This window comes from Pteropus vampyrus, unplaced genomic scaffold (assembly GCF_000151845.1).
Source record: "Pteropus vampyrus isolate Shadow unplaced genomic scaffold, Pvam_2.0 Scaffold14, whole genome shotgun sequence".
In the NCBI taxonomy this organism is placed as follows: Eukaryota; Metazoa; Chordata; class Mammalia; order Chiroptera; family Pteropodidae; genus Pteropus; species Pteropus vampyrus.
The window spans coordinates 8,193,938-8,266,026 of NW_011888795.1; the positions used below are offsets into that span (position 1 = coordinate 8,193,938).

Consider the following 72,089-nt stretch of genomic DNA (forward strand, 5'->3'; position numbering starts at 1 on the left):
TAAAATGTAAAGAAACCTCACATGTTTGGAGTGGCCAGAGCAGCATGCCTTCCTAAGCTGATCACACTCTGTGGGCCGAGTTTAACACCATCTCCAAACAAAACGTCTATTTGTATTTCTGTCCAAATGAAGGCCCCAGAAAGACTGAACTGTCTGCCTCATCAAGTGGCAGGGATCCAAGCATGCTGAAGCCCTGGCCAGCCAAAAGCACCCAAGCCACTTTGGGAAAGAGCAGGCGGAAACGAGGGCTCTGATTTTCATGTTAAATCCCCATGTGGCCTCAGAAATGTTAAAAATAAACTTTCACCTGCATCTGATTTTCTTCTTTGTTACTGCAACCATTGTCTGTTTGAACAAAGAGGTAGCAAGCGCCTCTTTGAGCAGTTCACAGAGTTCAAGCTAGCGCCCAGATTGGAGGGACACAGATGTTAGTGAACGAGCCAAGCAAGAGTGCCACTGGCAGTCCAGAAACTTCCCCAGGACTGTCAGGCCCCGCTCTGCTCTGCCAGCAGCCCCACCTGGCTCGCAGGAGAAAGACCTGGAAGCTGCTTTGCAATTCCCTCTCTGTAGCTTGATATTAGAGCGAGATCTTGATGGTTTTGCCACCCCCAACTCCCAATGCTCCCTCTCTTCCCACTTGCTTGCATTTTGGAGGCACCCATCAGATTTTGGGGTGGGTGGGGTTGGTTACGATAGGATGAGAAATCACAAATCAGGCACCACGGAATTTATTGGATACCTTGGAAACAGTATGTTGTTATAGAAACAGCTTAGGCTTGGGAGCTGGACAAACCTGGGTTCAAATTTATTCACTTTTAGTTGTGCGACCTTGGGCAAATTACTTGAACTCTCTGAGCCTCGGTTTGCTTCTCTCTAAAATGGGCATGAAAACATCATATTGGTTAAAGCAATGCCAGCTGCTGTAATAAACACACATACAGAAGTTAATTGGCCCTAACATTATGGAAGTTCATTTCTGATTTGCATAAAGTCCAGAACAGGTGTCCCTAAACTATGGGTTGTTCTCCAAGAGGGGAGGTAGGTGCCTGGGTCCTTTCTTTGTCTGGCTTCACCATTTTCTCAACATGGCTCTCAAGGTCATCAGGCTCGTAGACATCAATCCAAAGGTAGGAGAGAAGATGATGGAAAAGTGTGCAAGTGGAAGAGTTTTATGCTAGGCCTAGAAATGGCACACGTCACTTCCACTCATACGCTAGTGTCTATGTCTCAGGTACATGGCTGTAATTAATTACAAAGAACACTTAGATATGAGGTCCAGCTACGTGCCCAGAAACATGAGACAACAGATCTAGTAAACACCTGGCTAGTCTGCCACATACACCAGCTTTTCTGGAAGATAATAAGGCTTAAATGAAATGACGAAAACGTACAGGTTCCGGCAGATGTTGGTTCCTTCCTTCTTTCTCTTCCCCCATGGCCAAACTTCTGCTAGACTTGGTGACAGAATCCTTCATGTGTAATGACATACAAATAAGAACAGCTTCAGTCAACCAGCTCTTCGACCTTCCAGCCTTTGCCAAGCATCCTCCCCATGGCCAACGCAGGGGACCCTGGACTCTTGTCCTGCCCATGCCCCTCACGATCCAGCCCTCCACCTACCATCCATACAGCTTCACTGGGTCCCTACCCTTTGACAAAATTGGAAGTTTCAACTGTTAAACATTAGAGTCAGAAAACCATCCCTTTAGGAACTGCTGAAGTAGGTTATGTTTGGTGTCACTGTATTTCTGTTAAATTTTATTCTTAATGCCTGTAGATAGGTCATGCAGTTTCTCACTACCATAGTCCCCACCTATTACATCCCTGTATTACACCTGGTCAGCTTCATTCATTTACCTGCCTGACTCTTGGAAACATTTGGATTTGATACCCCAGGACCTCCTGTGGGCTCCCTATGTTTCCATGCAGAACCTTCACACTCAACCCACCACCCCTGTCCTGGATGCACCCCCAGCCAGCCATTCAGCCCCGATGGCTGTTGCCTGTACCCTGTACTTTGGCTCTGTTTTCTCTTTCTGTACCCTGACATGGCTTTTCCTCCTTGTGACTTCCCCAAGTACCGCCTTGTCCTCACCCCAACATCAGTTTCATTATTCTCTTGTGTGTGCACCTGGGAAAAAGGGTTAGCAGGAAACATCTTATTGAAAGTTGTGGTTTCACAGCTTAGGAGTAGATGTGGTTTCACCAGTTTTCAGAGGACTGATCTTTATACAGTGGGGCAGGCTAGCATCTCTACAGTGTTTCTAAGAGAAAATATTTCTCAAATTACAAACAACTGATACCCGAATTAATTTGACGACCCAACCTTTTCACAACTTGAGTTCCGGTGAGTGGAAAGATCTTGGACTTTGGAGACGTGCAGACGTGAATTTAAATTCTGGCTTTGCCACCTACTAATTGTGTGATTTGGAGCAAATTACCTAAACTCTCTGGAGCATGTTTCTTTACCTGTAAAATGAAGAGATAATCTTCTTTATAGTGCTGGTGTATGTATATACAGCTAGCTCCTAGCATAGTGGCTGGTACACATAAACACCATAAATAACACTTGTTATATTTGTCATAACGTAAGGAAGAATTAGGACAATCTATGCTATTTGTTAAATAACAAAAGTAACTTTTTTTACATAAAATTCAGCATCTATTTAACATATTTTTATTACGGAAAGCTGAAGGAAAGGGGAGACTAACAGGAGAAAATAGAAGTCAATCAAAAATCTCACTATTCAATGAAAACCACTATTAACATCTTAATATTTCTCCTCTCAGTGTTTTGCAATGTTATGTATACTTTACACCACTGGAATTAAGCTAGTTATAAAGAATTTAAAATCGAAGGAAATTTAAAAACTACTCAATAATGACCCATGCCCTTAATGCTGAACATTTAGCTTATTTCCTTTTTTTTTTCCTCTCATGAACAACACTTTTATGTAATCTCCTGGAAATCTTATATTTATCTGCATTTGTGTTTATTTACTTAAAATAGCTTCCTAGAGGTACTGTTGCCAGGTCACAGGGTACACACATTTTTAATCCTCTTGCAACATACAGCTGAGTAGCTCTTCAGAAATACTATAAAAACTTATCTTCTGGGTGGTTTAAAATTTACGCTATTGCCTTCCTGTTCACTTCTGCAAGGAGTCCAGGCGTTGACTCCATCGCCAGAGACCGGTTTGGAGAGCAGACACTGCGTGGGGCCCGCCCAGCATACACTTCCTTTTCCTAATGCTGCCCCAAATTCCTTTGAGGAGTTGTCTCTGCCCCTTGCACAGTCTTGATGGGACTTCAGAGTTGGAAGGGTCCCCTGGCGTGAGAGAGGAAGACGGTGGAGGCACCAGCTGCAGGGGGCCCATGCCCAGGTTCGGACTGCTCAAGGCGGGGATGGAGAACAGCGCTCAGTGCTCCTGGCCAAGGGCAGGGGCCTTCCTTCCATAGAAGCCTCGCCCTTGGCCTGAGGACTTCTGTGGGCCATGGGTCGGGCCAGTGCTTGAGCTTTTGGATAATACCCTGGCTCTTCTTTTCCTTTCCTTAATCCCAAATTAAGCAGAGAAGGCCCTTCCTCCCACAGTGCCAGGCTCAGGGAGGTTGCCCAGCACTCGCTTGTTGAAATGACCATGGAAGGTGACTGAAAGAGACGACAGGGACTGAAGGGCTCTGTAATGTGCACCACAGAACTGTCTCTTGGAGTCTTGTTCCCAAAGACAGCTCCTGAAGAAGTCCACCTGGGACTAGGTTGAGCAACCCTTTCTCGTGCTAGGCTTGTCCTGCCATCTAGTGGCAGGCAAGGGAAGTCAGACAGGGGCGGAACCCCAGCAGAAGGCAGTCAGGGCACAATGGGCCTGCAGTCCCAGAGGCCACAGTGGGTGGGCCTGTGAAAGGGAGACCTGTAGCAGCTGGTGGGCAACTCTGAGGGCTGTATGGAGTTGACAGGCCAGGAATTATTCTTAATAATTACAGCTACCATTTATTGAGCACTTACTCTCTACCAAAGAATGTCCAAAGTGTTTTTCATCCTTTCCATCTTAGTCCTTCCAGCAGCCCCTTGCGAGGATGGGAAAACTAAAGCCCAAAGGAGTCAAGAGACTTGCACAGTTCACACAATCAGTCAGTGGCAGGGTGGAAATCAAATCCAGCATCACTAGGCTTCATAGCTTGGGTTTCTAGAATCATCAATATTTCCTCCTGAGTATCTTCTCTTCCATCTCCCCCACTGCCACCCAATCCATTCCCTGAACAACAGAGGGTGGTTTTGTTCACTGTGGCGCATGCTCCATTTCCACCTTCTGGGTCCCCAAGTGTCTTCTCAGAGCAACACCAAAGGGAAGTTTTTCTCTCTCTAGGCCTGAAGATTGTTGGAAAGGGGTCGGGGTGTGGGGGAGTTGGTGGTGGAGTCCCTTGTCTACTGTCAACAAATACAAAATGTCTTAGACTATCTTTCCCAGTTCTCTCCCCTTATTGGTAGTGTGAGATGGGGATGCGAACTAGGCCCCGAAAAGGCAGAGTCTCATTTCAGATCGACCACTGTAAAGTTCACTTCTAAACCCAGAAAGGGCTTCCTGTGCTTTGCAGGAACAATGGCGGGCCTGGCCCAGGGCTACCAGCCTTGTCTGAAAGGCTAAGGGAACCAACCAGTCACATCAGGGAATATACAAGGAAGCCAGGTGACCCGCCAGCCTGCAGACACTCTCCACTTAGGGGATGCTGAATTTTATTAAGGAAACAGCAGCCATTCTTCCTGCCTGGCCCACCCGGATAAGTAATAAACCATCTATTTTTACTTTAGGGTTTTCTTTCTTTTCCATTTTCAGAAATTTATCCAGACTCATTTCCCAGAGTTTAGATGATTTATTGAATAATTCAGAGAATAAACTTCCAACCTTGAAGCAAAATGGAATTTAGGAATTTCCAACACTTGTGCTTATTCATTGAACACCATATTCCCCAGAAAGTCCTCTATAAAGATTTTTAAGAAATTAAAATTACTTAAAAGTTCCCTGAGAACATGACAATGCCCTTGAAAAGAAAAACAAAACAAAACAAAACTGGAGCTGGCTACGAGAGTTTCAGAGCCAGGGCTCAAGATCACTGAGGCAGGAGAAAATCAAGGCCACTTCTATTCATGTTAGGGAAGAAGATCCAACTTCCTCAGGCCAGAGCCTTGTGAGGTTAGTTGGCTGTTGGGGAGAGAGAGCTACGAAAGATGATAGGTTTAGGGCTTCTTACTTAACCAAACAGGTGTACCGTCCTAATCACCAGCTGGAGAGTTATATGCGAGTCAAATTACTGTGTCAAATCATCACTTCAGTGTTTCTTACTCGAGAGAACTTTGGGGAAGCCTTTGGTGTTGCGAACAATCATACTCTCACACATCTGTTCTCAAATGTAGATGTTGTACTATAAAGAGGATCAGAATCAGGGAGGAAGGAAGTTGTGTGTTCAGTGACCTGTTTGAACAGATTAAATGCTCTTAAAAGCTCCCTGGTTTTCTGAGATAAACTGGCTGAAGCTTTTGACTTTGGGGTTTAGTTGGTGGGTGAGCTTGACATCGCGGTCTGGTTTCATTTGATAGAAACGAAACATGTTAGCCAATTCCTCTGCTTTAGGAAATCCCAGCTTTTCGTACGCTTCTGGGGTGATCTAAGAACAAGTTAAAAGAAAAATAGAAAATGTTTTAGTCTCACTGAAAATAGTTTGAGAAGAAATTATTCACTTTAATGATGATACAGGTCCATAATTCTTTAGCCTAACTCCAAAACCCAAGAAACTCTAAATTTTTCTTATAAGCAATTTGGCAGCAAACTGAATTTTCTGAACTAATTCTGATCTGAATGTATGCAAAACTATTTATGGCCTTTAATTATCTCATTTAGTAGAAGTAGTCATATTTTTTCTGCAGATATTGATGTATTTGATTACAGGTTCCTGCCTCGGCCCGATGCTGATGTTACATAATACACATAGACTATAACTTATTTAAAAGCTGAAAGATTCTGAAGGCTGAATTGTTTCTGGCCCCAAGAATTTTGGATAAGGTACTATGGATCTCTACCCATTTCACCTGAACAGCTTTCATATACATTTCCTCATGGGATTCCCTCAGCAGCCCTCTCAGATATTCTATCATCTGGTCCTCCACGTACCATAAAGGCTCCTGCATACTCTGGCACTGGGCTCTGTCTTTTCCTCCTGGCTGATGTCCCCTCCATCATCACTCTCCTCCTGGACTAAATATAAGCATCTTGACTTAACCATCCCAGCCTCTGCCAGGGCCAGGCCCAAAGAAATGCTGCCCATCACACAGCTACTGGGCCACCTCTATCGCTTTCTACAAAATCCGCCCCTTGAGTCCCTCCTGACACTAACTACATCAATAGTTCCCCCACCTGAATTAGTAAAAACCGTATCTAACTATCAGATCCAGTGTAATCTGTCTTTAGCCCCAAGATAAACTCTAACCTTGCTATTCCACTTGGCCTTAGAAAAGTGTGACAGATACAAACAACTCATATAAAACAATGATTGTCATATGCCATTTATAATAATGAAAAATCAAGAACAAACTACTTGTCCAAAAATAGAGGCATGGTAAAATAAATTGTAGTACATCTACCCTAAGAATATTATGCAGTTATTAAAATTAATGCTTTTGAAGTTTAACAAAATAGAAAAATGCTCATAACAATCTGTTAAATGAAAAGGCCAGATACAAAATGGTACACATAGTGTTATTTTAACTTTATATATAAAATATATATTATATATAATCTATATTTATATATAAAATACATAATAAAATATATAAAATATGTATTTATATATATATATATATACTTGAAAGACTAGAAGAAAATGTGCCAAATCTCAACAGCTGCTATCTCTGATAAACCATATGATTTTTATTTTATTTTTTATAATTTTCTTTGTTTCTGAAATAAGCAGTTGTTTTCGAAATTAGAAAAAAATTTAAAACTTTAATAAGTTTAGAAACAGAGTACTCCATGAGAAGCATGGAAGATAACTTCTAAAATGTCTGTCTCCTGAGTCACTCCTTCATCCTGTAACTTTGATAACTAATATCCCTCATTAAAAAGGGGATTCTTTTCTGCAGACTTTTGAAGGAAAGAGATTTGTTCCGTTGTGCGCACCTTTCTGAAAGAACCATGTCCCTTTTGGGGTTACAGTTTCCGCCAGACCAGTTCCTCTGATGGGAGTGTGTTACGGTACGTGCATTCCCTTCAGAGTTATGCTAACAGCCTCCTTCCGACCAGACTGGGTTGGGGAAAGTCAGACTGCCAAGGCTGGAGCGCCACCTTGTGGCCACACGCATCCTTCCTTAGTGTAGCATAATGCCTAAGCCTTTTTCCCAGTGGCCAGCATCTTCAGGCCAGCCTAGTAACTAAGAACAGCGTTAACCATTCTGTAGAACTTCCAGCCTCTAATGCCCTAAAACTTTTGACGCCAGGGAAGTTTCTGCTGCTTTGTGAAAAAACGTGATGTACCAAGAATAGTCAGGGACCAGGTAGGTGACTGAGAGATGCTTGGAAGGTCCCAAGCCATCTAAAACAAAGCCTATCCAGTCCTCTGAGAATGAACACACACCACACACCACACACCCACAGTCCTTCGCCCTTCTCCCCTTCTTCCTTACAGACTTCAAACCACATGACACAAAACTATGTAAGGGCCAAACAGATACAAATGCCCTGAGAGAAGGCTCAGTCCCCGAGAAGTGCATCTGCACCCAGGTACAAGGGCTTTGCAGGTCATCTCATGAGTCCATCTGCTGAGTGGCTGGCTGCCTTCTTGGGCTTGGAAGTACCTTATTTTCTCCATGAAAGACACCTTCAGTCATTTTCAAGTAAAAGATCTCTTACCCTCCTCACAGCTTTAGTTCCTAAGGCTGAATTGGAAATCTAGATAAGTCTTCAAGATTCACTGAACCAAGAGTTGCAGAGGAAAACAAAAATCAGCATTCTATCCCTAACTCCAGGAACATTCTAGAGTGGAGGCCAACAAACCTTTTCTTAAAGGACTAGATATAAATATTTCAGGCTTTGCGGGTCGTGTGGTCTCCGCCACAACTATTCAATTCTACCATTGTATCATGAAAACAGCCATCGACAATACATAAATAGTGGTGTGGTTGCGTTCCAATAAATCTTTATTTTAAAGAGCAGGTGGAGGGTCCTGGTTTGCAGATCCCTACTCCAGAGAGATGTTGGTGTGGAGAAAGACCTTAGAAATCATCTGAACAACACTCTCATTTCACACAGATGAGAGAATTGCAGCCGAGAGAGACAAAGCCATATTATTAGTTAATGCCTGCCAGCTTGAAAGAAGGTATGGGTCCTCCAAAATTCAGCTCTGATGGTGTCTCTCTCTGAGGCACATACAAACACAGGAACACTATTCTCCTTCTCCTTCCTCTTATCAACACCTGCTTTGGAGAAATGGCTGGTTATGCGCAATATCATCAGTTCCTCTCACTTTTCTATAAAAGGTCTGTCCTAGCCAAAAGGTCTGTTCTCGTCCAGGCCATTCCCGCCCGATTTCTATCATGATCGGCTATTGAGGGCCTACTAAGTGCCAGACCCAGTGCCAGGCACCTGATATTATCTCATTTCATCCTTTCAACAATCCTGTGAGAGAAGTATAATCACTTTTTATTAGCGTATGAAGAAACTAGGGCTGGAGAGGTTAAATAACTTGCCAAGATTCCACAGACAGATAAGGGCAGAACCAGGATTTGCTTACTTCCCCATGCTGCCTCTGGTTCACTCACGTTGATTTAGCAGGGTTAGAATTTAGAATTCTAGACTTTAGCCAGCCCAGCCCCCTCGCTCCAACTACACACAGTCTGACCCACCCTCAAGGAGCGCCTCAAAGCCACTTCTTCCATGAAGCCTTCTCCTACCCTTCTCTGATCACCTATAGCACAGACAATGTGGACAACACAATTAAGCACCTATATTGCTCTGTCTTGTACTGATCACTGTGATTTCAGGTGCATTAACGTTTTTTACCCTGACTCTGCAGTAAACTCCATAAAGATGGCACCAGGTACCCAACAGGTACTTGATATGTACTTGCTACATGCCAAACACTATGCTAAGCCCCTTAAATATGTCCTAATTTTCACAAGAACTCGCCAAGGTAGATTCTATCATCCTGCTTGACGGGTGAGGAAGCCGAGACTCAGAGAGGCTGAGTGCCTTGCCCCACACTGGTGAGCTGGGGCAGACGGCAATGATCAGCAGTGAGTGCTTGAGGGAGGAGAATTGGGATAGTGTGTATGAAAAGTTGTACCTCGGTCTTCGGATTCTAAGTTCTTGCCGCCCAAGAGTAATTTTGCTGTAACAAACTGATTAACCTTAAGCCAAAGAAATAAAGCCATAAGGGTGGGATTCAGATACACCAGCAGATGAAGATAGATTTGTGGGACTGGAACCCTCTTCAGTTTCTTCTTGCCCACGCTGGACTCTTGTAATCACATTTACGTCTCCTAGAAACTTACCTTTGCGTCTCGGACTTCTTTCCCCAAAATCTTGGACAAAACATCAGCATATTGCTGTATTGTTAGTGCTTCTGCACTGAGACCCACGGCCTTGCCTAAAAACTCCGCTGGAGAATTGAAAATGCTAGAGACCACTGCTCCAATATCAGCAACGGAGATGCCATGCATTGGTATGTCCCCCATAGGCAGTGCTAGTAAAAAAAAAAAAAAAAAAGACAGAAATAGCTAATTATATCACATCCTTGGTAGGTTTACCAACTTGAATTAATCAACCATTTAAACCAAATCTATGAAAGCAATGCAACACCAAGTGGCCACAAACTATGCAGTTATAAGGTTTTGTGTGAGAAAATACCATTATGCCTGGGTATTGATTTTTTTTTTTTTAAAGAGCAACCATTTACTAAGTATTTGCTGTGTGCAAAGTGTGATTAGTTGTATCTCCAACCCAGACATCTCTGCTGAATTCCAGATTCATATGTCCAACTTCCTACTCAACATCCTTACTTGACTGTTTAATAGACATTTTGAACTCAATGTGCCCTGAAATGATTTCCTATACCCCCACAATCTGCTCCCCCTACAGACTTCCCCATCTCAGTTAATGGCAACTCCATAATTCTAGTTTTTCAAAGTCAAAAATCTTGACACTTCTCTCACACCCCATATCCTATTTTATTTTTTATTTTTTTGGAAATACTATTCATAGTATGTCCAGAATCTCACTACTTCTCACCATCTTCACTGCTACTACCTTGGTCCAAGCCACATTGAACAATCACCTTTGACTTGGATTATTGCAAAGTTGGTCTCCCTGTTTCCACTCTTACCTTTCCGTGGTCTCTTTTCAACACAAGTCAGAGAGATCCTGTAAAACTCAAGTCAACTCATATCATCACTGCCCATACCCTACAATGGCTCTGTCTCTCAAAAGACAAGCCAATGGCCTACAGGACTAGGCCTCTGTTAACTCTGGCTCACCTCCTACTACCCTCCCCTACTTGCTCTGTTCCAACCACACTGGCTGTTCCCTCTGCTCAAAATCTTCTTCCCCCGAATACTCACAAAGCCCACTACCTACTTCCAGAAGGTGCTCAGCTGTCACCTTCTCAAGGAGGTTCACTGATCATCTTGTTTAAATTTCACACACCACTCACTTACTGCTAGCATTCCACATATACCTTACCCTGTCTTAATTTTTCTATAGCACGTACCTCTTAACATACAATATATTTTACTTATATATTATGTTTATTATTTATCTCCTCCACCCAAATAGGAGCTTTGTGAGGGCACAGCTTTCTGTTTTTGAACTGTTTATTACTGAAACCCAAGTGAGTGACTGGTGCATAGTATGTCCTCAAATATTTATTGAATGAATGAATGAATGAATGAGCATATTGGCTGGTTTAATTCTCAAAACAATCTTGAAACATAAGAATATCAGGTACTTGCCCGAAGTTACTCAGCCAGCAAGCAGCAGAAGGGGGTTCAAACCCTCATGCATCACTCCAAAGCCTGTGCCCTTCCTACAGTATGATATGGCCTCTCACTGATTTCCAGAATCCCAGAATCCTGGGGCTGGAACCCAAAGTGGACACAACCTAGCCTCAGCACTCTCATTTTGTAATGATAAAACCAAGCCTCATTGACTCAACTGGTGCCTCACAGCTAAAAAGCAACAGGCCAGGACAAGAATCAAGGTTTCTGAATTTTATTCCAGTGTAAAAGTGACTTAAGACTTAGCAGACAAAGACCAAATATTATATTTGGTACTTTGTAGCAAAATTAGTTTCCTGCCTGAATTTCTTCATAGGCAAACTGTTTGCTCACTCCTCAGATTAAATTATAATTGTATTTTATGTTTGTAAAGCAGTTTGAGCTTTTTGAGGCACTCAGGGTCAAGTCTGTTCTGACTCTGAACTTTGTTTCTGAGGACTGAAGGTCTTGGGATGGGATTAAAAGCAGCTATGGGACAGTGGTAAAGAATACAGCTCCGGAGCTAAACTGCCTGGGTCCATGTCCTATTAGTGATCTTGGGACAGTTACTTTATCTGTCTGTGCCTCGGCTTCCTGATCCGTAAAATGGAGGTAAATAGCACAGTGCTGGGCCCCTAGAAAATGTTAGCTATTCCTATAGTGGAGATACTGTGTTTTATAGACTCTGGGGCCTCAGATGGGACTGGGTAAGAGAAGTTTAAGGCATCATCTTTTCACCCAGGACACTGTAACTGATCAATTATAATGTTCTAGTTCAAGACCAGGGAGATGTCAGTGAGCTGGCTTCTAAAACCTGGTGGGGGCTAAAGCTATGTATCACATTTATACATTTATGTCATCATTTGTTCAACTATTACCCAGGTCGTCTGTAACTGGCAAGTGCTCCTGGCTCAGCTCTACTTGGACTGCCACTAGTTATGCCTCTGATGAATCTTAATTATGTGCCAAGAAAAAGGACTGAATTGTTGCCATTGATACTTCCATATTCCCTCCACTCTACAGAGCCACCTTGAACTATGGGCAAAGAAAATGTCCCCAAAGGGCAGAGGAATGCTAGCCAGTGGACTGACAGCACTGGAATTACCAGGAATCCTTGTTAAAACTATAGGCTTTCAGGCTCCAGCCCAGACCTACAGAACAAGACTGCAGACAGGGCTTGAAACCTATCCCTGGAGAATCCCATGGGACCAGATCAAGAGAAGACTGTCTTCCATGCTGATGGAGATGGCCAACTGGATGAGCTAAAAGGGACCTTAGAAGTCATCTTGCCCAACTTTTCCATTAGACATGAGGAAACTGAGGTTTGAGGTCACAGTTCTCTGTGAAGTCTAGGACAGTTTGGTATTCCTCTCAGCACTTCATACAGAGCCAAGCACATAGTAGGCACTCAAACGATGTATGTCCACTGAAGAGAGGAAGGAAAGGAAAGAGGAAGGGGGAGGAGAGGACAGCAGATGTCTAGATAACTTTCACTGCAAACTTCCATTTACCCAAGGTGTAGTAATCTCCATCAGAGGCTTTCATGGGCTTCCATATGGTGAAAAAGTTCTCAAAGTAAGCTGCCACGCGGATGCTGGTCATGGGGACACCAATGGACCAGAAATACTCCTCCACTTCTCCCTTTTCATCAAAGTGCTCAACTTTCAACTTCCCGTTGGTCAGGCGCTTGACATTCTCCAGGCCACTGAACACTACGTGCTTCAGACCCAGGCGCTTGGAGACATCAGCTACCAGCTTTCCCTAAGGGACAAACATAAATTCTTTATATCGATTGCTGTATTTGCATATGGACTAGAGGGCAGTGTTGGGTCCACCCCCTCCTTTTCTTATTGTCCTCCTTAGAAAAAGAGCTCTTCCAGCATCAAGATAATATATTCAAGCTATTGTATGAAAGGGCAATGATCTTAGTGAGTAGAGCGCCACCATATCAAACGCGGAGCACCATTAGAAACTGAGAGGCAGCCTGGTGGGAAAGGTTGGGGACATTTGGTCCCTTCCTCTAGGCTGACAGTATCTTTGTGATCAACTGCCGCATTAATTTGTATATGAGGCTAAAGACACTTGAGAAAACAATACACAATATAATAATGTTTTCTAGTAATGAATTATGTCTACATACCATCTGATATTGAGAGCATAATGGATGTATACATATAATTATTATTATAGACACACACAAACACACACATATATACAGAAATATTCTTTTTTATATTTTAGTTCCAATTTTTCCAAAGCACCTTTATTTCTCTTTCCCTCCCTCCCTCCCTCCCTCCCTCCCTTCCTTCCTTCCTTCTTTCTTTTCACCGTTTCCTTCTTTTTTTTTCCTTATAAAACTCCACGTAGCAAGCAGAGCAGACATAATTAATCTCGTTTAGTAGATGCAGAAAGTGAAGCAGAGAAGCAACTTGTTTGTACCCCTGGGTTTCATAGTGAGTGAATATCAGAATTAGTACCCAGAGTTCTTAAAATAGGCCCTTTCAAAGTTTATCGCTAAAAGACAAGCTATAAGTGGTATAATTAATTTAACAGACATTCCTGAAATAGTTTAACCCTGTTCTTAATTTTTTGAATTGTGCCATTTCTGCAAGAGGCTGATCCTATCCACTACATTTTTAAAATCTAATCTTCATATTTTTTCTAATTTAGACATACAAATAGTACTGCCATAGGGGGGAAAATAGATCTTATAATGACCAAGAAGTTCCCTGAGCTTCCATGCTGATAACTGCTCTCCAGAGTAGTTATCAAAGTAACCACTTTCATCTATTTTAGCTGTTTCTTTATTTCTAAATAACATGTTTGCACTACTAATATTTGATTTTTTTTTCAATTTAAGGCATCAGCTATTAAATTCCTACTGTGAAAGATGAGCCCTCATCTTTAGTGTTCTCGCTCTCTCTCTCACACACACACATACGCACAGAGTCCACCGCCACCATCACACATACATGCAATTCCCTTTTTTTCCATGCTCCCAATGTCATAACATTAGACTAGAGCAATAATCAGTGCTTATACACAGCTAAAGCTGAGCCATGTGATATCCTATGGTTACATTTATTTATTTATTTTTTACAAACTTTCATTTTCCCTGGAGTTAATCATTGTGGGTTTGTTTGCTTATTTGTTCAATTCTTTTTCGATGTACCCATTATTAATTCATCCTCAAATTCTCTACCGAAAGTATAAATATACCGTTACATTTTTGTTCTTTCCATTTCACTCTCAGACTAACCTTAATTTTAGGGGTATCTTTACTGCCAACCCTCATATGCCATCTACAAACAAAAGGTGAGAATCTAATGACTGGCTCTATTGCACAGCCATTCTCGAAGATCCAAGATCTTGAGATGTGGACGTGTTCTACGTAACACTGATTTCACAATCAAAGACACCTTGAACAAGTACTTGAAATATATATATTTCATAAGTCCTGTAGAAATGTTGTGGAATGAGGTTTATATTTTTGTCCAGACTGGAAGGCCTACCCCGTTCCAGGGAGGGCAGGGCAGCCAGGGAAGGTAAGAGGAAAGGGTTCAAAGGTGTTCCCACCTGACACACTTCTTTCTTTTCTCTATTACTGTTCCAGATGCTGGTCACCAAGAAGGCCCCATAGGCACCTTTTAAGGCGGCCTCTACCGATGCTTCATCATCCAGGTCCCCTTTCACCACCTCAGCACCAAGGTCCTGGAGCGCCAGTGCATTTGGTTGAGTCACATCCCTGGTTAGTGCTCTCACGGCGAACTTTTTGCCCTCCAAAATGGCCTTGGCCACAGAGCCACCCTGAGCTCCTGCAGGATTGGGGAAGAAGAAATAGAAGAAGGCTCAGGAAGAATGTTCACTGAAAAAAAGCTGGTCAGGGAGTCCAGTTATTCGGAGTACAGCTGTTGTGATAACTACTTCAGGAGGCTTCCCCGCGGCTTGCAACGGTGGTTTGCGAACTAGGTTTCTCACAGCCTTGTCAGAGTCCAGCAGAGAGAGGAAGAATAAGAGTGTACTGAGGCAACGAGGAGGCCAAATGAGCAGGGTGCCAGACTCTGTACCCCAGATTCAAATGGGTACTTCTACTTTTATCTGGTTATAGATTTTATTTTCAGGTTCTTCATACAATTTTATTTTCAAAAGGGGTTTCTAAAAGGTTGAAACTTAACACAAGTTTCTTTTTACGGCATTCGAAGCCATGCATAATATGATCATTACTTGCTTAACTTATCTTCTCTGCAAATATTTACTAAACGCCCTGTGATATATGCGAGTCCTATGCTGGGTTACTGACATTTGGGATCCTCCGTCAGATGGGTTGCATACCCGTCCTGAATATATTTTTTGTGCCTTCAGATCTACCTTCGCCTCCTCCACCCTGCCTAGTGCCCTGAGAGAGGCTGACCTGTATGGACTCTATCAATGTGCTCTCTTGCACTCAGGTTGGTCTGGTCAATGAGAGGCATCAGCCACAGATCTGAGGACAGGAAAAGAGGTGAACCCTCCACACGGCTGCTCTCCCCAGGTTTTGGTTATCTCTCTTACACTTTACTCTTGCCTCCTGTTGCTTACTTATTCTTTATTGTTCTCTTCTCTTTCCACCTTTATTCAGTTTTCCTCAGCTTCTCTGAAAGAGTATGGCACTTGTTTCTTGTGGGACCAAACCAAATTGATATGCCACTGATAACCCTATAGGGTCTGCCATTTAATGAGCTTTGCCTTTGCACAAAGAGCTTCAGCTGAAGGTTAGTACTCTAGTGGTAAACATGAACAGACAGCCAAAGGTCACCAGATGTTTGAAGAAAGCCTCCAGCAGGAAAGGCAAAACAACAAAAAAACACTCACCACCACCAACAACAAAAAACCTGATAAAAGGAAACAGAAACAGTGCGGTGAACAGAAGAAAACTTTTAAAGGATTGATATTTTCAGAGACTGGAGAAGATTGTGCATTCAGAACACTACATCTGCATACTATACAAATAAAAGGGGAGGGAGAGGCAGAAGAGAAAGAGAAAGAGTATTCAAAAGGAAACATGAATCTCAGAAATTTAAAATATAGAAGAAATAAATTTTTCAATAAGAAAAGTTGGAGAAATCTCCCAGAATTGAGGAAAAAAAGCAAAGAAATGGAAAATAGGAAAGAGGAAAGAGACGATCAAGCCAGGGGAATTCCAGAATGAGAGAAGAGAAAATGAAGGTGTGGAATTAGCAAAGGAGATAATTTCCCAGGGTTCAAGGGTTATAAATGAACTTTGAAATTAAGGGGGCACCGAGTGCCCAGCACAATGAACAAATGAAGTCCCAGATTGTTTACATAATTGTGAAATTTCAGAACACTGGGGATAAAAAAAATCTTTACAGCTTTGATGGAGACAGGGATGGTGATGAATTCAAAGGTGGGGATAAAAATAGCATCAAATTTCTTTATAACACTGAACGCAATGGAGTGAGGCAATGTAGGGGGAAAATTAATTTCTGACTACAATTCTAAACCTAGCCAAATAGTCTGTTGAGTCTAAACATTTTACATAAAGACATTTTCAGACACTCAGATTTCAAAAATTTAACTCCTATGCACTCTTTCTCTGTAAGCTACTGGAGGATATTTTCTAGCAAAATGACAAAGGAAAGCAAGCAAGAGGAATCTAAGAAACAGAAACCAAACCTAGGAAAAAGGCAAAGAGAATTGTTAGAATAATGAGGAAGAGAATCCTAGGAAGATTGAAATTAAAAGATGGAGCACTCCGGGAGGGAGATCTCCATGGGGGTTGGGGGACAGAACCAACAGATTAATGATGCATTTGCTCATTTTGAAAGAAATCATCTAGCTTTATTGAAGAGATTAGGGAAAAGTGAATGATAGGTACAAAGAAAATGAAACGAATAAGAAATAAAGGCAATTATTAATTTCAGGAAAAACGAGAAATTATGTAAGAAAAGAAAGCGCACACTACATGGCGCAAGTATGAACAATAATTACATAATCATAATATGGGCCCATATTAGTCCATTGTCCATATGAAAAAAGACAAATTGTTATAAGCCATATGGGGAGGATGAGAAAAAAGAAGTATGTCCTTGGGGCTGTGGATATAGACAATGGATGAAGACAATGCATAACATCTAAAATTGAATATCGAGAAATAGCATCTTATCACATTATTTAGAAATATGGAGACAAATACCAATAGAAACAGAAGAAAGGGGTAGGGCAGGGTCTGCTGGGCTTCTTTATAAGCTTTGTAGGACTATTAGACTTTTAAAATTATTATACACACATCTATAGAAATAAAAATTCAATAACAAATATTCGTTAGCTATATTAGTTTGCTAGGCATGTCATAACAAAATTCCACAGATTGGTGACCTAAACAATTAAAACATATTTTCTCACAGTTCTGGAGGCTAGAAGTCCAAGATCAAAGTGTTGGTATGTTTGGTTTCTACTGAGATCTCTCTCCTTGGTCAGCAAATGGAGAGCCTTCTTACTGCATCCTTAGGTGGTCTTGCCTCTGTGCACTCCAGCCCCTCCTGTCTCTGTGTGTCAATTTCCTCTTCTTAAAAAGACACCGGTCAAATAGGGTTAAGGCCCACTCTCACAGACTCATTTTAACGTAACTGCCTCAGTAAAGTCCTTATCTGCAAATAGTCATATTCAGAGGTACTAGAAATTAGGGCTTCAACATATCAATTTGGGGGGCATACACAATTCAGCCTACATCGACTATTGTAATTATTTCCGTATAACCCCGCTACTAAACTGGGTTCTCCTCGAAGACAGAAACTATTTATTCTTTATCCCTGTTTCCCAACCATGTGCTGAGACTATTCCCTGGCAAACCGTAAGTTTCCAATACCTATGTGTTGAATAACTGAATGAATAAATAAATCGGAAAGACTGAAATCTCTGTGCTCGCAACTCTTAGCTTTGGAGGTACAGTCCTGCCTGGACCTGTGTGAGATGAAGAAGCAAATGACATGGACCAGTGTGAAAAGATAAGAGGAGCTGGACCAAACTCAAGCCTGGCTCTCCTAACCACTCCCACTCTAATGTTTAAGATGCGAACCAGGAGAGGAATTCATCCACCTAGGCTTTGCTCCTTTAAATTAGCCAGACATACTCATAAATTCATCAGCCCAATAAAGCAGCCCCAGAACATCCATTCTTGACATACTCAGTTGTCTCAGACCCTCCTCGCTTATTCTGGATTGTTCACTCATGGACCCAGTTTCCTACTAGATGATTCCATTTTGAGATAAGAAACATTCCGTGTTGACATAAGAAACATTCAAACTTGTAGAGAATTTTTATAAGAGTTTATGTGAGCCAAACTGATGACATATGCCAGAGAGCAAGATCTCAAATGCTCTGAACAATAAGAGTTTTGCCGTTTCTTTTATGCATTTGAAATTAAGGAGGGAATGTAAGGAAAGTGACATGGAGGTGATACAAAGCAAGGCGGGGATTGTGTTACAGGATAGTTAACAAGATAACATGTTCTCTTGAGGGTGTTATGGCTTATTTCAAAGGTGTGTTAACCTAGATGCTCAAAAACAATGTACAGGGCTTGCTTAAGGCAAAGATAAGCCTTTTACTACAGAAGTTATAGGCCTGGGGTGTGACTACCCACCATGACCTGCCCTGTTAGGAATTTATGATCAGATCATCCTGTGAGGTTACTTTCCATAGAACCCCTTTTTTGGTCCAAAACAGCATTTGATGGCAGGTTCTAGAGGTATTGTTCAGAACTGGATGTGCAAACACATACACAGGTTAAAGGTTAACATGTTTCCCTGTCAAATTTAACTAGGCATCCTATATTTTTATCTGCTAAATCTGGCAACTTTACCTTAAAGACCTGGGCAGTAAGGTAATCAGCCCTATCCTCAGCTAAGCAGGAATCAATTTTCTTCAGCTCTGACACATCTAATCTGATTCCTTTAGGAGCAACTCCCAAGGCTCTTATCCAGCTGCCTATTCTGAACACCTAGGCTCAAGTTTCACAGACCAAAATGGAGCTGCTGGTGTTCCATGACCTGCTCCCACCACGTTTTTTTTCTGGTTTCACTGGTTCACAATTTTACTCTTCCAGCTGCTCAAGCCGGAATACTCTAAAGTCACTGTTTACTCCTCTCTTCTCACCGCTAATATCTGGTCCATCAGCGAGTCCTGCCAACTCTCTTTAGAATGCACCCGGAATCTGACTGCTCCCCACCACCTCACTGCTGCCACTCTGGTCCTAGCCATATTTTGCCTGGATTATGGCAGCAGCCTCCTAAAAGGTCTCCCTGCTCAGCCCTTGCCCCCTACAGTCTCTTCACAAAACAGAAGCTAAAATCATCCCTTTAACACCAAAGTCATCTCATGTCACTCCTCTACTCAAAATCCTTTAATGGCTTCTCATCTCTTTCAAGGAAAAATAATATTCTCACTATCACCTAATGCTTTCTAAAATCATTTACTTTGTATCCCATTTACCTTTTATTTTTTTTCCTTTTTAAAGTCAATATACCTGGCTCTTGGCTTTTGCAAATCTATTTCTCCCCTCTCTCTGCTCTAGTCCTTTCTTAACCCTTCAGACAAAACTCCTGTGCTCATAGAGCTTATATTCTAGAATGGAGAGTCAGACAGTAAGGGAAGAAATCAAGCAGGGAGGGCAGCCAGACAGTGGCAGGGTGGAGAGAAGTTGCAATTTTAAAGATATTGGTCTGGAAAGTGCTCATGGAGAGGGCGACATCTGAGCAGTCATGAATGACACGAGAGAGAAAGAAGTGTGAGGAACAGGAGGAAGATTATTTATTCCTGGTTGAGGGGGCAGCCAATGCAAAGAATTTAAGGCGGCAGTGTGTCTGAGGAACACACAGAATAAGTAAAGAGGAGTGGTAGAAGATGAGGGTTCATTAGCTGGACTTGGCATTTTACTTGGAATGAGACAGACATTGGAGGGTTTTCAGCAGAAGCATGTTATGATCTGATAGTTTCAAATGGATCACTGAGAGGCTGAAATGAGAACAGATTGAAAGGGAGTGGCCTGATTTGATTAACATTTTGCAACGATGGCTCTGGCTTTCAAAGAACCGGTTGTAAAGGAGGCAAAAGTGAAAGCAGAGACTGCAGTAAAAAGGCTCGGACAGCTGAACACATGAGAGAAGTCACTTAGCACATTCTCCTAACCCCCACCCACTCCATTCTTTCAGATTTGCTGAAGTATTGGTCAGGCATGTGGATACCCCCTACAAACCCATGAGTCTCTCACACTTGCTCCTTTTCACTTGTCAGGAAGTGAGTACAGAAAAGTTTCTAGAGTACAGCTTCTGGTGAAATGAAACTCAAACCAATAAGTCAGCAGACGATTGAAAAAGAGAACATATCAGCTGTCCTTGTCCTGCTGAGATCATTTCTGACAAATCAAATCAAATCACCCAGCCCCTTTACCACAACAGAAACTCAAACAATAGGACACTTTTCTTAATTTCCTCCAAAGGGCTCTTTGTTCAGCCCAGGCTTGCAGACTCTGAAGTTAAAAACATGATGACAGGAAAGTAAGCCACGTCAGGATGCACTTTAAAAGTAAAGAGTTTTTTACCTGTAGCTCCAAACACTGCAATCACTTTCTTGCTGGTCATGTTACTGGACAAAGAAAGAGTTAGGCGAGTAGCTGCACTTTCCTCAGAGCAGTGAAGACAGCCGAATCTGCTTCTTTTCTGCCTTGAGAATAATAAGCCACATTTGATTACCACGTAACTTAGTTTGCCCCTCCTTTGATAGTTTTATTGTTCTTATTAGCTAGCTTAGTCAGAATGACACTGCAATTTTCTAGATTCATTTGTTCACTGCTTCCTGTTCAGCAGATTTGTATTCAGTGCCCTTGGTATACTAGGCATCGAACTAGAGGTTCTGGTGATTTAGATCTTGTAAGGGAGATAAATAAATTAGTATATAAATATATAGTAGAAAGCAATGGCAGAGGGGACATAGATTATAGAGAAAAGACACAAAATCCAGACTAGGGGTGTTAGGGAAAGTTTTCCAGAAGAGATGGTGCTGGAGATGGTGCTGGAGCTGGCCCTAAGACCCTATGGGTTCAATCAGGGACAGTGGGAAGAGATAACTCATACAGGAGCTACACATAGCCAAGTTCAAAGGCACGGTAGTCATAACACAAGGCTCACAATGACTGCAACAATGCTACGGGAATAGCAAGAAGAATGGGAAAGATGGCAGAGACCAGAACACAAAAAGCCTAGTAGGCATAGCAAGATACTTGGATTTACTCTGACATCCACAGCAGGTTTTATGAGATTCTGGCAGAAGGGTAGAGGCTGGGTTGAAACAAGACAATGCTGGAAGCAGGGATACTCCGAAGGAGGCTAAAGAAATGATACAGTTGAAAAATTACAAAGGCTCAAACATGTATTTGGGGTTGAACTGTGTCCCTCCAAAATTTGTATGTTGAAGTCCTGACCTCTAGTACCTCTGCGTGTGACCCCATTTGGAGATAGGATCTTTACAAAGGTAATCAAGTTAAAGTGAGATCATTAGAGTGGCTCTAATCCAATATGACTGGTATCCTTATAAAAGGGAAAATGTGAACACAGAGATGTGTACAAAGGAAAGATATAGGGAGAACGCCATGTGAACATGAAGACAGCCACCTGCAAGCCAAAGAGAGAGGTCTGGAACAGACCTGGGTAGGCGATGGAGGAGCAGGAGCAAGGCTCAGGGGGAAATGAGCTCAGAATCGAACCTACTGGGTTTGAGGCTACAGTTTGTCGTGTGATTGAGAGAAGATGAAGTGAAAAAAGCAAGTGTAGCTTCTCCTTTAAGGAGCCTTATTGTAAAGGAAGTGAGAATGAACTATGGTTACAAGATGAAATGGAATTTTATTTCAATAGGGAAGATGTGAACATGTTCCTGGGTTAAAGGTAGCTTTCTCCATCCCTCATAGTCTGCTTTATTTTTTTCATAACACTTACGACTTGATATGTTACAGGTATATTTATTTGTTCGTATATTTATTTCCACCCCACTTCCCCAACTAGACTGTATGTTCCATGAGAGCAGTGACTTTTATTTTTATTCACTCGTGTATATCACTGGGGCCTAGAGCTATATCTGACACATAGTAAGTACACAATAAATATTTGTTGAATGAACGAATGAATGAACAAATGGAGTTAGGTTCCTAAGAAATGCTGGAGGGCAGGGACTCTGCAGCACTGATGAAAGGGCATTGAAAATAGCAGCTACTGCAGAGATATCTGGGACCCTCTGTCAAATATGAAGACAAATTATGGGTCTGCAGCCCGTCTGCCCTTTGCCTTTCCCTCTACTGTCCCACTCATATAACTTGCCTCTGCCTAATTATCTTTGCAAGAGGAAGAAATTCTAACTGCCCTCCTCTCTGCTCTACAGTGCAACTCACTATGAAACTGAGAGGTTACTCTACAGTTGTTACAGATTGGAACAGTTGGTCATGCACACCTGTGCATTTCTTAGAGGCAAAGCTGCAGAGGCTAAGCTGGACAAGCTAAATCCAGAGGGCCCAGTAAGTGGAAAATTGTATGTTCTCATTTCTACGATAAAAATACTAACGGAATAAAGTCAGCTATGTCACAAGAAAGATACGCAGTGCCTCTGCTACCCTAAACTACACACAATCCTACACTGGCCATATAGAGAATTCTCAGTACCATTCCAAGCAGACATGCAAAAGAGATAAAGATTTAGATTCAAGGTAGTTTATCCATACCATTATTTGTATTGAAAAGAACTGCAGACAATCTAAATGTCTGCCACTAGGGATTAAATAAATGATGGCATAGCCATCATTTTAATGGAGAATTGAATATCTCCATTAAAAATTACAGTTTCTAAGAATTTTCTTAAAATGGAGAAAGGCTCAAAATATAGTTATATGAAAACAGCAGACTAGAGAACTGCATATACAGTGTGATTCCAGGTTGTAAAGGGGGAAAAAAATTATATACACACACACTGCATACACACATGTAGCCTAAGAGTACTTGAGTGATTTTAGGCAATATGTTCGTGGTAGGGCCAGAAGACTCAGCATGACATGACATTGTTCTCACACTTCGATTACAGCATAGTACAATGACATGCACATTCTAAGAGGTGACAGAAAAAAATTAAAAGTCTATGAGTACACGGTAGCCAAAAGATGGAAACAACCCAAATGTCCATCAAGAGTAGAATGGGTGAAATGTGGCATATTCAGACAATAATATACCATACAGTAATAAGAATGAATAACCTAACGCAATATGCAACAACCTGCAAGAATTTCAGATATAAAATGTTGAGCAAAAGAGTAAAGGAATATCTAGCATATGATTTAGTTTATATAACATTCAAAAGCAGGAAAAAACTAATCTATGATGACAGATTACTTTTGGGAGTAGTGAATGGAAGGAGCTTAAAGAGGCTTCTGCAGGGCTGGTAACATTCTCTTAATCTGGGTGTTGATCACACGAGTAAATTCATTTTGTGAAAATGTATCAAGCTGTGCAGTTAAGATTTGTGCAATGTTCTACATGTGCCTTATACTTCATTAAAAACTTTACTTTAAAAATAATCTATAAGCAAAAACCAAAAGCTAAAGTGACTGAACAGGAATAGCTAACATGGGCAGGTACCATCCTGTAAACATTTACACTGGGTGGAGACAAAAAACTTCAGCTTTTTAACTAGGCAAATCTCTACCACGGCAAGTAGGAACATGGTAACTTCAGCAAGTTCTCAATATTATTATAGTAAATATCAGCTGAATCACTGGTGTTCTGAAAAGGAAAAAAATCCCTTGTCGCTTGAAGATAAAGGGGAAAAAAAAGTCAAAGGAAGTGCTTACGAAAGGCCTGATATTCCAGCTTAGATAGGAATGAGTTTTGTTGAGCTGTGTGAGAAAGATATTCCCAGTAAAGAAAAGAGCTTTACAAGCTCTTGCCTGTTTTAAGTATAAAAAAGTTTAGATGAAGCTCTTTGCTTTTGTTTCTCAGACTTTGATTTTTCTTCTTTATCAAAAAATGCATTCCCATGATGAAAATTTGGAAAATTGTGGTAAGTGTAAAGAATTAAGAACAGTTGTCTCATACTATCACTACTCTGAGGAAACCAAACTTAGCATATTTGGTCTCATAATTTTAATGTATTTTTTCTTTACACCATCGAGATAACTCTTTATGAACAATTTAGTATCTATTGAAGAGTAAAATAAAGATGAACAAAAATAAAGGTAAAACAATAAAAACATGTTAGTATAGTCAAGACTTTATTCATCAGCATTCTTATTTGCAAACCATAGACACTGGTAATAAAAATTATGCAAGAGACTTGGGTCAATCTTAGAAACTTCAGAAATGCTGAAAGCAAAGCTCAGAGAATTGAGCAGCCAGGACGTATCTCAAAATGATATCATAGAACTTGCCTGGCAAAGATACCATGGCTGCTGCCACTGAGCACAGCCATCACAGCTTATAACACCAACACTGCCGACTCTGGATATGGTCCAGGACAGTCAGAGCTGCTACCCGACCCTGCAGCCTATGGTAGCTGCATGTAGCTGCTGCTGTGGTCTCTACCCACTTCTACAGCATGCTCTGTACAATATTGTTTCTTCTGCATCACTAAGTTCTGATTCCAAGACTGCAGTGGTACCCAGCTGCAGGGAAAGCAAGCACCTGGGATCCACGGCTTCCACAATGGAAACAGGCTTTGTGGCATGTGAAGATTCCCACACACATACTGAAGGAATTAAGATGCTAAGTGATCATAAGATATAAATTTTCAACACAGTCTACCCCTTAGGCTCCCCAAAGTCAACGTATGTTTCTTCCCACACTCACACAACTTTTAAAACAATAACATCTGACGTAACACAACTACCTCATACTTTTAACCTGTCCCCAAAGTGATTAAAACAAAATCTCAATTATTGGACTCAGAATCAACACGGGACAATGCATATCTCTCTTTTAATTGTCTTAGATTCCATCTTGAACACTTATCCACTATTATTTAAATTATAAAATTAACAAGCATTTCTATGTAAAATACTGAAAGGGAGAATAAAGATAAAAATCAATCCAAAAATATACATATGTACATGAAAATGACACTAGATGTTCAAGTCCTCGTTTGTGCAACTGAATTCAAGGCCATAGTTGGTATTTATAACTTGCCTTCTCAACTACACATTGTTATCTTTACCTAGAGCCAACAGAATCTCAGCTGATCAAACCTTTATTTTAAGAGTTGAATTCTTAGTGTAATTAAATTACATCTACTTACATAAGGTTACTATAGTTTTTCATGAATTTTCACCACTAGATTTGGCAAAACATGTCAACAACCCACCAACAATTATGGCTCTTTCTTAGTGGTACAACCATTAGTCCTTCCATTTGGAGAAAAACCAGCTGGTCCTCAAAAACATTACTGAGATGACACACCATTGTCATTTCACGGGATTCTTCTTCTATCCTCTGACATACTTGTTTTTGACAAAGGCATCTAGCTAGGGTAACTGTTTTCAGTTCTATAGGTCACTGCATCCTGATGTCATCAGTATAGTGGACTAGTGTGTAATAGCCTGTGGACTGATGAAATAATAGAGGTTCCTGTAGCACAGAGCTGGAGAGTTTACCTAACCTTGATGGCAGGCAATTAAGGTGTGTTACTGTCCCTTCTAGGAAAGAGATGTTCACAGTTATCTGAATCAAGGATAAATACAATTTGTTACGTCAATAGCTATATATCAGTTATCAGGACTTATGTTTATTACCCCTCAAAGGAGACCCTGTCTGGGATAGCAAATTCAATTTGGGTTATCACCCGATTAACTTTCAGATAGTCTGTTGTTACTTCCTAACCCTGATCTTCCTTTTGCACTGTCAAACTTGTGAGTTAAATGGGTCTAAGATAGGAATCACCACATTCGCATCTCAGAAGTCCTTGATGGTAGCACTACTTGGAATGGATAGCAATACCATATAGATGTCAATTCCCTCCAAGTTAACCAACAAATTTGATGCAATCAAAAATCAAAATTTCACATGGACCTTTTGAGGAACTTATTAAAAATCTTTATGAGTTCTTTAGAAAATATTTATAAATAAACAAATTGATCTTAAAAAAAAAAGCATAAAGGGGACATATCAGTTAGGATTAAACCAAAGAAATGGAACCAGATATTAAAGAAAATGGACATATACCCGAGGTGAGGAAGAAAGCAGTTAGTACTGAGGGGGTATCACTGGAGATGAAAGGTGAAGGGTGGGTAGGAATTAACCTGGTGAAAGGGATAGTGCAGTTGGAGAAAGCATTACAGTTCAGGACCACAGCCATCAGTCAGTGGTAAAAGCAAGAGATTATAAGAGAAAAGCAACAGATTAGAAGAGAAAAAAACACTGGCTGTCAAAGAAATGCAAATTAAACAACTTACAATACCTCATGTTTCACCTATTAGGTTAGCAAAGTTTTTTTCATTATGATTCCAATGGTATGGTGAATATTCATGGATTGTGAGTTGAAATGTAAATTAATACAATTTTTCTGGATAGTAATTTGACGATGTTTCAAAAATCCTAAAAAAGGCTCATACTTGTTGGCAAAGTATTTTTCCTCCTAGGAATCTATCTTAAGCAAAACAAAACAAAACAAAACAAAATACCTCAAGATATAGATTTATGTACAAAAATATTCACTGAAACATATTTTGAAATATTGAAAAATCAGGAAAAAAAACAAAGAAAGTTATTAAATAAATTATGTACAGCCATATGGCCCCAGGTTGCTATAACCACTACTCACTGGACATCTTCATTTGGATGTCCCAGCGACATCTCAAATTCTACATGTCTCAAATTGAACTCAACACTTTGCCCTATCTGCCCTCATTTTCCTTTCCAGTCAACGGTAATACTGTCCTTCCACCTGGTCACCAAGCCAGACCTAGAAGTCGATCCAGCATCTCTCTCTACATCCCAGCAGTATCTTGGGATGTACCAGGGCAGCAATTCTGATCACTAGGGGTTCAATTAAGAGACATAAACCACACAGTAATTTGAACAGAGAAAGTTTAACAAAGAATAACTTCAACTGGAGATAGGGGTAATGAAGGATTAACTAGTAAGAAGAGATCTCTAAGGAATATAGAAATAGCAGATATAAGGAGAAGCTTTACCCTAAGTCTGAAATAGAGTCCTCAAGAAAGACCTCCCTCCACTCAAGAGCTGAGGTCCAGACCTTGTTGGAAATAGCCTGACTGTGGCTCACTGGATGACAGAGAAGTTGCTGAGCGGCCATACCATAAAAATTTAATAGAAATCTGCCCTCCAGAATTTTTTCATAAATCTTTCCCTGCCAAGGAAAACTGTTTATGGGGCAGAGTCTCAACTGAAAAAAAACCACCTGATGTGATGTCAGAGGAGGCCACCAGCAGCTGGATGCTGCTGGGTGCTGCTACGTGCTTCTAGGATGTGTGGTGGATTGGTTCCAGGACCCTCTGCAGATACCAAAATCTGAAGATACTCAAGTCCCTTATATAAAATGGCATAGTATTTGCATATAATCTATACATATCTTCCTGTATACTTTAAATCATCTCTAGATTACTTATAATATCTATTACAATGTAAATACTATGTAAGTAGTTGTTATACTATATTGTTCAGGGAATAATGACAAGAAAAAGACATGGTCAGTACAGACGAGGAACCATCATAGGCCTAGCTACATAGTACATGTCAGCAACAATGTAACCTTTTTAAAAAAATTCTTTATCTGCATTATGGAATCAGTGGATATGGAGGGCCAACTGTGTACCCCATCAAGACCAGTGAGGTCCACCCTCTCAGAGCAGACCCACTCACTGTTTACTTTCCATTCTTACTGCCATGGGAGTCCAGTTTTACAGTACTGGAACCACATCCCACATGGCCACTCATTCAACAGTCTGGCTCTGTGCTAGGTGCTGGCAAAACAGACATGAATGACACATAAGCCCTCCAGCCTGACTTTTATGTCTTTGCCAGGACAATATTCCTTGCTTTCAGCAAGTCAGTTGACTACTTAGGAACTTATAAAAACAATTTATTCTAAATTCTGTTCTAAATCTATTCTATTCAAACAAGTCAAAATTCATACTTTGCTTTTCTTCATTCACTCAACAAGTATTCTTGAAGGCTTACTACATGCCAGGCACTGGTACGAGGTATAAAACGGTAGATAAAATAGGCATGGGCCTTGTCCTCAAGGAACTTATAGTCTAGTGGGAAAAACAAACATGAAAACCAAAATCACAGAAATAATTATATATCGTTTAAAATTACAATTGTTATGACTGATAGGAGGAGTGCTTAAAAGTCTATGTAAACAAGAGATCTAATCTAATCTGAAACAGGAAGCAAGGCAAAGCCTGAGATCTGAGTAGGAGCCCAGGCTTAGGTGTGTGTTATGAGGAAGGGTGGTTGTTGACTATCCCATGAGAGGAATATTCATAAAAGGTCCAGGGTCGAGGATACACGGTGTGTGAGAAACTGTGTGCCGACAGCATAGTGAACAAGGGGGAGAATATCAAATAAGGAACAGATCATGCAGAAAATAGCAGATCATATTAAGGTTTTTGGACTTATGAGAAGCCACTGATGGTTTTAGAGCCTGTGGTACCATGACCGGACTTAGGTTCTTTTCTCTCAACATTTGATTATGAAAATGTTCAAACAGAGTGGAGAGAATTGTACAATGAACATCCACTTTGTGGACTCACATAGATTTTATAATTAACATTTTGCTCCTTACTTAATTTTTAAATTACCTCACATTGAAAAGTGCCCAGGTGTTAACAAGGAGGAAATAAATCTAATCTCTTCTTCCCAGGGAAGATACGAGAAAATTTAGAAATGGTACAGCCTAGCCAATACAATGATTAGAAATTAAGAAATGCACAAAAGTACAAGGAATCATTGCAAAATTCCAAACACAATTATTGGGGAAAAGTGTGCTAAAGTTTTTCCCTCAGGAAAATCCTAACCCATTTCATCTTTGTGAATTATGACTCCAGCTTCAAGGTAATGGTTTGACTCTTCATATAACCCTACTTCCTCATATTAGAACTTGAAATAAAGTACTTAAAGCTATAAAAACTGTACAAACACTAATTTAATTTCCAAGATAATTTGCAATTCTCCAGAAAGGTGAGTTGATGAGGCCCTGATAAATGGTGATGAGGGTGAGGGGTGGGAGGTAGAGAGGAAAAGACAAGTTTATAAAATATATGAGAAGTAGAATTGATGAGCAGGGGAAGAGAGAAGAAAGTTTTAGCAGAGACATTTAGAGGGCAGTGAGAGATATATTATTAAAATGATTAGTTTAATTTTAATTTTAATTTTGAACATGTTAATTTTTACAAGGCTCTGAAATATTCAGGTAAATATTCCAGCAGGCAACTGGAATTTAAGCATGGAACTGAGGATGGTGTTCAAGGCCATAATATCAATTTGGAAACCATAAGTATATAGGTCCCTGACTGAAACTATGAAAGCATTTGAGGTTGGCTCTGGATAATATATAAAAAGAGATCTTAAGTCACCACCAAATCTCAGGGTCTCGGGTCCCTTAAATACTGATGCTGTTCCAGATGCCTATTTTAAACCAAGCAAGAATGAAACTGCCAATTCTTACAACTCAATAATAAAAAGATTAATAACCCAACTAAAAAATGAACAAGGTATCTGAATAAACATTTCTCTAAAGAAACTCTATAAATGTCTGAAAAAAAACAACAACACATAAAAAGATGCTCAACATCATTATTAGAGAAATGCAAATCAAAACCACAATGGGATACTGCGTCACACCCACTAGGGTGGCTAGAATTAAATGGCAGTTCCTCAAAAAGTTAAACACAGTTACCATACAACCCAGCAATTCCATTCCTAGGTATATTTCCAAAAGAACTGAAAACCGAAATGTATGTTCATACAAAAACTTGTACATGAATGTTCATAGCAGCATTATTTATCAGAGCTAAAAACTAGAAACCACCAAAACTCTATCAACTGATGAATGGATAAAATGTGATATATCTATACAGTGGAATATTATTCAGCAATGAAAAAGAATGAAATACTGATACATGCTACAACATGGATGATCCTTGAAAATGTTATGCTGTTAAAGAAGGCAGTCATGAAAGCCTTCATATTGTATGATTCCATTATAGGAAAAGTCCAGAATAGGAAAAACTATAGAGACAAAGTAGATTTGGGATTCCTTAGAGCTGAGCGGGTAGAGAAGGAGTTTCTTGCTTTCCACTCCCAGCACCTGGCCCCTTCTCCATCTTGTCTTCTACCCATAGGCTGGGAGGGATGGTCTGTTAATGAGTACAGGTTTCTTTTTTGGGGAGATGAAACTATTCTAAAATTGTCTGTGGTGATGGTTGCACAATTCTGTACATATAATAAAAGCTATTAGAATTGCACACTTTAAATGGGAGTATTTCATGGTATGTGAATTACACCTCAAAAAGCTTTTTTAAAAAATCAAGTGGCTTTTTACCGCTATTAGAGTACCTCACTAGCCATTTACCATACTTTTTTTTTAATGCATGGGGAAACAACAGGTTCAGAGAGGTCTCGACTTCCAAGTTTCGGCTCTTTCCAACACAGCAGTCCCCCACTTATCGACAGGGGATACGATCCAAGACTCCAGTAGATGCCTGAAACCGCAGATAGTATGGAATCCTATATATACTCTTTTGTCCTATACATACATCACTATGGTAAAGTTTAATTTATAAGTTAGGCACAGTAAGAGATTAACAGCAATAATAACAAGAGAACAAATATAACAATATACTGCAATAAAATGTGGTCTTTTAAAAATGAGAATGTGGTCTTTCTCTCCACAATATCATTCTGTGCTATACTTAGCTTTTCACATAAAGAAAGCACTTTAGGGCTTCTCTTTGGCATATCCAAATTGCCAGCATCACTATTCTTTTGCTTTGGGGCCATTATTAACTAAAATAAGGGTTACCTGAACACAAGCACTGCAATACCATGACAGTTGATCTGATAGCAGGATGGCTACAAAGTGACTAACCAGTGGGGAGCACAAACAGCATAGAGCCACTGGACAAGGGATGATTCACATCACAGGCTAGACGAAACAGGATGGCATGAGATTTCCTCACACTAATCAGAACTGTGCACAATTTAAAACTTATGAGTTATTTATTTCTGCAAGTTTCCATTTAATATTTTCAGACCAGTTAACCACAGATAACTGAAACCATGGAGGGAAAAACCACAGATAATACCACGCAAAATTAATCTTCTCCCTTGCTACATCATTGTAGTTGTGCATCCTTCTAGCACTTAAAATCATGGTTTGCATGCATGTGTTTAATGGTTCTCCCTTATAAAACTACTAACTTCTTCAGAATAGAGATTATATCTGACTTCAGTGCATCAAGATCTGGCAAAGTGCTCTGGCATTTAATAGGTGCTCAAATGAAGGTTTATTCAAGAAAGAAAGAGCTACAACTAAGGCTAAATAAATGCAAACAGCAGACCCTAATATACGGATGTCCACCTTCCCGAACAGAGGAAAGACACAAAAAAAAAAAAAAAAAAAAAAAAAAAAAAAAAAACGGGAGAAACGGAGGGCATCTCCTCCTTCCCTTCTCCTGCCCACGACAGTTTACTAGGAAAGACAAAGAAAGGAATCAGGAGTGGCCGGAGACATCCCCGCACCCGGTGGCGGAACCACTGCACCGCAGACCCACCATCACAGACACTAACCTCCACGCTTCCTCTCTCGCTTCTCAGAGACCCAGAGCTGGGGGCAGGGCCTGCGAGGGGCGGGGCGCACGCCACATCCGGCCCGCGACGCGCCACTGCTGGATAGGGAATGGCGAGCGCGGAGGGGCAGGGCCAAGAAAGCGCGCGTTCTGGCAGGGGGCGGAGCCGGTTTAAGGACGCCGCGTCACGTCCGGAAGACTTAGATCCTGCGCGGAGGTGGTGCGGTGCGCTTCGGTGACCAGCGACTTGGGAGCAGTGCGTTCTGAGAGGCTGCGGCGGAGCCTCTATAAGGAAAGCAAGAGGTTGGCAACTTGGATTGGAGCACATCGAGCCGAGCGGCGCAGCACCTGGGCGTCATGAGCGACAGCGGCGAGCAGAACTACGGCGAGCGGGTACGTAGAGGTGGTGGCGGGGGCGGCTGTGTGGTCCCAGCTTCTTTCGTCTTTCCAGGCCCGTCGGCCTCAGACCGGAGCTGGGCGATTTGGGCTGCGAGGTCAGGCCAACAGGACGGGAGTCAGTTTAAAAAGCCCTCGCGGGTAGTGTCTTTAGTCGTGAAGGAGGCCCCAGGCAGGCTTCTGTGGGCTCGTACCCGAGTCGGCCGTTTTTTCCGTTATAAGGGGGGGATTAAAAATGGCCGCTGCGTCCCCTTGGTGTTGGGGGAGGGGAGAGGTATCATTTCTCCGTTGCTCTCCTACGAAGGCTCGCCGCAGCCATCTTGGGCTGGCGGGCTGGGCGCGCCGCCAGAGGCACAAAATGGCGGATGGGCCCGCGCCTTACTGGGTGGGGGTGGGAAAAGAAAGGCAACGTGTTTTAGGGTCTTTCAACCTCAACTGGTGTGTACATTAGGAAAGGGTCGTCGTACTGGCCCCGGAAGAATGGAATCTAGTGTGTTTTGGGGACTTCTTTTGTAGGATAGGGGGAAGTAATCTGAAGGAGACTAAATTCTGGGCCGTTACAGGGAGATGTGCGGGCTTTGTGTTAGGCCTAAGTAGGGTGCTTTTCTTTGATACCGAAAGGGCTTTCAAACCAAAACTCGTAACCTGAGTACAAGTAGAGTAGACCACGAAGTCTCATAAGATTTTCTTATTTTATGCAGTACATATTTTTCCACGGGATAGTATAGGAAAAAATTGGCGGGCAAGGATTTATGGCGCCGTTATTTCCTTTGTTTTGAGACATTCTTTGGACCACGACTTGTGCTTGTTTTTGTTTTTTAAGTCTACACTTTCCAGTTGTGGAGGTCGGTGAGGCTTGATTAAATTGAAGGAATAAACTAATTCCTAGGTTTTAAATAGCATGATGCAAAGCTTGGTTGCGGGGGGGGGGGAGTGTTTTAATGAAGATGCAACAATACAAGGCTTGCCAGAGTCCTACATATTTGGAGGTTAAGGAGACTTTGTCGGGGTGATAGAAAGCACCATAGAACTTGATTTTTTAACTTCATAGGAGTAAGTTGGGTATTTTTACAGTTTTCTTGATAGGTTTTCCTTTTGTATTTCAATAGTAATAGGTAGATCTGTCCAAATACCTTAGCAAACTCAAACAGATTTGGGGTGGTTTAAAAATAAATTTAGCTCCAGGTACGTTAGTGAACTCACTGTAACTTTGGAGCCAAGTCTGTTTAGGTTGGAACTAATCAGGCCTCGCCTTCACGTTTTCAATTAAATATACTGCTTTTGATTTTAGTGTCACCGATGTGCGCTATTATTTTTTTAAGCTCTTGCTTTCTTAGGGAAAGAAAGTTTGGGTTAGGCTCACAAATTAAAGCTGTTACTTCTGGTTCCTGCCAGTTGACTATTGTGGAAACTAAGTCATTGGTGTTTGGAGTGGAAAGCAAATAAGTTTTAAGTTCTCAGTTATTATATAAAACAATTAAGTACTTTTACACTCTTTAGGGACTACAAAGTGGCTGATTTCTGACTAGCAGAGCTCTCAGTTAAATAAACTGAATAAGTTCATTGTGGTGTGCTCGTGGAGATAAAAAAATTGCCCAAAGGGAAATAAATTAATAATGTTTTACATAAGGGAGGAAACAACGGTAGAAATTAGGTCCTGGTTTGAGGCAGCTCAAGAGATGTCATCCTAAGTTGTTATGGAAGGGGAGAAAGCTGTAAAATAAAACTACATGTTTTTTCTTTCCTAAGAGTCATGACTTCTTGGAAGAGATTTATAAATTTTGAAGTTGTGGGATAGTTTTCATTTGTTTGGTTTTGGCGTTTTGTATGTTGATTGCTTTCCAACTGGTTTTGGAACCTGAAGTTGTTAGAATAGACCTAAAACGCGTGTTTGGACTACCAAAGAATATTTGGCAAGGCTTAAAGGTCGATGGAACAGTTTAAAATGCCATAAAAGGGGCTAAGTAGAGCAGGTCTGATTGGCTAAAAACTTCTTTTTAAAGTGCCTGAAAACCGTCAAAAAATTGCATTTAAGGACATCTTGGACATGCCTGTAAGCCTCTCCAAAGCCTGAAAAATTAACTCATTCTACTTTAGGCTCTCACATTCCAAACTTCATGTAAATCACAAATACAAATCTAATGAGTTCAGCTGTAATTTCTCCCCTCATTTGACTAAATTTCTAATCCAGACACTTTACTTTCTCACACATTTCCCAACGTAACTAGAAATTTTTTCCCCAGTCCTTTGGACGTTGGAAGTTTGTTCTTTCCTAAACAGACTGGAGGTGTGTGTGCAGTAAATTAACACAATTTGGTCACTCTTAGGACTGTGGTTTAGTGTGTCCCCTTGTCTCATTTTGAATGGGTAGGTAGGGTGCGTTCTTGGATTTTTGTGGTTCATGTTACATATAGTTTAAAGACAATCTACCTTTTACCTAAATTTGTCTGCAGGATTTTTGTGTCAAAGTTGGTTTAAATCAAAATGTGTCTACAGTTGACTTCCCTGATCTGACCAAACCCATGCAAAAGTATATTTTTCATCTCTAATTCAAGTTTCTTCCAGTAATTTCCAAAAATTACATGCATTTCTTTGCAAAGGGGTTGACTTAACACCTTTGCCAAAAGAGGCACTCAGCAGTTATGTCACAATTAGGAAGCGTGAGAACTTAGTACAAGTTGGTAGCAAACGTAATACTGGGGATAATATATCTTTGAGGCCCAATTATGGTCACAGTGTTTAGGGTATGTGGGGTTTATATTTTTAGTCTTGTACTGGCTTCATGTTGTCTTTTTAGGGATTGTAATTTCTTGAGTCTATGAATTGACTACCTAGAGAATCCAGAAACTAAGGAAACGGTATTATATAGGCCAAATGGTTTTAATTTCTGTCCATTTATCAAGATTATAATAGCAAGCAGTTTAAGAAAATAACAGAATTTTGGCTACTTTTGTAGAAATAACATGTTTGTAAGGTATAGGCACATTATTTTTAATCTTAATTTTCTGTATAGATGGGTAGCGTCTGGATACCGTCCCATCAAACTGCTTTTCAGATTCCGCAGCTACTCTCAATCTTGGATTCTTTTTGTTCTTTGTTTTTAGCCCTTAAGTCCAAATTCTAATTTTCAAAGTTGAAATATTTCAATCTCTTTCTAGAGAATTATAGCCATTGCACCAAATTTCTTTAATAAAAGATTCATTTAATGCCTAGTGGGAGGAAATAGTTTTCATTGTTTTGTTTCACTGAGTGGTTAGGTATGAGTCTTGAAACCAGGTTAATTAAGAATGCTTTAATGTGGATATTGTCTGCATTTTTAAACTGAAATTCCAAGTGATTATAAGGTAAGTACTACTGGTTTTGTCAAAGATTGAAGAGGAATTCAGATGATGAGAGATGTGTTAATGGAATTCACTTTCTACAGCTTTTTATCCTCTTCTTTATCTCTAATAAAACCCCACACCTAAGTGATGAATACCAATAGACTTCACGTTTTTGCCCAAGAGGACAGAGTTACAATTGAGTGTATCTTTCAAGCCTTATTGTGTTTTGTGTTGATCAGTTTTTACACACGAATTGTATTGTTTTCTCAGAGGGTATAGTGATGGGATGATGGATGTGTAGGAAATTTAACTGCTTTATACTCAGTTTGGGGGGTGTGGGTCACATTGAGTTAGGTATTGTCAGTCTCTTTTTTAAGCTGCAAGCCAAAAGAGTTCTTCACTACAGCAAATTCGAGTCTTCAAGTTCCCCAAAACCTTTGTTTTGAATTGGGTTTTGGAGGGGGTTTTTTAGATTAACTTTTATCATCATAGGTAATCTAATATAACAGCATGGAATAAGGCCCTCTTTTTTTTGCATTGATTTTTGTGCTTAGATATTAGATTTAAAAGGTAGTTTTCTGAAAGTCAAAAAGCATACTTAAACTTGGTTTTGCTGGAAAGTACTAAATGTTTTATTGTAAATTTAGCGTGTACTGTTTTTGCAGGAAATTTCTCAAAAGCATGGGCTTATTAGGCATGTCAGTCAGGATTTTTCTGCCCATCCAACCTTTGTGGAGTGGCTGCGGAAAAACATAAAATAGTCCTAACAGTGATGAGTATTGACCTGTATGGCAGGAATTTTTTTTTTTTTTGCCCCCTTCCAATTTTTAAAATATTAATTCCCTTGCAGTCTATGTAATGAGTTTGCACATTTTTAATGTTACATGAATTCCATTTGTAGCCCTTAGAATCATTTTAACAGAAACTGTTGGTGACGGGCAAGTTTCTGCTTATTTCTAAATAGGCGCTCCTAACCAAGTAACGTTATTAGCCTAATAGTTGGTCTTCTGGTTTTGTAAAGTGGCCACTTAGTTGAGTTGAAATAAACCTAGTACTGTATTCAAATATGAAAGGAAGAAGGTTGGAAAAAGGGATAATGAAATAACACCAGGAAGGTGTCCATATTGAAAAGTTGTATGTAGAGCTTTGGCCTCCATTCCTGTATCTGTACATAATCTGTAGGAGGCCCTCAGGAAACCTGCTTGGGCATTCTGATTCCACGATTACATTTGTGCTGCCAGCAAACATTTCCCATTACATTTTAGTGATGGATATTAAAAGAAAATCTATTTCCCTTAAGAAGCTATTAAATTTGGGGAGGGTAAATAAAAAATGATTTTTTAAAAACTATAGTGAAAAAAGACATTACAGCACTTCCCCATGATAGCCATGGTTGTCTTTATGCCCCCATAGGTATAAAGACTTAATCCATTTTTTTTTTTTTTTTAATGACAAAATAATAATTAGGAGAGGACATTGTTGACAGCGAAATGAAAGCTGAAGGTGAAATTCAGGAAAACTAGGATGTTTTATGAGGGCAGAATTTTGCTTAGGGTGCTCAGCAGATACTTTTATACTTAATTGACGTTAAGTCTTTTTAGTAATTTCAGGAGGTGAGCTATACTTTCTCCAATACTGCCACCTTTAAAAGAAAAGTTATTTCTCCTTTGGATTGCAGAAGATTTTAATGTTTGTTCATAAGGGGGAATTTACAAAGCGATATTTGAAAACACCACTGTTGCATTCAAGTTTGTTCTGCTTTCCTTGATAGTACTTGCATATAGTAATTGGTTGACTTGATTTTTGTCTTTTTATGGTTTTAATTAAATTCAGTAGTTGGAAAAGTTATAATATAAACTCACTAGAGCAGCTTTCTCTAGGGGTGGGTTGACACTAGTCCAAATTTTCAGATTCCCCAACAGTCAGTCTTTTTACAGAGCTCTTCAGATACACAGTACAAACATGTGTGACATTAAATAAATATCTTTACCTTATCTAGACACGTCACAATTTGTAAATCTTCAACCCAGAACCTATCGTCATTGTACAAATGAATTGTCCGTGCTTCCCTTTCTTGCACTTTTGTATTAACATGTCACTTTTTGACTAGAGATGTGCTTTTGACACTTAATATTTTCTATTGATGAATAAGAAGTATGAAACAATTATAGTTTTTAAAATGTTAGATGAACAGTAAATGTTCAGTTGGCGCACTTCACATTCAATTTAAGCATAATAAAGCTATTTGGCGTAGACAAACGAGATTACCATATATATATTTTAGAACCAACAGGAAACTGTGGTTTCAGTTTTTTGAGCTGCATATTCTAGGGTTTTTTTTTTTGTCTTTGTTTTTTAATCCAGAACAAAAGGGATTTTTTTTTTTTCTAGTTTCAGTTTTGGCACTGGATTTTATCCTGGAGTTTTAAAATATTCTTCATCCTGTTCTTTTTCTATTAAGGTTAATGTTGAAGAAGGAAAATGCGGAAGTCGTCATTTGACAAGTTTTATAAATGAGTATTTGAAGCTCAGGAATAAGTGAAGCTGAAATTTGAAAATATAAAAGAAAGAATGCATGCTAATTATCAGACCAGAAGTCCCACTTGTAGAATATTGAGCAATTTGTGTGAAGTGGGGAAGATGAAAGAAGTCAGAATTTGAAACGGAAGAATGAAGAAAAGAAATAAAAATGAAGTTAAGATAAGAAGTAATCTGGAATCAGAAAGCACTACGCTAAGTAATTACTAGTCTGTTTATGTGTCCCTGTATATTTTGCTAAACATGCATGCATTATTTGTTTAATAGAAGAAAATATATACAGGGTAAAGAAGTGCCTTCCAGGGGAAACGTTTAAATTAGGTAATTCTAATTTTAACTTTTTAGTCAAATTATTGAAATGCAATTTTTAAAAATAACCCTTTGTAGTCAAATACCAGGCAGGAATGAGCTCTCCAGCATGGGTACCAGTTGGCTTCATGTTGTTCCCTCTAGCTTTTTTGTCTAACTCTGCTGGTCCTGGTGCATGAGTCGAATACCTCCTGAGTTGGAATTGGTGGTCTGTGCCACACCCCTGAACTTTTCAGTGCACTGACCTCTGCCTTCAGTACTGAGCAATATATATATATAGCAGAATGTTGACGAAAGTTTTCCTAAAGAATGTCACCAGGATGGTTATAGAACCAACCCTTCCACCCCCCAATCCAAGGAAAGTATTAACCAGGATAGTTATTTTGGCATTTATAAAAACATTTTTTCCAGATGGCAATAGTGGAAAGCTTTGACCACTTAGGCCCTAACTTTAAGATGCATGTGTGTGCTAAATTCACAAGGGTGATTCTTAATTCTTTTCTGTTTAATGCTTATTCCAGCTGAATGACAGGGTTACTGCTAAAAATATAGTGGCTTCCCTTTTAGAATAAGGTGGGTCTCACAAGTGAATAGGATGTCTAACTTAAAGTGGCAATGGTAGCATGTGCTTTATTCAGAAGTCAGTTTTATTTCTTTTTCTCATTTTCTGCTGTTAACACTCGGCTATTATAACGATGTGAAAGATCATAAAGTAGTTTTATTCTGGTTTCCCACTCCTACCTAACTTACTGGGAGAATAAATCCAAAAGTTCTGTTTCCCTTTTTGTGTGTTTTGTTTTAGCTGAATAGAAAAAGTCAGATGATTGGTATAATGAATGATGTTACTTACTTTCAGTTAGATGGGACAGTAGATACCCATGTCAAAGTAATACTCAGTGGTAGCCAACGAACAGCCGTCTTCTACTATTTTGGGAAAGCCAAGGTTATATTACTGAAATGAAAACAACCTAAACTTTCCTCTGAAAGTTATAGCTCATGGAAAAAATGGCTTAAATGTCATTTCTAGAAGGATCCATTTTCTGAGGCTATTGTCAATAGGGGCCTATTGTCAATATGAAATTAACATCATAATCTGTCTTGTGAGCAGAAGAAAATTATTTATAGGAGACAGTTTTCTAGTCTTTGCCCTAATTACTGCTTTGTAAAATTTCTTGCCATGTATTAACTAGTAATATTAAATTAGTGATGTTATTTATTCATTTTGAATCAGCAGATTAGGCACAAGCTGGGGTAAAAATGTGAGTGGGTTTTGCTGTTCAACCCCATGAATTTTTTTATTAGGAGACCTGAAAAGTCCTTGGAGTCCAAAGAGAGAAGACCTATTAGCCCACAAAAGGGAAGAAAGCAGTTTGAGATTTGATTATATGACCTATGGTAGATAGGTATGAGGCAAAAGTAAACATTGATGCTATTAGACCATCTGCATCCATTTGGGTGTGTAGTCCCCTTGGCCAAAGCATCTCTGAGACCATTCCCACCCAGTCCTCTCCCCACCATGAGAGAAGTAAGGGGGGACAGGCCTCTTGTCCTGGGCAGTAAGGTACATGCTCCAGCAGAGCTGATTAATGTCATGGGCAGGTGGAGCGGAGATGACAAAGTTTCAGAAAGATGCCTTTGCCAAGAAAGATCAGATAGATAGGATGCATAAAACGTGATAAACTAAGACTTAATTAGCATCATAAACATGTATGGTGCTTTTAAGAAATGTAGATATCCAATTCTAGAGCTACTAAAACCAGCTTCATTTTGGGGACTTGCATTTTTAAATGCTGTGTAGGTTTGCTGCATACTTTTAAGAGCTACAGTTCTAAAGCTAGTTCACTGTATCCAAGTTTTTAAATAATACAGTAGAAACCTAGTGATAATCTTTCAAAATTTTTTCTAAGATACAGCCATTCTCAGAATAGGGAGTTGATGGGGATAAAAGTATTTTGTTGGAAGGCCGAGTTTTTTCCTGGTGTGTTTCCTGTAGGTTGTATATTATTGGTATATGACTTAAGATCCAACCTAGAGGAACTTAATTCCTTGAGCAGTTTTAGCGGAATTTTTGTCTTTAATTTAAGTGCTGATCTTAAATCATGATTCTTTTTCTTGAGGTATTGATGCCTAAAGTAGTGCTGCTTTGGTAGGGTTTTAATATGTTGACACTCAATTTTATCAGCCCTGAGAAGTGGACTTGGAATTTTCCTTGTGTGTAGGGGGCTTTTCCCATCTGGTTTACAGATTTGCCTGTGGCTCAAGGTTTAAAGTTACTGATAAGCTTCTAGATTTGGCTAATAATTTTTAGGTCTCATTTCTTCTCAACGGGCTAAATTTTCTTGGATATATATTGCATGTATTTCCAAACCAGCTAATGGCCAACATAACTACAAAGGGGTTTTAATGTCTTTAAGAGTATCCCTGACCAAAAAAGAGTAGGTGGAGGCATTGTTTAGGTGTTAGCCTAATCAAGTGTCAGTATACGAAGGGAAAATCTTTATATTCTGGTGTTTCCCCTATTCCTGGTCTAAGAAATGATTGTGTTCACAAGATGCCTGCATATAGCCAGTTAATTTTAGAGGCTGAGTGAAAGGCTTTAATTTCACAGCAACTGTACTTTTGACCCTTGATCTGTTAGAATTTCACAGGAGAAATCAAATCTCCTTAAGGCTTAGAAGTACTATCTTTTTTCCTGGTGCGCAGATTGGAATAAGGCTGTTGTGTTTGATGAAACCTGAGGCTTAAAGAAAGGGAATCTTCACTTTCTATCCTTTCTTTATACTCAGATCCCTAGGCTGACTGGTTTCTGTTAACTGCAGTAACTTTGTTGGTAATCTTTTAACTGTTACTGTCAGGCACCTATATTCTACTCTTTCTTCCAGAGCAAATTTTCTTAGGTTTGCATTAAAGGTTATAATCATTACATGAAATAATCTTTTGAGCAGTGGAAGAAAACATTTAGTAACTTGGGCCCATATTACTACCCTCATTTTTTGAGAACTACTTTGTCCAAGGAGAGAAGAGAGATGAATTGTACTTTTAAATGTCTCAGTATTCAGAATATTTGCCAGAGAAAGCCAAGGTATTGTTAACTCTGGTCCCCAAAGACATAGTACATCTTTTAACCATTCCTTGGCAGCCCTTGTCACTCCTAATCAAGGGTACCATCTTTTTCTTCTACTCTTTACAGTTACCCATGGAGGGAAGTAGTGGAAAGTGTCATATTTCATGTCACATCACACCATGTTTTCTAGTGACCTTGAAATTTTTTTTTTTTTTTTTAAGTTTATTTGAGCCAAACTGATAACACATGCGTGGGGGACAAGATCTCCAGTGCTCCCATGACGTTGATATCTTGTTGGAAAGTTTCTAAAGTTGTTTTGGGCCTGGACACCTGAACTCATTTTTATTGGCTTAAATAACTCTTTTCTTCCGTGTTTTAGTCTTCAGATTTTAATGTCTATTTTGTGTTGTAAATATTTTTTTTCCCTGGGCATCATAGAAAGGATCTTCTGAATTTTTTCCATTATGTTGTAAATCACAGAACATATTCACAAAACATACTCTAAAATGTTTTGGGCTGTAATTTAAACTAATCCTGTATCTCCTATCCTTTTAAGAATAGCCAGAATATCCTAAAGATCTACCACACTGGGAGATTTCTTTATGGTAACTTTTATCTAGTACCTTTAATGTTTATTCTTTACTCCTGCAGTGACTTACTACGATGTTGGTTCCTTTTGAGTCTGGCCATTTTTTGCTCTATCTTGGGCTGAAAGACTCACTAGACTTTATACCTTTTAATTTGCCTTGATACTTTAGTTAGCTGTCAGACTGATTTTGGTGCGTTGGCCGACCATTTTTCTGGTTCCATTACTTACACATATGCACCTTTTGTTTAGATAAAATGACATTTGGCTCATTAGTGAATTAGGTGTCTTGTTTACCCATTCATTGCTAGAGATTTTCCTTTTTGTGCCACTTTTCTACCAACTAGTCCTAGTTTTGATTGGGAAAGCTTATGGGTATATAGTATATACTATACCTAGACTTTGGTTTTTGCATATAGTTCCTCAACACCCTCCCTTTTTTGAGCCTAAATTAGGAGCCCTTAATTTAATCTGCTCTGGTTTTACTCTAGCCCTTAGATAACTTGGCTTAATCTCAGTTCCCCATCAGTTTGCTCTGGCTCATCTCCATTTAACTGAGGAAGCTGCAGCTCTCTGGCACCTTCTCTACTCTTACCTCTGCACAGTTCACGGCCTTTCTGCTGCGGCTCCATCTGGTTGCCTTGTTTTTTTTTAGGGGCCTCTCACCATGGTTAGATGGAACAGGATCTAGTATTCTTCAAGCTGGTCCTTGCTTTCCACTAGGTTTTTACCTTTCTCTAGGACTTGAACAGATCGTTCTTGTCTCTTTCCCCACTGAATAATAAGTATAATTTAAAAAGTTGAGGTCTTAAAAATCAAAAGCATTTTAAAAGTAAGTTTCATTAATTTCATAGGGTTTTGTTTATTGATGGCAACTTGATTAAAGTAGGTATGAAGTATAGGTGTCATAGTTATTAAGGTTCTTTCTCACCCTAGTCTTTATGGAGTAATATTCCCAAAACAATTCTTGGACAGTCCCTCAACTGCTTGGCTTTGACACCCCTTTCTGAAGAGAGTGGGGTCAGTTAACTCTTAACACTGCTCCAAAAAAGGTGGAAGTTCAAGTTAATTGACTTACGTCAATTGGAGCAATGTAATTATTATACCAGGTATATTCAGTTCCTGCCCTTACCTATGTTTTCTTATCTTGGAAGGGGATTGCTTTCCCTCACCATTTATCTCACAGCAGCTTATTTGTTATTAAAGTTGCCCAGAAAGTATACAAATTAAACTTTTGACATCTACGTGTAGGAATCCCGTTCTGCTTCCAGAAGTGGAAGTGCTCATGGATCTGGGAAATCCGCAAGGCATACCCCTGCAAGGTCTCGCTCCAAGGAAGATTCCAGGCGTTCCAGATCAAAGTCCAGGTCCAGATCTGAATCTAGGTAAGAAAGACTGTCTTGGGATTTTCTTCTGTTACTCTTAGCTTTGAAATTGGTGTGTGTTTTGTAACTAGGAAGATAGAGAGGGTTAGATCATTTGTTGGCCTAATTTAATATTGGTACTAGAAGTGAACTTCAATTTTAAGTTCTGGGAGACTGAAGACTAAGTTGTTAAGAGCCTGGGCTTTTTGAGTTAGGCTTGAAATCTTAGCTCTATTTTTTTCTGGCTTGGGCAGATTAGATTACTTAACCTTTTTCCACCTTAGCTTTCTTATCTATAAAGGCAGGTTAATAATACCAATTCTTCAGAATTGTGAGGATTGACTATGAGTTTAAGTAAACTGCTTATTAGTATGGCAAATATATTGCAGAACATTGGCTTTCAGTAACTGCAATTGTTACGTAGGTGTAGTCTAGTATTATATGCATGTATGTATAAAACAAAAATACAGCGCGCTTTTTCATGTTGGCCATGAGTGGGCTATATGTCCTGGTTTGCCTAGGACAGCCCCAGTTTATGCCTGTTGTCAGGCATAATTTAACAGCACCCCTTTTCTCCTACAACGTGTCCTGCCTTGTTTAGATGGTAATTCATATGATCACTCTAGTTAAGAGCAACTGGTTGATTTCAAAACACTACTGGAGGAAACTACTGTGGTGGTGATTTTATCTTAAGTGAATGGTGGGCATAATGGGAGAAGCAGAAAAGTAGAGTATGATATTCTGATGGGGGGAAATAGTCACAAATCAAGCGAGTATGAAATGCTGATGTTTATAATTTTCAAAAAATATTGAGTATTTCTTCATTTTAAGAAATGTTGGAAAAGAGCTAGTAGTGGTTTTGGAACTATTCCTAGCAGAGTTGCAGTGACTTGATACAGAAGAAAGCTATTGATTCCACTTAATTGGTACCATTTTAGCATATGCCTAGGTTGTGTTCCGTCTTCTGGAGTTTAACTTTAGGAAAGTATGAAAAGAATTGAAAGCTACATCTTGTCAGCGATTTAGTCATAAACTTGAATCCTTTGTTTTGCAGGTCTAGATCCAGAAGAAGTTCTCGAAGGCATTATACAAGGTCACGATCTCGGTCTCGCTCCCATAGACGATCTCGTAGCAGGTCTTACAGTCGGGATTATCGAAGACGTCATAGCCACAGTCATTCTCCCATGTCTACTCGAAGGCGTCATGTTGGGAATCGGGTAAGATGAAAACTACTCTGTCGTTGAAGCGGTGGTCTGTCTAAAGCCACTTTATTAATACAGTCCTATCTCTAATTTTTGTTTTACATTAGAGCTGATTTTAATTGACAGCGGAACATTAGTAGTGTATATACATGAGTTACCTTTTGAGATATTTTAGTGTTTTGAGGTGGTCTCGTGTTTTTTTGTTTTTTAAGTTATCTCATGTAATGGTCTGCATCTGAGCTATCAGTCACATTTAAGTAAAACTGACACATTGGTATAACTCAGCCATTAAGTTTAAAAAATCCCTTATGCATTACTGTTAAGATTATGTAACATCTGTATATGTTTCATTCTAATGTTATTCCACCTTTCTGGATTTATTTTAATAAACGTTTTACATAATTACTCCTGATTTTCTCAATCGTGAACAAGTTTCAGGTATTAAGGCTTTTCTTCCATGAGAGGTTCCAAATGAGGTGGTATTCAGTGTGTTTATATTGTGATTGCATTGTATAATCCAAGTAGTTTTGTAGGGTGTGTATGTTTGTTTCTGAGAGGAATAAATTCATAGTAAATGAATGTAAAATAAATGAAAACAGTACTACATTATGGCAACTGGAATGTCAGCAACGTGTGGCTAATTTTTTATGATGAATTCAAGCTGCTTAATAACTTTCACTAAAATGATTTAGTTTAGTGCACATCTTTGGCTTCATTATGTGTTTCTTGGGCAGTTCAGAGCATTTCATTGTATGGGGTGGTATATCGTAATTGAGCATTATCATTTCTCAGGCTTGTAGAGAGAGACAATACTCTGATTATTGTTATGTGCACGTATTATTAATGTGTGGACATTTCTTAGAATAAATTCCTAGAAGGTGAATCATTTGGGCAAACTTTCTTCCAATCTCCCAAAAAGCCAATTTGTTTTTCAATAGTATGTTCCCCTATTTCCCTCCACTTAATCCTAAGGTTGACATCATTTCCTTTTGTAATCTCAGCCCATTCTTAAGCATGTCTGCAGCACTTGCTGTAACATTAATCTTAAGTGTTTAGTCTGTTTATTGTCTACTTTTATTGTTATATTTTTGGCTACTTTGTATGTGGTTCCCTTTTTTTAAACTGATTTTATGAGAACTTTTTAAAGTTTTAATTTTTCTATTTCTAGGCCAATCCTGATCCCAACTGTTGTCTCGGTGTATTTGGCTTGAGCTTGTACACTACAGAAAGAGATCTAAGAGAAGTGTTTTCTAAATATGGCCCCATTGCTGATGTATCTATTGTATATGACCAGCAGTCTAGACGTTCAAGAGGATTTGCCTTTGTATATTTTGAAAATGTAGATGATGCCAAGGAAGTAAGTAAAAGCCCACCTGTACCTTATAAAATACCAGTCATGTTGTGAACTCTCAAGTACTAACTAATGACAAAGTACTTGTGTAAGGACAGTTATTGTTTTTATATTGTAAATAGGGTATGTAACTATAGTTTGGGTTAAAGGAAATGCATTCTTCTGGGAACAAATGAAAGTCAATGCTTTGAACTTTTTCCAGTCTTTTATTATGGAAATTTTCAAAGATATAAAGAATAGCAAAAGTATGGCTTAGGGCAATATCACCACCACCCCCACCATCACCCATCCCCACTTCAGTACTTAAAAACCTGTGGCTTTCTATATTCCAACTCAGTCACCCATCATCACCACATTTTGAAATAAATCCTGACCTATAACTTCATACGTGAGTGTTCAGATGTGATTTATATCTAAAATATGAGGCTGTTAATAGTCTTATTTAGAATATTTAATCTGTTTACATCGAACAATTTTCTAGAACAGAGAAAAGCTTTTAAAATGATAAAACTGTGACTCAGGAAAACATCTGTTTTTGAGTGTATATTGGCAAAAGTGATTTCCTATTGAGATGTTAATTGACCTGAGGCAAAGTGGAGGAAGTAAAATTTTAGTATATGGACTAAAGTAAAAGTATAGTGCATGAATCTGGGCCACATCCTTAAGTTTTGGACTTTAAATGCATAAGGATAATAGCTGAAGGGAAGTATAAGTAAAGCTTGGAAGATGCTTAATGACAAACTGAGATCAGTGTTGAATAGGAATTCAGCTCTAGATAACATTGTATATTCTTCATGAAAATATATAAACTTTTGAAAACTGTTAAAAGTAACCTGATCTAAAGGAATAATCAGAAGCTAAACCAAGTAATTTTAAAAGATGACTAATGTATAAGAGGTTTGAGGGGATGCTTTAAAATGTCATTGAACTTCATTTTAATAATAAATAATGCCCAAAGATATAAATAGGGTTTGCCTAAGGTTACTAACAGTAAAGGCCTGATTTCCATAATTATTTTGCTACAAGACCACAGATAGCTTTCTGAAGAATAACATTTTGTATCTCTGAATCAGTAGTGCCAGAAACTGTTTTCCAGAGCTTAAATTTTAAAACTAGAAAATAGCATAATTGGAATTAGAAATTTAAATTCTTCTTAGGTGTTAGAAGAGGTGTTTCTTTAAGTGAATTGTGAACAAACTGCCAAATCTTGGGAATAAGTTTTTTGTTTTTCGCTTTGATGTTCATAATGTTTCAGTTAGTTTATATTCTAGACAAAGGAACTATATGTAGCGGTCTTTTTTTTTTTTTTTTTTTTTTTGAATATGTAATTGTTTTAATTCTAGTCCTTTGCTTCCATAGTAGGATCTTTGAACTTTTCTATAAAAAATTAGACAGGAACTATTTGGAGCCTTGTGAGCCATAGGGTATCAGCCACAGCTTTTCAGCTCTGCCATTATAACACAAAAGCAGCCACAGACAATATGTAAAGTACTTAGGCTGTGTCCCAATACATATTATTTGTGGCCTCCAAAATTTGAATTTTGTGTAATTTTCATTTATCATGAAAAATTTTTCCTAGCTATGTAAATTTTTAGCTCTTTGGTCATAGTTTACCAAATGCACACTTCTTTAGAGGTAGAAGCACTGTAAATTTGTAGTTAGGTACCATAATGATACTAAAAGTATTTCATGGGTTAAATTGGCCATTTTGACTTTTTTTTTGGTAAACTAAGTGAAAATTTAATACGGAAAAGAACCTATTAATAAATTGAAGGCCATGATGTTCTGGCCAAAGAATTTAATGCATCTAAACAGAAACATCCATTCGAACTTTATAGCTATTGGGTAGTTTGTGGCTTTATTCAGGATTATATAACAACTTAAAATATCTTTCAAAGGCAAAAGAACGTGCCAATGGAATGGAGCTTGATGGACGTAGAATCAGAGTTGATTTCTCTATAACAAAAAGACCACATACTCCAACACCAGGAATTTACATGGGGAGACCTACCTAGTAAGTTTATTTTCAAGGTAAAAAAATGACAGTTCATTTTGTTCACTTTCTCCAAGAAATACAGGTGATCGGGGGGAAATCTTTGGCATTTCACCTAATTTTGCCACAGAGTAAATCAATTTTCCTGTTACTCTTAACTGGCTAAAACTTTTATAGAATATTCAATGGAAACTTTTTTTGGACACAACACAAGTCCTATCCCACTTTATTATAAATGCCATATATTTGGCTTTGCTGAGTAGTTAAATGTTCCTGATTAGACCCTTTTTTTTTTTTTTTTTTTTTCCCATAATGGAAACTTAGCTATGACAGGTAAAATCAAGTTTGTATAAATCATACTCGGGTGCATTTTTTAGTTTTTGTTCCTTAAGCAGAGTAGAAAACACAGACTTCAAATTTGCACTGACCAGATAGTATACTTCTCTCATTTGTCATCATTCTTACCAGTGTGTATATTGACAGAAAGCTCTAAATTGAATTTGTTTTTAAATTTAACTATAACATTATAACATTTATTTAAAGAATTGTAACATAGAATAATTGCCATGTCTTTTTAGTAGGCCGAACATTTTCTCATTCTTGAAACTGCATTCTCCATATGGTTTTTCTATTTCTCTGTGTAAAATTGAGATTGGCAAATTGACTTATAGGAAAATTAGTAGAATTGAAGGAAAATTAGTAGAATGTGTGTGTCCTAAACCAAAAGATTTTTTAAAGTATGTATGTGCATTGTTAAAAGGGAAGGAAAAATGGCAGTTTATCCACCATCAGTTCAAATGGAAGTAATATTCATTCCAGTTAATTCATAGGCAAGCCTTTTCTGATAGATGCATTATCAAAAGAGGCTTGCTTATGAATTAGGGAGTTGTTTGTTGGTGTCCACATTTTTTGTCCAAGAGGAAATAAAGAAGTTACACTTGAGTATTGCCCAGTCATGTCCATAGAGTTTGGCTGTTTGGGTTGTGTTACTCTTAAGATCCAAATGAGCATGGTGTTCCCCTGCTGCTGCTAAAAACCTGAACAGTTTTTTAGCAGCAAAAGTTACGTCTACTAGGAAGATGATAGGGAAAGGCCACTTGACACTTTATAAAGATATATTATTATTCATAGTGGCAGCTCACGGCGTCGTGATTACTATGACAGAGGATATGATCGAGGCTATGATGATCGGGACTACTATAGCAGATCATACAGGTAAGTTAACCATAAGTTTTAAGATACTAAAAATTTGAAGGAAGCATCAACTCTTCTGAATTTCAGTTGCAACATAATTTAAAGCAATAGCACTATACTTGTTTTAGCCTTTAACCCTTTCCCCATTTTGAAGTGCAACTCACCTAGGATTTGACATTTTCAACAATGGAGAATTACTATATTTTGTAAAGGGAAAAGCCATTACTAAAAACAAAGTCATAAATAGACTGTCATTTGGTAAACCAATCAATCCTTAGGTTTAATCATAACAATAGAAACCATTATAGACCATACTTCAGTTTTTTCTCCTCCTTTTTTAAAGCAAAATAAGCTGTATTTTGAAAGTTATTGCTGTATAAAAAGCAGTTTTTTTGGTATATTGTATCATGTATTATTAGAAGGCAGAGAAAAGCAATTCTTGAAAGAGTCCATTAAAATAATTAATACTTCAAAGATAAAAGTGAAATATGTTTCCTTTGTTTTAGCAGGCAGAGACCCTACCTTGTCAAATGTAAATTGTGTAATAAGTATTGACCACACTAGTAAGCCACGATTCCTTATTTTGGTGCAGTATTGTGGTGTGGATGTCTCTTTATTTCTTGCACACTATTTGGTAATGTTATAAGAAGTTGATAATAGTTGCTATATTACTGTCTATGGAAGTGGGTCCTTAAGCATGCTTGAGAAATTTATTATCCAGCATTTTATTGCTGACAGTAAGTCTACCCCTTTGCCCTATAGAGCACTTTTGCCTTGAGTGGCACTTAAGGGATTAGTGGAGCCTGAGAAGATTAAGATCTTAGATTTGATTTTCATTTTAATTAACTTGAGTATTCTTAGGAATGTTCTTTGTTCTAATGCTACTTGTCTTAGCCACCAGAGAGACCTCTATGCCAATTTGTAAAAAAGAGGGTGGTATAAATAGTTCTTAATCAGTTAACTTATAAGAAACTACCTTTTCTTAGAATTTTAATTTTACTGCACGAATCAATGAATTATATATTCTTTCAAAGATATAAAATTGAATGATTTTCTGCCTTCACAGAGGAGGAGGTGGAGGAGGAGGAGGATGGAGAGCTGCCCAAGACAGGGATCAGATTTACAGGTATGTCAGGAAAGGATTTGAAGTCTACATTCTACAACAGAATGGCTCACATGAAGACACTAGTATTTTGGTGGTTAAATTATAAGTGTGGCATTGCACAAAGTTGAATTACATGAAGTTCATTAAAATGCTGTAACTGAAGCCAAATGACATGTGTCCATGGCTTTGCGTGTTAGCTGAAATTAATTGGGCTTTTACAAGACATAGTCAGTGGTACTGTTTTGTACTTTAATGAGGTAATAGTGGTATAAATGTCATTGGTAAGGACCTGTAATATTTTTAGTCTTTATTCCTGATAGCTATTCTCTTGTACACTTATTTTGTTAGCTTTTTATAAGCATCTCAGAATAAGCAAGTGAATACTGAGTCCTAACACAAAATGAAACTATTTTGATGCATTAGTGATATTTGTTTTGGGTGTTAGTCCATGTGGGTGTGGTTAGAAGTGGAAAGAATTTTTTTAATTTTAATAGAATTTTTCCTCCCTATAGGAAAGTTATATTTTCAATTTATTTTTATGGTGACATTGGTTAACGAAATCCAATAAGTTTCAGTTGTACACTTTAACAGTGAGGCATATATATATATATTTACACTGTGTTCACCTCCCATAGTTAATTTCTTTGTCACCAATTAGTAGAATGTAAAATGGGTTAGATTATCGATGGATTAATATAGCAAGGAGTATTCAATCTCTCCCTGATAGTTTGAGTGATTATATAGTACTGCGCCCAATACCGTGCTTCATTCTCGGGACTAAAAACAGACCTTGAAATCCATGACTAATGCAAAATTTTTGAAGGTCTGTGAGGGCCTTTTAGTTTTAGAAACTGTAAGGGAGGGGTTGTGTTTAATCTTCATGTCATTTAGTCTGAAAAGTGATCTGTGGAGTCTTAGACGGTTTTAACATTTGTTTACAGAAGGCGGTCACCTTCTCCTTACTATAGTCGTGGAGGATATAGATCACGTTCCAGATCGCGATCATACTCACCTCGTAAGTTTTTGTCTTGATGTGATTTAGTTTATATGTTGTAAGAGCATGACTTACCCTGACTTACCAAACCACACACAGCAGAGAGAAACGGTTGATTTGACTAGTTTTATCTATATGTTCTCCCTCTTCCAGTTTTATGTGTAGGGTTCCAGAAAGTATATGAAAACAACCCTCAGAATCTTATTCTTTTGCTAATTAAAATAGTAGAGTATATATTGTCGCCGTTTATAGCCTTTCTTTTTAAGGAGTCCTTGTGATTTTTGTGCAAATTGGGAACATCTGAATTATTTAAAACCTTAGCTCTCAGATTGAGTTATACTTCCCAGCTGTCTATTTTATATTGATTCTCATTTCCAGTGTAACTCTTGTGATTGTCTTCTATTCTAACAGAAGAGAATGTGGTACATAGGAATTTCCTAATGGCAGAACAGTCTAAAATTCTCAACATTAAAGTATACTTGATAATCTGTTCTCTTGATATTGATGTGCACATTTATTTTCTTTCTAGGTCGCTATTAAAGCATGAAGTTGAAGACTTTCTGAAACCTACCCTAGAGTTGGGATATTGTTTGTGGACAATATTTTTTATTGTCTCCTGTTTAAAAAGTGAACAGTGCCTAGTGAAGTTAGGTGACTTTTACACCTTTTATGATGACTACTTTTGGTGGAGTTGAAATGCTGTTCTCATTCTGCATTTGTGTAGTTCGGTGCTTTGTTCAAAGTTAAGTGTTTTCAGAAAAGTATGTTTTGCATGTATTTTTTTACAGTCTAAATTTTGACTGCTGAGAAGTTTCTATTGTACAAAACTTCCTTTAAAAGGTTTTTCTACTGAATCCAGGGTATTCTGAAGATCGAAGCCTGTGTGTAAAATGCTACCAAATGACAAAAAGCAACAATAAAGTTTGATTTTTACTTTTCTTTCTAACATCAGTGCTTAGCAGAACTGTTCAGATTAGGTTGTCAGTAGTAAATTTCAAGACGAAAATGCCCGTTTTCTTCCAGTCCATGAAACATACCGTACTTGATATACCTGCAACTAAGTGTTAAAAATTATGCTCTGTAACTCAGTACTGCTAGTATTAGAACTAAAGATCTTTCAATACAGCAAATACTTAATGCTTATGTAAATGTGGATTTGTCAGCCTTTATGTAATATGTATTATATATAGCAGAGAGTAAGAAAAGAGTTATAATAATGTATGCCTTTAAAAGGCCATTTCTTAAAGCTGTTATAAGAGGATAATGGTATTTCAACTGGTTATCAGCAAGTGACAATACATTCCACCACAAATATACTCTCGTTCTAGCTTTTATACTATGGAAAAAAACTGGGTGCTTCAGTTTGGGAAAAGAGAAGGGAACACTACAGTGTTGTAGATGAGCTGAAGACTGCCTGTTCATTTTTTAAATATTATTTTCAGGTCCTTTGCTTACCAGAGGAGGCCCAATTTCACTCAAATGTTTTGAGAACTGTGTTAAATAAATGCAAATGAAAAGAGTAAAAGGCTGGCACAACTCAGTTTACAAAGATTTTATTTTAACCTTGTTATTTATAATTAGAATTCATTTATAGTTTTTAGTCCTCATCCAGTATCCCTTGGGCTGAGATGTGTTTGTACTGGTTTTTAAAATCATATATTCCTGGAAAACTTACTGAGTGGGTAGCTAGGTATTGGAGTGATAATCTCCACTTGGGGATGGCATTGTATTAAGCCTCATGAATTTTTTTTGATTTCCTAGTACAAACAAATTAGTTTTACACTATAGTGTTATAAAGTGTTCAGTAGCATTGTCTTAAAAGTATACATACATTAATTTTAAAATACTTTATTGCTAAGAAAGGCTAATATCATCTGAACCTTCAAGTCCATTATCTTTTTGCTGGTGTTGGGTCTTGCCTCATTATTGGTAAGAACACAGTATCTGCAAAACACAATAAAAGTGTGCCTGTACTTGGATATCATTTAATATGTCCAGGGTACTTTGTAAAGTATATTCATTTAGTCTGTAGCTATTAAAGGGAGGATGTCAGGATCAGAACCTGGGCAGTTTGGTACTCAATCCACAGTTTGTACTCTGTGATGCCATTTTGCCTATAATTTGAGTAACCAGATTATGATACTATACTGGTAATGTGGCACAGACAATATTTGCAGGCCTTATTTTGTCAAATAAGACAGTGTCTCAAACGTGTGGTTCTCATACTTTTTTGGTAGCTCATATATACATAGAATTCTACCCGTCCATGTTAGTTTCTAGTAAACATCTGGAACTGTGTTCCTGCCAGATTTGAAATCTGTTCTCAACCAGTTTTGGAATAAGAATTGGCCCCTCACATGATTATACAAGTTGAGCTCTAGAATGTGGTCCAGAAGGGTTTGGATTATAAAGAATAATAGATTAAGGCTGAGAAGCCTAGTTTAGTAGGATGGGGTGTGTGTGAAGGAAGTGCTTATAGGTGTCCTGTTAGGGAAAAGAGTAGGCTAGAGTACCAAGGCAGTGGGGGTGGGAACAGTGGGCATCTGGCACAGCCCTCACTGAGTTCCCCTAGCCAAAGGCCCACCTCTTGCTACAGTAATGACTTCCTAGTTCTCTGTTGGCCAAAGACTGTAAGCATGCCTTTGGAAAAGCAACCAGACATAAAAGGTGCTGTGATTAGAGGTGTTGGCTTGTAATTAAATGTATGTAAGCCACCATTAGGCTGTCAGTAAGTTTATTTTTTAAAGGTATCAGTTGGATTTTCTAACTTTGGGATTTGGGAAAATTTTGACTAGGAATTGCCACTAAGAGGGTGCTAATAGGCAGACGACTTTGAGAATTTGGAACTTAACAGATTGAAATGGGCTCTAGGCTGGTGAGACTCCTGTTTATGTGCCTGTAGTGTGGCAGTGGTCTGGTTGTATGAAAAGCTTTGTGGTCCCTTGGGTTAACTGCTGCCAGATGAATTTAAATGGACAATGTCAGAACCATGGGAGAGAATGGCATTAGATAAAGTGCGAAAATAAGTTTGTAGAGACATTAAGCGTTAGAACCAGACATGTTAAAGTTAAAACTGGGAAATTCAATTGTAATATATGCTAAGGGCTGTAATAGGTGAATTACATGCAGGAACAGGTGGGCAATGTAAGCAGAGAAAAGTAAACAAAAATGCTAGTGACAAATACTAGAACAAAAAATGCTTTTCATGAGCATAACCGGGAAGAATCTGAGCTTGAATTAATAGAAACTGCCAAAACAAAGAAAAAAACAGCATATCTGACAACTACAGAAGCTATAACTTGCATGTAATACCAAAAGGATAAGGGAACAAAAAAGATTTGAAATTAATGACAGTTTCCCCCAAGTTAATGTCAGTGTAACTGAATGTTACCCCAAAGGTTGAAACCTACTCCCTAATGAGGTGTATTTCAAGGTTGGGCTTTAGGACGTGTTTAGGTCATGAGAATGGGGCCCTCATGAATGAGATTAGTACCTGTATAAAGGAGATCCCAGAGCTCCCTTGCTCTTTCCACCACATGAGCACACAAAGATGACTGTGGACCAAAAAGTGGCTCTTCACCAGACACTGCATCTGCCGGTGTGTTGCTTGGTTCTGGACTTAACCAGCCTCCAGAACTATAAGAAAAGTCTTGTTTATAAGCTGCCCAGTTTATGGTAGCAGCCCAAACAGGCAAAGATGCCAAACCACAGATCCAGGAATCGCAGAAAACAAACAGGGTAAATGCAGAGGCATATCATTTTCAGATTACAGATAATCAGATTCTGAAAGAAGCCAAAGGAAAAACACTTTACCTACAGAGGAGCAAATTTAAGAATTAAAATCTGACTTCAAAAACCATGAAAGCAAGAAGATAGGGGGCTGAAATATTTAGTGTTGAGAGGGAAAAAAAACCAACCAAATTAGTTGTGAAATTATCTTTTCAAAAGTGAAAGAAATACTTTCTCAGAAAAACAGTATTCGTTGCCAGTACACTTGTGTTACAAGAAATGTTAAATCTCTTCAGGGAGAAGAATATAGATTGGCAGCTCAGATGTACATAAAGAACATCAAGGATTAGGCAAAGGTAAAATGAAAACATTCTTAACTGACCTAATAGTTAAAAATAATAGCAAGTGTTATTTAATGTATTCAATTATGTTTGCTTATATATCACAAAAATGCACACTTGCATATGCTTATGTGTAAGTGAAATGAATGGCAGCAATTATAAAGGGGTGACAATGAGATTAGAATTACATTGTTATTAAACTATGCACCCTACTGGTAAAAGCTAATGTTATTTGAAAGTGGACTTTGGTTAATTGTAACTATACTTCAAACTAGGATGCACACTAAAAAAGTCAAAGAAGCATAACTGATGTGCTAAGAAAGGAGAGAAAATGGCATTATATACAATGCTCAAAACTACAAAGGGCATCTCGGACAGGAAAAAGCTACAGGAGTTCCTCACCACTAAACCAGTATTAGACGAAATGTTAAAGGGACTTCTTTAAAAAGAAGAAAATTAAAAATATGAATAATGGCGATAACTACATACCCCTCTATTTTAAATGTAAGTAGATTAAATGCTCCAATCAAAAGACAAAGGGTGGCTGAACTGATAAGAAAACAAGACTCAAGTGTCCATCAATAGATGATAGGATAAAGAAGTGGTACATGTATACAATGGACTATTGGTCATAAAAAAGAATGAAATCTAAATCTTGCCATTTGTGACAACATGCTAAGTGAACCAAGAGGAAGACAATTACCCTATGATTTCACTTATATGTGGAATTTAAAGAACGAACAAACTCAGTTACAGAGAACCAACTGATGGTTGCTGGTGGGGTGGAGGGGCTGGGTGAAAAAGGTAAAGGAAGTAAGTAAAAAATAACCGTTACAAAACAGTCACAGGGATGTTGACCACAGCATAGGGAATATAGTCTACTGTAATAACTGTATGGTGTCAAGGGAACTAATTGGGATCATAAATTATATAAATGTCTAAGCACTATGTTGAATACCTGAAACTAATACTAAATGTTAACTTTGAAAAATTAAAAAATTTTTTAAAACCACAAAAAGATTGGAAGACAAAAATGAGAACAAAGAACAAGGCAACACAGAAAACAGTAACAAATATGGTAGATAGCAATCCAACTAAATAATTTTTAATATCAATGGTATAAATACACAAAAGGCAGATTTTCTGAGTGAATCAAACATGTCTACAAAGCCCACTTTAAATATAAAGACATACTGAATAAGTGAAGAAAGACATACCATGCTAATACCAATCAAAAAGTGGGAGTAACTATATTAATTTCAGACAGACTTCAGAGCAAGGAAAGTTATTCGGGATAAAGAGAGCCATTACATAATGAGAAAGGGCTCAGTTCTTTAAGAAGATGGAACAATCTTTAATATGTACGTACCTAACAAGAACATCAAAATATGTGAGGAAAAAAACTGATAGAGCTGCAAGAAGAAATATTTGAATCCACTGGTGTAGGTAGAGACATCAACACTATCAGAAATGGAGAGATCCAGCAGACAGAAAATCGGTAAAGACATAGTTGAACTCAACAATACCATCAATCAACTGGAGTAATGAGCATCTACAGACTGCTTCATCCAACAACATTCTTCTCAAGCTCACATAAAATATTCACCTAGATAGACCACATTGTGGGCCATAAAACAAATACAAACAAATTTTAAAAAATAGAAGTCACACGTCTCCTCTTAGACACAATGAAATTCAACTAGAAATTGATACCAGAAAGGCAGCTGGAAAAACCCCAAATAGTTGGAGATTAAACAACACACATCTAAACACATGCATCAAAGAAAAAATTCTCAAGAGAAATTTTAAAATATTCCAAACTAAATAAAAATGAAAACATCAAAATTTGTGAAATACAGTGAAAGATGTGCTTAGAGGGAAATTTATAGCATTGAATGCATACGTTAGGGGAAAGCTCTAAAATCAGTCATCTAAATTTCTACCTTTGGAAATTAGGATAAGAGCAAATTAAATCCAAAGCAAGCAGTAGAAAAATAGTAAAAATTAGAGCAGAAGCCAATGAAATTGATTTCTTTCAACATCCCCTCAGCCTTGTGGAACTGGCATCTTTCAGAAGTGATAGCCTGATTGGCTGAGGTTTTTTGATGAAATCAAAACTCTCGACTCTACTGAAAATTGTTTGATAGATGTGTTTTCCCATTTTGCTTAAAAAGAATCCAATTTGTGGGCAGCTTCCTTATGAATATCAATTCCAAAGTAAAGCTTTATATTACAAAGTAAAATGAAGCTAGCTTTTAATATTAGTCTTAAAAGTATTGTTATGCAGCAGGAGGAGTGATATTTGACTCCAGCAAGAAAACTGATTTTATAATAAAATGGAGAGAGACAGCCTTTTAAAAAGCCAACACCCTCTTTTTCTCCTAGTGAGAAAAGCCAGAAAGGAATTATCAAAATTAATAAAGAAAATCAATGAAAACACAAACTAGTTATTTGAAAAGATTAATAAAATTGATAAACCCCTAATGAGGCTAAGAAAAAACACAAATTACCAATATCAGAAATAAAAGTAGAGACATTACCTCACATACTATGGACATTCAAAGGATAATCAAGCAATACTATGAACAACTCTATGCCCACAAATTTTATAACCTAGCTGAAATGGACCAATTTCCTGAAAGACACAATCTGCCAAAACTCTCACAAGAAGAAATAGACAATTTGAATAGGCCTATATTAAATAAATTGAATCAATAATGAATAATTTCCAAAAACAGCACCAGAACCAGATGGATTCACTGGTGAATTCAACCAGACATTTAAGGAAGAAATTACACCAATTCTCTTCTGTCTCTCTCAGAAGACAGAAGCAGAGAAGATACTTCTTTATTCTATGAGAACAGCATTACCCTAGTACCAAAACCAAAACCATAAGAAATCTGCAGACCAATATCTCTCATGAATTGTTGAGGCAAAAATCCTCAACAATATTTAAACAAATCAAATCCTACAATGAATCAGAATTTACACCGTGACCAAAAAGGTATTTATCCCAGTTATGCAAGGCTGGTTCAACATTCAGAAATCGATTAATATAATCCCTTACATCAAAGGAGAAAGAAGAAAAATCACATGATCATCTCAATAGATGCAGAAAAAGCATTTGATGAAATCCAACACCCATTTGTGATAATTAAAAAAACTGTCAGCAAACTAAGAATAGGAGTAATCTTTCTCAACTTGATAAAGAATATCTACAAAACAAAACAAAACCCTACAGCTAACATCAAACTTAATGGTGAAAAACTAGAAGCTTTCACACTAAGCTGAAGAACAAGGCAAGTATGTCTCATCTCACCATCCCTTTTTAACACTATTGGAAGTCTTAGCTAAGGCAATAACACAAGAAAAGCAAATAAATAGAAATAAGACTGTCTTTGTTCACAGATAGCATGATTGTCTATGTAGAAAATCTGAAAGAATTTTCAAAAAACCTCCCAGAACTCGTGCAATTACAGCAAGTTTTCAAGATCAAGGTTAATATACAAAAGTCCATTAATTTCCTATATGCCAGTAATTAACAAGTGGAATTTGAAATTAAAAACAATACTGTTTACATTAGCACCCCAAATTTCAAAAAATTAGGTATAAATCTAACTATATGTATAAGATCTATATGAGGAAAACTACAGAACTCTGATGAACAAAATCCAAGAATAACTAAATGGAGACATATTCCATGTTCATAGATAGGAAGACTCTATATTGTCAACATGTCAGTTTTTTCCAACTTGATCTATAGATTCAATGCAATCCCAATCAAAATCCCAGCAAGTTATTTTGTAGATAACAAACTGATTCTAAAGGTTACGTGGAGAGGCAAAAAATCTAGAAGGACCAACACAATGTTGAAGGAAAAGAGCAAAGTTGGAAGACTAACACCTGACTTTAAGACTTAATAAAAGCTACCATAATCAAGACAATGTGGTACTGGGTAAAGAATAGACAAATATATCAATGAAACAAAATAGCCCAGAAATAGACTCATATTAAATATAGTCAACTGGTCTTTAACAAAGATGCAAAGTCAATACAATGGAGTGAAGATAGCCTTTTTAACAAATGGTGCTGGAACTGGACATCCACAAAATTAATGTAGACACAGACTGTACAAAAATTAACTCAAAATGGGTCATAGACCTAAATGTAAAATACAAAACTATAAAACTCTTAGAAGATGACATAGGAGAAAACCTCGATGACCTTGGAGTGGATGGCAATGACTCTTCAGATATAACAACAAAGAAACAATTCATGAAAGAAATAATTGCTAAGCTAGATTTCATTAAAATAAAAAACTTCTACTTGTGAAAGACAATGTCAAGAGAATAAGACTTGGGAGAAAATATTTACAAAAGACATCTGATAAGGGACTATTATCCAAAATATACAAAGAACTCTTAAAGCTCTGCATTAAGAAAATGAATAACCTGCTTTAAAAATGGACCAAAGATATTAATAGACACCTTCACCAAAGAAAGTGTACAGAAAGTAAATAAACATATAAAAGATGGTACACATCATATACAATTGGGAATGCAAATTAAAACAACAATGACATATGACTACACACCTATTGGAATGGCCAAAATCCAAAACATGGACACTATCAAATGCTGATGAAGATTTGAAGCAACAAATTCTCATTCACTGCTGTTAGGAATGAAAAAATTATAGAGCCACTTTAGAGGACAGTTTGGCAGCTTCCTACAAAACTAAAAATACTCTTACCATACAATCCAACAATCATACTACTTGGCATTTACCCAAAGAGGCTGAAAACTAAAACCTGTACACAAAATCCTGTACACAAATGTTTATAACTGCTTTATTCGTAAAGCCCAAATTTGGAAAAACTCAGATATCCTTCAGTGGGTAACGGATCAATAAACTGTGGCACACATCCAGACAATGAAATATTATTCAGCACTAAAAAGAAATGAGTTATCAAGCCATGAAAAGACATGGAGAAAATTTAAATGCATGCAAGTGAAAGAAGGTAGTTTGAAAAGGTTACATATCCTACGATTCCAACTACATGACATTCTGGAAAGACAAAACTATGGAGAAGGTAAAAGATCAGTAGTTTCAGGGATTGGGGTTGGGGCAGAGGTGAATAGACTGGGCACAGAGGAGTTTTAGGGCAGTGAATGTCATACACTCCGTATGACACTATAACGGTGAATATATATATTATTATATGTTTTTCTAAACCCATAGAATATACAACACCAACAGTTAACCCTAATGTAAATTATGGACTTTGAGTGATTATGATGTGTTAATGTAGATTCACTAGTTGTAACAAATGTACCACTCTGATGAGGAATGTTGATAATGAAAGAACCTATGCATATGTGGGGGCAGGTGGCATGTAGGAAATCTCTGTACCTTCCTCTCAATTTTGCTATAAACCTAAAATTGCTTTAAAAAAATAAAGTAAAAAAAAGTTAAACATAGAGTTACTAACAACCCAGCAATTCCACTGCGAGGTATTTACCTAAGATAACAGGAAACATACATTCATATAAAAAACTTATACATGAATATTCATAATAGCATTATTCATAATAGCCAAAAAAGTAGAAACCCAAATAACCCTTCAACTGATGGATGAACAGATAAATAAAATGTGATATATCAATATAATAAAATATTATTCAGCAATAAAAATGAGTGAAGTACTATCATGCTACAACATGGATAATCCTTTAATACATTTTGCTAAGTTAAGTGAAAGAAGCCAGTCGAAAGAGACCATATACTGTATGATTTAATTTATGTAAAATGTGCATAACAGGCAATTTTATGTACAGAGATAGTAGTAGATTAGTGGTTTCCTAGGGCTAGGAGGTTTCAGGAGGATTGGAGGAGTGACTCATCATAAATATGAGGGTTTTTTTTTTTGAGGATGATGAAAATTTTCTAAAACTGGCTATCATGATGGTTGCATAACTTTGTGAACATACAAATCATATTTAACTGTATGCTCTAAATGGATGAATTTTCTCTTAATAAAGTTAAGGACTTCTAAACATCAAAGGCCTTCTCTGCCTTGCTCTGTTGGTTCACATGCTGTGTGCAAGGCCAGCAACATTGTGAGAAACTCAAGCTATCCTTTGAAGGGTCCATGTGGCAAGGAACGGTGGCCTACTGCCAACAGCCGGCACAAACTTGCCAGCCATGTGAGTGGGCCATCTTGGAAGAGAATACTCCAACCCTACTCAAGCCTGCAGATGACTGCAGCCCCTGTCAACCTCTTGACAGCAACTTATGAGAAACCCCAAGCCAAAACCACCCATATATGCCACTCTAGAATTCCTATCCTAAAGAAACTGAGATAATAAATGTTTATTGGTGTTTTAAACCAGCATATCTTGAGGAACTTGTTACTCAGCATAGATAATAAATATACAGCCCGATCTTCTAAAAATGTGCAAAATCTTGAATAGGAATTTTTTAAAGTTTATTGGGGTAACAGTGGTTAATACAATTATATAATAATTGGGTGTACATTATAATTTGACATCTATATATTCTATTGCATGATTAACACCCAGAATCCAGTTTCCTTCAGCTACCATATATTTGAACCCCTTTACCCACTTCGCCCTCCCCCAAGCTGCCTATATTTGACCCCCTTTATCCTTTCTACCTCTTCTCTCCTCCCTGACCCCCTACCCTCTGGTAAGCACTAGTCCATTGTCCATGTCCCTGAGTGTTTGTCCTGTTCATTTGTTGCTTTTAGGTTAATATCCCACATATAAGTGATATGTGATTTTCAACTTTTCTGTTTGTCTTTCCAGGTTGTTGCAAATGGCAGTATTTCATGTCTTCATATGGCTGAGTAATAGTCCATTGTATATACCACAGCTTCTTTAGCCAATCATCTATCATAGGACACTAGTTGCTTCCATGTCCTGGCCACTGTGAATAGTGCTGCTATGAACATCCGTGTGCAAATATCTTTTCGGATATGGGTTTTCAGGTCTTTGGGGGTAAATATCCAGTAGAGGGATTGCTGGATCATATGGTAGATCAATCCTTAGCTTTTTGAGGAACCTCTATACTGTTTTCCATAGTGGCTGTACCAATTTGCAGTCCCACTGCATCCTCTCCAACATTTGTTATTACTTGTCCTGTTGATTATAGCTATTCTAACAGGTGTGAGATGGTATCTCATTGTGCTTTTGATTTGTATTTCCTTAATAGCTAGCGATGTTGAACATCTTTTCAAATATTTGTTGGCCATTTTTATGTCCTATAGGGAGAAGTGTCTGTTCAGGTTCTCTGCCCATTTTTTGATTGGATAGTTTGTTTTTTTGTTGTTATTGAGTCATATGAGTTCATTGTATATTTTGGATATTAGGCCCTTATCGGAGGCATTGCTTGCAAATATATTTTCCCATTGAGATGGTTGTCTTTTTACCTTATTGATTTCTTTTGCTGAGCAGAAGCTTTTTAGTTTGATGTAGTCCCATTGCCTTTGAGGTCAAATTCATAAAATCCTCTTTAAGTCCAAGGTCCTTGAGTTTAGTTCCTATGTTTTCTTCTCTGCATTTTTTTATTTCCAGTCTTATACTCAGATCCTTAATCCATTTTGAGTTAATTTTGGTGTGTGGTGATAGACAACAGTTTAGTTTCATTCTTTTGCAGGTGGCCTTCCAGTTTTCCCAGCACCATTTATTGAAAAGGCTTTCCTTTCTCCACTGTATGTTTTTGGCTTTTTTTTTTTTTTTGGTCAAAAATTATTTGCCCATATAAATATGGGTTTACTTCTGGATTCTCAATTCTGTTCCACTGGTCCGTATGTCTGTTTTGCTGCCAATACCATGCTGTTTTGATTACTGTCGCTTCGTAGTATAATTTGAAGTTGGGCAGAATGATGCCTCCATCCTCATTCTTTTTTCTCAGGATGGCTTTGGCAATTCGGGGTCTTTTGTGCTTCCATATAAATCTGATGATTTTTGTTCTATTTCTTTAAAAAATGCCGATGAGATTTTGATGGGGATTGCATTAAATCTGTATAATGCTTTAGATAATATGGTCATTTTAATTATGTCGATTTTTCTAATCCAAGAACACGGAATATCTTTCTGTTTCTTTGTATCTTGAATAGGAATTTCATGTAAAAAAAATGATTAGCAAGGAAATTCAAATTAAAGCTGCAATAAAATGTTGCTTGATAATAGACCCAAACTAGAAACAATTCAAAGGTCTTTCAACAGAAAATGAATAAATAAATTGTGATATATGTATACAATGAAATACTAAACAACAATAATTAAATTAACAACTGCTACATTTGATTACATGGATGAATCTCACAGACAATGTTGTGGAATAAAATAAATGAGATACAGAAGAGTACATACTATATGATTCCATTGACATGAAGTTCAAAAACAAGCAAAACAAACTGTTATTGATAGAAATCATACAAGTGACTATTTTTAGGGTTTTATTGCCTGTAAAAGATAATGAAGGAAACTTTTGTGTTATCAAAATATGATATATCTTGATCTGGGTGTGGGTATGTGAGTACAATCATATGTAAAATTCATCAAGCTATATAATTGAATTCTATATACATTTCAGTAAGTAAATTATACCTTGATTAAAAAATTAAATTATAATGGAGGGGTTGATATAAAAGAGGGACCGTATAGGGAACAGAAGAAAAATATTTTAAAATTATAATTAATGCCCTTAGAGTAATAAGATAAAATACTGCATGATAAATAAACAAATTAATTCTTTCTCCCTTATTTACTTACTAAATTCCACACATTTCAACTGAAGGACTCATATCAATAGATGCAGAAAAAGCCTTCGACAAGATACAGCACATATTTATGATCAACTGAAAGAACCGATTTCACTGAACAATACAGATATTTATTATGCTTGGCCTGAAGTAAAAAGGAAAATGTGCAAAAAAGTGTATGTGTGTTGTGTGTGCATATGCACTAATGTAGACATGCTTTTCACCACTTTTTCTGATTAAAATTTTCCTTAACCTTCAAAGAGGTTAGTTAATGCTTCTGAATTTCATGTGGTCTGGGAACTTTAAAACAGGCTCTTCTGTTTGATGTTCCTTTTGTTTCTGTTTAGAACTTTTGGCTTAGCTGTGTAGCACCTCAGGAAATTTAACCACCCTACTAGTAATCAAAACTGATCTGTTGGGAATTCAAGAAATGGAGAGAGGAGGGGCTTGTTATAGCTCAAAAGAATAATGGAAAAGAAAACGAAACTATTTAGACTAAGTAAAGTTTATGAGAATATAAAACTCATTCAAGAGGATCCGGCTGTGTTTAAGGGCTATGGTCTTGCTAGTGACTGGAGTGACTGGCTTTTTCTGAGGAGTTACATGAATCAAAAGCATGGAATTGTAGATTAAACTAGAGAATACAAATGTTATACATAGCTGTTTTGTGAACAAAGTGTTTCTGTTGTTTTAAATTTGGTGTGATAAAGTGAAACAAATACTATCTGTTAAAGTCATTCATTCATTTATTCAACACACAGTTATCATGTTAGGTATTTTACTGGGCACTGAGAGTGAAGATAAGAAGTGAGGGCTTGTGGATGGATACAAAAAGAAATTAGCATATGCAGGTCCATGACTTTAATAGAGGAAACAAGACATGTACTGAAAAAATTTATAGCACATGTAGAAAATGATGAAAATAATAAAATAAATAAAATAAAATAAAATAAAATAAAATAAAATAAAATAAAATAAAATAAAATAAAATAAAATAAAATAAAATAAAATAAAATAAAATAAAATAAAATAAAAAACAGGCACAGATAAAAGCCAAAAGCAGCAGTCACCATTTTGAATTGGAGGAATCAGGGCTGGTGTGAGGAAGGAGATGCCATTTGAGCCTGTGCCTTGGTATAGGGCATCTGGGCTGGACCTCACAAAAAAGTCACACAGTGAAGGAATTACAGACATTTCTAACCCTTATTAAGTGATTAATAATATTTACAGTTAATGGTCCAGCCTGGATCTGAGGGCTAGAATCAATTTTCCTGAGATACTCACTTCCATCTAGCAGAAAGCAGAAGGGTGTCCAGCAAGCCACTCTCTGACTAGAAACTGCTGACACCAGGCTCCAGCAGGCCTGCTGACTCAGGGCAATGGAAGCAGCTAAACGCTCATCACCCCTCAGTGCATGAGTCTTTACTACAGCTATTGGAACAGGGCCAGGCTTGCAAGCTGCCTTTCATGCCACTTGCCAAGAGTGAGTGCTCACTAATATTTTTCCCCTGGGCAGAAGAATAAATTTCAGTGATTTCTTTGGCTTTCTCTCTTGAGGGAAGGGTAGCTGGTTCAAAATGGAGAGAGTCTGGTAAACTTTGTGCATTTCCATATAGGCCCAAGGCTAGAAGTTCTATAAATATAATTATGTTTGTGGGTTTGCCTATTTATTATTACATCATTTAAAAACAGCTAGATGGATGAAACACGTCAAGTTCAAAAGCCAGGGAAAACAATAACACATTTATCAAGATACATACATATAAAGTAAGATGATAAAAACAAGCATAATAAAGATAATAAACACAAAGTCTAAGATAGTGGTTAACTTTGCAAGGGAGGAAGGGATGCATAGGGAGCTTCTGGTTGTATTCATATTGTCTTATTTTGTAATCTGACTGATAAGAGAATTTCCTATATTATTCTCCATAGTTATATGTGTGCTTGAAATACCTAATAATTTATTGCTTTGTTTCAAATATCTTTATTTTGCCATTTTATGAACTTAATTGAGTTATAATTTGCATACAATAACATTTACCAATTTTTAGTATACAATTATGTACTAACGTGTCAGTGAGTTATGACAAGTATATAGTCATGTAACCACCACTAAAATCATGAATTAGATAATTTCTATCACCTCTCAAAATTAAAAATATAAAATAAGCTGAGAGGCAATGATTTATGTTTCTAGCCATGACAGAGACTGACATTCAAGCAGCCCTTCTACCCTCCCACTGTAAACAGCTATAAAACTGGACAAAATACATGAAATACCTGTTTTCAGATGTTTATGCCAGGCAGTACAGGACTGTGATTCTTGAGAGAAGGAGAAAAAATGAGGTGAGTCGCATATGCCTTGTCTTTCTATTTGGAGTTAATTTCTACACTGTGGTATATAGAGAGGTAGCTTGAACAGAGCAAAGCAGTCTCCCTGACTTAACAAGACAGAAATCAGAGTTTAGGGCTGCTTTGTTACTTGGAATTTGTGGGGCAGAGTACCAAAGAAAGATAAAGGAGCTACTCTAGAAATCTGCATAGGGACAATCTTGAATCTTTGGTCACATACTAAATTGTGCATGCATAGGATAAGACTCCAAAAGGCTAAGCAAAGAACAATACCAGATAGTTGAAAAAAACAACTATCAGCTGTGAGCTAAATAATTACTGGATCTCATACAGAGCTAAGAGATGTTTAAGTTTAAACCAACCAGAGTGGGAAAAATCTTTACAAAAAAAAATATGTCACTATAGAGGGTTCAACAAGATCCCATTTTAGGAGAGGAACTAATGTAGCCCCAGAGTAAAGGTTTCTCTATATCTACCCTAATAAAACCTAAAAACAAGTTTCAAAAGGGTTAATTCCCAAGAAAATCCAAAATGCTATTATGAAATTTTAAAAATAAAATTAGGCACTCAACAATGTAGCATTCAAAATGTCCAGCATGTAATAAAAATTGCTTGATATGTGAAGAAACAGGAAAGTATGATCTATAATCAGCAGGAAAATTAGTCAATAGAAATATAACCCAAAAGGATGGAAATAATCTTATTAGCAACAAAGACTTTAAAGCAGTATTATGAACATGTTCAACTATTTTAAGGAAAAGATGAACACAATGAATGAACAATTGGTAAATATCGATAGAAAAATGGTAAGTCCAAAAAGGAATCAAGTAAAAATTCTGGAATCCAAAAATAAAATATATGAATTGAAAATTTCACTGGGTAGGTTTAACATCAGATAGAAACACAGAAAAGAAAAATCAGTGAACTTGAAATATGGCAACAGAAACCATACAAACTGAAGTGCATAGAGGAAAAAAGTCTAGAAAATTGTTAACAAAGTCTTGATGATCTATTGGATAATATCAAGCCAACTAGTATATGTAAAATTCAAGCAGCAGAAGGAGAGATAAGAGAGATGAGGCAGGAAAACATTTGAATAATGGTCACAATATGGCACTTGAATCATAATCAAAAGTTTTTCAAAATTTCCAAAATATAAATAAGATATAATCTTTGAGATCCAAGAAACTCAAAGAACCCAAAAAAGGATAAAAATAAAGGAAAACACACTGAAAAACATCGTAATCAAATTTATGAAAACCAACGAAAAAATCTTAAAAGTAGCCAGAGGGGTAAAATATGTATTATATAAGGGAATAATGAAATTATAACTTCTGACTTCTCATCAGAAATAATGCAAGCCAGAACATAATATAACAACGATTTTAAGTGTTGTAAGAAAAATAAAACCTGTCAAACTAGAATCTATACCAAGCAAAAATATCTTTCAAAAATGAAGGTGAAATAAAGGCATTTTCATCAAACAAAGCTCAGAATTTGTTGCCAATAGACACGCTCTATTAGAAATTTTCAATTCAGTTCTTAGGTTGAAAGAAAATGATGCCAGGTGGAAGCATGAATGAGTAAATAAAAAAATAAGAAACAAAAATACTAGAAATGGTAAATATGGAGATAAATGTAAAAGATTGCTTTCCTTGTTTCTTAATTTCTTTAAAAGATAATTGTTTAAAGAAACAAAATAACAATGTATTGCAGGGGCTGTGATGAATGTAGAAGTAAAATCTATGTGAACAACAGCACAAAAGATGGAGGAGAATAAAAATACGCAAGTTTCTTAAATTATGTGTTTGCATTATTTGAAGGTAGATTATGATAAGTTAAAGATGAACATTGTAAATCCTAGAGAAACCACTAACAATTTTAAACAAAAAATATATATAGCTAATAAGCCAATAGTAGACAGAAACTTGAATACTGGAAAATACTCAAATAATCAAAAAGAAGGCAGGGATATGGTAGCTGAAGGAAACTGGAATTTGGGTGGTGAACACACAATAGAATACACAGATTTCAAATGATAATGTACACCTGAAAATTATATGATTGTATTAACCAATGTTACCCTAATAAACTTAATTTAAAAAAAAAAAAGGCAGGGAAGGAGGACAAGAACAAGAACATAAGAAAGAAATAGAAAACAAACAACAAGGTGGCAGACTTAAGACTAGCCATATAAAAATTATATTAAATGTAAGTTGATTAAATATTCTAATAAAAAGACAGAGGTTGTCAAACTAGATTTTTTAAAAAGCAAGAACCAATTAACTACGGCCATGCTACCCCGAACAAGCCCGATCTTGTCTGATCTCGGAAGCTAAGCAGGGTCAGGCCTGGTTAGAACTTGGATGGGAGATCACCTAGGAAGACCAGGTGCTGTAGGCATAAAAAGATAAATAAGTAAAATAAGGGATTGTAAGCTGACAAGGTCCTTGCAATCTGTGTGGTCAACCAAGAGTTGCCATGCCTAAGAAAAAGAAAGAACCAATTATATGCTGTTTAAGAGATTCCCGTTAAATAAATGACCCAGAGAGATTAAATATATAAGGGGAAAAAAGATATACTACGTAAATGCCAATATTATGAAAATTTATGCAAACACTAATAATTTTATGTAAACACTTATTCCTATGAAAGCTGGAATGGATATCTTGATATCAAACAACTGACTTCAGGACAAAGAGATTATCAGAGATAAGGGGGGACATTTTATAATGATAAAAGAATCACTTCATCAAGAAGACAGATAATCATAATGTATATGCACTTAATAACAGTTTTAACATACACAAATCAAAACTGACACAAAAGAAATTCATTATTATATTTGGAGATTTCAACACTTCTCTCTCAATAACTAATAGGACAAATATGCAGAAAATCAGTAAAACTACAGAACACTTGAACAAAACTATCAAGCAATTCCATCTTTTGATTTATATAATACTGCACTGAACAACTGTAGAATACATTCTTTCCAAGTATACATGGAACATTCATCACGAATGGGCCATAAGAGAAGGCACAATAAATATAAAACTATATTCTCTGACTGCAAGTTAACTAAAATGGAATTCAATAACAAAAATATATCTGGAGAAAGAAAAAATATAATATCTGGAATATCTCCAAGTATTTGGAATTTAAACAACATTTTAATTAATCCATGGATCAAAGAATAAATTACAAGGGAAATTAGAACATCTTAAACTAAATGATAATGAAGTTATATCAAAATTTGTTGGATTCAGCCAAAGCAGTGATTAGGAAGAATTTTTGAAATTAAATTATTTCTGATAAAAAAGATTTAAAATAAATAATTTAAGCTTCCATGGTTAGAAAAAAATGAGCAAACAGCCCAAAATAAGTAGGAGGAAGGATAAAAATAGAGCTAAAATAAATAAAACAAAAATCAGACGATAAATAGAAAAAATAAACTAAACGTTTGGGGTTTGTATAGATAGATAGAATTGCTAAACCATAGCTATATTGGCAAAGAGAAAACAAAGGGAGAATACACATTATTAATGCCAGAAATGAATGAGGAAAATCACCACAGAGCCTACAGACATTAAAGGGTTAATGAAAGTATGTTTTTAACTTTATGCCAAGAAATTTAACTACTTAGGTGACCAGTTCTTCAAAGGACACTATTCTATAAAATGAATTTGTAATTTAAAATCTGTCCATTAAATAAAAAACCCTCCAAATCTAGTTAGTTTTAGCATCACTAGTGAGTTCTGTCAAACATATAGGGAAGACATAATACCAATTTTATATAATTTTTTTTTAAAACAGAGAAGGGAACACTTGTCAATTTATTTTATGATACAGCATTACCCTGACATCAAAATCAGAAAGATACATTACAAGAAAACTGCAAAGTAAATATTCCTCATAAACATAAGTATAAGACTTATACCAAAATAATAACAAATTTAATTCACCAATATGTAAAAGGTATGCTGCATCACGGCTAAAGTTCTCTGAGGCATACAAGTTTAAATTAACATTAGAAATCATTGATGTTACCACAATAATGGGAAAAATAAAGAAAAGCTTAATGACCATCTCAATAGATGCAGAAAAGGCATTTGACAAAATTTAACACCGATTCATGATAAAAATCCTCAGCAAACTAGAAATAGAGGGGAGGAAAATCCTTCCACCAGATAAAGGGCATCTATGGTAAAAGACCAAATACTTTTCTCTTAATATCAAGATTAAGGCAGGGCTGTTTGTTCACATTATTTCTATTCAATGTTTTCTGGAGGTTGTAGCCAATGCAATGAGGGAAAAACAGTAAATGAAATACATATTGGAAAGGAAGAAGTAAGACTGTCTTAATTCACAAATTACCTGATTGTATTAATAAAAAATCTTTTAAAAATCTACCAAAAAAAACCTCTATTATATTTAATAAGTGAGTTCAGCAAGTTCAGGAAAGAAGGTCAGTATATGACAATCAATTGTATTTCTATATAGTATCAATGAAAAATCATAAAATTAAATTTTAAAAATACCATTTACAATAGCATCCAAGCCATAAAAAATATTTAGGAATAAATTTAACAAAATATTTGCAAGAACTTTATACTAACATCTATAAAACACTGCTGAGAGAAGTCAAAGGAAGCCTAAATAAATGAGTAGATATGCCATGTTTGTGGGATGGAAGAATCAAGGTTGTTAAGATGTCAATTCTCTACAAGAAAGTTGGGGGGGGGTGGTGCTTAGAAATTGATAACTTGATTCTAAAATTTATATGGAAAATAAATGACCTAGAATTTCTCATATAATCTTTAAAAAGAACAAAGTTGGAAGACTTATATTTCCTGATTTCAAGATAAACTATAAAGCCGCAGTAATCACTGATAATGTATTGACTTTTAAAAAAGGTCAGTAGCAGAGAACATAGTCCAGAACTAAACCTGTTCTTATATAGCCGACTGTTTGTTTGTTTGTTTGTTTGTTTGTTTGTTTGTTTTACCAAGGCATCAAAGGAATTTAATGAGGAAAGAAAATCTTTCAACAAATAGTGCTGGCACAATTGGTTACCTGTATAGAAAAAGTGAACCTTAACTTTTACCTCAAGCAGTATAAAATTAATTTATGATGAATCGTAGATAAAAGATGAAATTGTAAAGCTTCTAGATGAAACCATAACACTTTGGGTTTTGGTTAAAATGGAAATAAGCACACTCTCCCATCTCTCCCATTGAATGCAACTAAGAAACCCAGAGAGAATGCATGGAGTAAGTGTCTAAGGCCTCTGAAAAGCGAACGATAGCAGACAAGTTGAAGAATGAAATCAAGACTCAAATTACTACTAATCCAGAAATAAGTTTCCTGATTTCTCTCCCCCTGTATCTACCAGCCTGAATTCAATGGCAGCCCAAATTCCAGATCTGTGTACCAGGTGTAGACAGGGAGCTCCAACAGAATCCCTCTCTTTCTGATTCAAGGAGTGGAATTATGGTCTCTACAGATCAGGAAGTGAAGGAAATGTCCTTTTTTCCCCCCCTTTCTCTCCTTTCCAACCACTTAGGTAAGCCCCAGTCTTGAGTTACAATCCTTTGATAGTGGTAGTGA

General features: G+C 37.5%; 2 protein-coding genes and 1 pseudogene across 5 annotated transcripts; 2 read left to right on the forward strand and 1 right to left on the reverse strand.

The window, feature by feature from the left end:
- Positions 1-4,849: 4,849 nt before the first annotated feature.
- LOC105306826 (nmrA-like family domain-containing protein 1) lies at positions 4,850-31,950 on the reverse strand. Of its 2 annotated transcripts, XM_011382052.2 has the most exons (6): positions 31,852-31,950; positions 20,613-20,734; positions 14,594-14,832; positions 12,529-12,778; positions 9,539-9,729; positions 4,850-5,661 (listed from the first exon to the last, which is right to left on the reverse strand). In XM_011382052.2, exons 2-6 carry the CDS (start codon positions 20,650-20,652, stop codon positions 5,482-5,484), a joined length of 900 nt encoding a protein of 299 aa, XP_011380354.1. In that variant the 5' UTR covers positions 20,653-20,734; positions 31,852-31,950; the 3' UTR covers positions 4,850-5,481. The 2 variants fall into 2 exon arrangements, with proteins under 2 accessions (XP_011380354.1, XP_023381761.1); XM_023525993.1 differs by lacking the exon at positions 31,852-31,950 and having other exon boundaries at positions 20,613-20,798.
- On the forward strand, positions 31,940-52,794 carry TRA2B (transformer 2 beta homolog). Of its 3 annotated transcripts, none has more exons than XM_011382067.2 (9): positions 31,940-32,243; positions 43,318-43,451; positions 44,485-44,647; positions 45,801-45,989; positions 47,882-47,997; positions 49,108-49,191; positions 50,237-50,296; positions 51,217-51,290; positions 51,799-52,794. In XM_011382067.2, the coding sequence occupies exons 1-9, from the start codon at positions 32,208-32,210 to the stop codon at positions 51,807-51,809; spliced, it is 867 nt and encodes a 288-aa protein (XP_011380369.1). In that variant the 5' UTR covers positions 31,940-32,207; the 3' UTR covers positions 51,810-52,794. The 3 variants fall into 3 exon arrangements, with proteins under 3 accessions (XP_011380369.1, XP_011380386.1, XP_011380377.1); XM_011382075.2 differs by lacking the exon at positions 31,940-32,243 and adding an exon at positions 38,127-38,306; XM_011382084.2 differs by lacking the exon at positions 43,318-43,451.
- Positions 52,795-68,763: 15,969 nt separating this feature from the next.
- On the forward strand, positions 68,764-68,882 carry LOC111734224 (annotated as a pseudogene).
- Positions 68,883-72,089: the final 3,207 nt, after the last annotated feature.

Coding starts and splice junctions, on each gene's coding strand:
- LOC105306826 (XM_011382052.2), bottom strand. CDS start 20,652: ATGACCAGCAAGAAAGTGATTGCAGTGTTTGGAGCTACAG. Junction 12,779..14,593: donor AAAAGAAAGAAGTGTGTCAG/GTGGGAACACCT, acceptor TTTGTCCCTTAG/GGAAAGCTGGTAGCTGATGT. Junction 9,730..12,528: donor TGGAGATTACTACACCTTGG/GTAAATGGAAGT, acceptor TTTTTTTACTAG/CACTGCCTATGGGGGACATA.
- TRA2B (XM_011382067.2), top strand. CDS start 32,208: ATGAGCGACAGCGGCGAGCAGAACTACGGCGAGCGG. Junction 47,998..49,107: donor TACATGGGGAGACCTACCTA/GTAAGTTTATTT, acceptor TATTATTCATAG/TGGCAGCTCACGGCGTCGTG. Junction 50,297..51,216: donor GACAGGGATCAGATTTACAG/GTATGTCAGGAA, acceptor ATTTGTTTACAG/AAGGCGGTCACCTTCTCCTT.